The sequence below is a fragment of the Periplaneta americana genome, chromosome 6, assembly GCF_040183065.1.
Source record: "Periplaneta americana isolate PAMFEO1 chromosome 6, P.americana_PAMFEO1_priV1, whole genome shotgun sequence".
Taxonomy (NCBI): domain Eukaryota; kingdom Metazoa; phylum Arthropoda; class Insecta; order Blattodea; family Blattidae; genus Periplaneta; species Periplaneta americana.
This window is the reverse complement of record NC_091122.1, coordinates 152,670,931-152,743,019: the sequence shown is the minus strand read 5'-3', so window position 1 is coordinate 152,743,019 and position 72,089 is coordinate 152,670,931. Positions and strand designations below refer to the sequence as shown.

General features: G+C 34.4%; 2 long non-coding RNA genes across 2 annotated transcripts; both read left to right on the top strand.

Moving 5' to 3' along the window:
- Window positions 1-19,249: 19,249 nt before the first annotated feature.
- Window positions 19,250-32,103, top strand: LOC138701936 (uncharacterized). Its single transcript, XR_011332727.1, has 4 exons — window positions 19,250-19,367; window positions 23,630-23,711; window positions 27,856-27,889; window positions 31,985-32,103. It is a non-coding gene; the product is annotated as an uncharacterized lncRNA (long non-coding RNA).
- A 13,637-nt stretch (window positions 32,104-45,740) lies between these two features.
- Window positions 45,741-60,412, top strand: LOC138701935 (uncharacterized). Its single transcript, XR_011332725.1, has 4 exons — window positions 45,741-45,894; window positions 56,687-56,768; window positions 57,879-57,912; window positions 60,306-60,412. It is a non-coding gene; the product is annotated as an uncharacterized lncRNA (long non-coding RNA).
- The last annotated feature ends 11,677 nt before the right edge of the window (window positions 60,413-72,089 follow it).

The window sequence follows — 72,089 nt, the reverse complement described above, 5'->3', positions numbered from 1 at the left end:
TTAAACGTATGATAATCATTATGAACGTCGGCGATATTCAGTTCCAAGTGATGAAGGTGATTTACTTCCAGTCTGCAAAACCACTTTAATGGAAGTATTAGCAGAAATTAACAGATCTGTGGGTAATAAATGGATCATAGTACCTACGAAATGTTTATAGGACTTAACCCCTTTCATAGTTTGTGAAGTTTGTTTATCTCTCAGTGTGCCAATTTTAGTTTTTTTAGTAGGTTATTTTACGACGCTTTATCAACATCTTAGGTTATTTAGCGTCTGAATGAGATGAAGGTGATAATGCCGGTGAAATGAGTCCGAGGTCCAGCACCGAAAGTTACCTAGCATTTGCTCATATTGGGTTGAGGGAAAACCTCGGAAAAACCTCAACCAGGTAACTTGCCCCGACCGGGAATCGAACCCGGGCCACCTAGTTTCGCGGCCAGATGCGCTAGCCGTTACTCCACAGGTGTGGACTCAATTTTAGTAGTATCATCAAACAAGTGATAAAGATTGGTGAAAAGTTGTCGTAGTACTATCAAATCAGTTCTAAAAAATATATATATTCTTAAAATTGTCCAAGATCGAAAGTTATTTATAAAAAAAAAAATACTGTTCATAAATTTGACACTTTGCACCTTTTTTTACTGTTAAGTATACAATTTATCTTTATTTATTAGAAAATTTTCTTTTATGTCAGAATGTCTGTCAATTTAATATCAACCACGAACTGGTGGAGTTCCTTGTGAAGGGCAAAAGTATAGGGGTAGGGAAAATGTCGGGTAGTATCGGACATCGAGTAATATCGGACAGTGAGTTTCTTTCATCTACCACACGATGATAGTACCTGATTGACATGGTTACGTTTCTGTGATGTCGCATAGAGAAACGAAACCATGTCATTCAGGTACTACTAGATGAAGGAAACGCACTGGCCGATACTACCCGATGTCCGGTACTACCCGACTCTCCCCTATTCAAAATTCAGCCTACGTCAAGTTTGTTTCTTTCACCAAACATATTTATAATAAACCCTTGCTGCCCTTTTTTCCGAATCGAATATTCCAAACAGCATATATTCCGAATGTTCTTACCTTCTGAAAACAAATTTTTCGATTTTGTTTTTCAGAAGCGATTTTTCCGAATGTACATATACTCAGAAACCCGATTTTCCGAATGGAAAAGGGAGATGAAAGAGAAACAATTAAACGATATGCGATCGCGCGTCCTTGCAAGGGAATTTGGGGCAGTGAGGAAGAATCTATGTGAGCTCCAAGCCTATTGGACACTATTCTCGCTCTGTTTATCGCCGTTCTATAGAAGGAAATTAAGAGAATTTCGCAGGGGAAAAGACGAAATTGGATGTAATGTAATAGCTACCACATGTTGGATAGGACCGTGTAGAAAACCCAAAAATAAGAAAGAGCAAAAACAGAGTGGCGCCAGAGTGAACTGTAATGATAGACAGAGTAATTACCTCATGCCTCCATGTTAATTATAGAATCAGTGCGCTCAGAACCAGCTACCCAGCTGCTGAAGACGTTAGCCCTGTAAACTAACGGTTGGTTTATTTCTCTTGATTAAATTGAGTTTTATTATAAAGATATTTTTTAAGTTGGCTATTATTATATTTAGCATGAGCAGAGCAGTACGCATTCTGAATGTAGGATAAGATCAGTGTTTATAATTTGCAATATATGTTGATTTGAAATTGGGAGCACGCGCAAGAGCCTGGTTGGGGTAGGCTGCTTGGCTGACCACAAAACGTCAAGCATATCAAATAGTAAATGCAGCGAGATGGACTGCGTGGAAAACCACGAGGCGTGAAGTTTATCTTATACTTCTGTTTCCGTGGTACCGCGAGTGACGTAAGAGTAAGCATTTCATATAAAAACGCTGGAATTTTCCTTCCCTTGTAGGTCTAGTAATCCAATAGATTCTACGAGATTCCTCACTAATATTAACAGCATCAAAATGACAATAGAAGAAAAAGCACTGATTCAATATGAAAAACTTATCAGATTGCCAGGAAACAATTGGCATTCATACAGTCATCTCTGTAGATGGAAAACTCAAAAAAGTTTCATATCTATGGTTCAAGAATTAGAACAGAAAATCAATATCCCGAATTTAAAAGAAAACTTACAAATTAAACCAAACCCTTTAACTCTATTAAATATAGAATATAATCTAAATTTAACAGAAGAAATACTGAAATCAGAATTAATCACTGAAAGAATGAAACAATTGTCTTTAGAGACAATTAATATTAGGTACCCTCCACAAAACTGACTTCATTTATACACCGACGGATCCTTGATCTCCAGAGAACAAGGTGCCGGTGCAGGTGTTACATGCTGTCTCTTCTCATTTTATAGACCTCTTCGATATGGAACAACAAGTTTTGATGGAGAAATCATTGCAATAAGTGAAAGTCTCAGGAATCTTCTATACCACATCAATAAATTTAAGAATGCAGTTATATTGTCAGACTCCAAAGCAGCTATTCTATCAATAGTCTCTAAACACGCACCTTCATCTCAAACAGCAGAAATAACTAAAATGTTCTCTCAATTAATATCACTCAATAAAAGAATTGTATTCCAATGGATACCATCCCATTATGGAATCCTGGGAAACGAGAATGCGGATGCTTTAGCAAAGAAGGGCAGCACTGCTACTTACAGGCCTGTTACTAAATCTACGTAATACTCTGTGAAGAGATTTATTAAATCTACATACTTAGACTTCAACAAACAAAATTTGATAACACAAACCCAAGGGGAAAAATGGAACTCTCTGCATCATAATCCACAGTTAATTCCCGATTTACCACGAAAATCGTCTGTAGCTGCATTTAGATTGACAACAGGCCATGATTGTTTGCCCAAGCATCTGCATAGAATTGGAATATATCAGTCCCCTAACTGCCCATTGTGCAACTCAAACCAAGAAATGGATTCGGAACACCTCAAAATCTGTGCATCAGTGGCTGACCATGATAATATCTTTGAAAAATATTGGAGTGCAAGAGGTCAAATGACTTTATTGTCTGTATATAACATTAATTAAACTTTCGGGATCAATTTACAATCACAAAGCACTGAATGTATTTCCGCCGTTTTCTTGTTCAACAATTATCATCCTCTCTAAGACATCATGCACTGCATTTTTTGCAGAAAATGTATCAAAAGATTTGTGATTTCATGTGAAATTATGTCCTCTAGTTGCTGTAATGTTGTTGGGTGTCCTACGTAAACTCGTTGAGGTAACTCCCACAACCGAAAATCGCCGTATTGAGATCTGGCGATAATGGAGGCCAAATGTTTGGAAAGTACTGCTGATGAGACGGTCGTCAAAGATCTCTATTTAATTATTGTTTTGCAGGGATGTATATTAGTGACTTATAATGAAATCTAAAATAAATATGCTATCCAAGCTCTGAAACATATCTGTAACGAGTACAGAGTACCGAGGAATTGTGGTAAGGAATTGTATGAAATTTGAATAAATTGTTACTTTATATATTGTGGCAAATCCAGCTGACAATTCTGACAAAATATCGACGTTACTTTCACAACAGAAGGTCTAATTAATTGTGCAAACGATAGTGAGATAGTTTTCTAAAAATATTTCTGATACTTTTGCAAATTTAATTTCATCGCCTCCCTTCTAACAATTATAATGGTCATGGCAGAGACTATGTATCCTTCAGAGCATCGAAGGATTACTCAACCTGCGCTATTACCACACTTCACATGTCTTATCTATCCTTAATTCCAAGAACTAAACAATTTCCTCTTACATATGTCACATAAACGTTTCTTCAAAAAGATAAAATTGCAATAATTTATAAATGAAATATTGCTGTTAAATTTTCGATCTTATCACGGCGAAGAACTGGACACTTTCTAGCTACATTAACTCTTGTTTTTTTATGGTCCGAAACTACTGAATTTAACAGTCCTCATTAACTTTTGTGAAGTCCTTGCAATTCACGAGTGGAAGGTTTCCGATTCAGTATGCCTAGTTACTTTCTTACAATATTCTAACTGAATTAGTAACGTATCTGAAACAAGTACATTCTTACACTATTTTTCATCGTAGTTGGATAAATGAACTAATGAAAGGGAGTTTGGAGCTCAGAAAAACTGAATATGTGAGCTCCAAGCCTGTTTTTCACTTCTCTCACTCCACTTTTCGCTGTTCCACTGAAGTAAATCTATAGAATTTTGAAGGTAGAGAATTCTGAAGTCGTTCCCTTCTCTGTTGAGACAACTTTCTGAGCGGTAAATCTATAAATAAAAATTTTGCGACAAAAATACACATGTTGCTACTCACAATTTTATTTTCTCACGTCATCTTCGACGTCATAGGCCTACACAATGTCAGTGACGATATCCTAACATCATGAAATTTCAAGTAGTGATTAGATACAGAATTTCAATTTCCAATTGAGGACCTGGGTGCAATAATAACATTAATGTAAACCATCACTTTTGAGAAAAATTATATAGAAAATTTGAAATTGTTAGGAACAGAATATTTTGGTAATAATTGAAGACCTCCCTCGAATAATGGTGTAACATCAAATTTTGCTTAAGTGGGATTATAGGTGAAACAGTACGCAACATCGATGTGTTATGTGATGCTGCGATCTGCAGATCATACTCGTAATATTAAATGAGCTAGAGACAATTGAAAGTAGCGGTCCGTGGAATAAAGATGTAACATCGGTCGAGATGGGAGCCAACTACTCTGTTGTGGTAACTCCAGTGTATAAAAAAACTATAAATAAAGGATGTAAACGTAAGATTAACATTGACGAATGGAAGGATGTCAAAAGGAAATCATTAAAGGAGCATGGGAAGGAGTATACAACAAGAAATGGTATAGTGAAACTTGCAAAACAACCTCCAAATTGTTTAAGTGGAATAAAGATGTAACATCACTAAAAAGTCTTCATTTATGTTTAATACCCGCACTGTATACAAAAGTTTCCGATGTCATTCCTAACATACAGACAAATGCATAATGTAGTAATTATTCTACTCATTATTATTACAAAACAAAAAATTGTTCTATAAGTTAGACGTAATGTTGGTGAGATTGAAATGTCAATGCATTTCATTGTATAAATTTAAGTGAAAATGAAATAAATTTGTCTTAATTTATACATATATTGAAAAGTTTAAGTTTGTATGGTATATTTGATATTTCAGGAAACGGTTTGCAAATGTAAATATGCAGGATGCAAAATTCTCAGCCATGACACAAAACTACGCTTGTTTACGGATTATTATAATAAGACACACGATGAGCAGTCATCATTTCTTGTTCATCAGTGCACTGAATTGTGTGACATTGGAAGACGTTACAGAGAAGAAAATCTCTCACATAGGCAATGTAGTTTCAAGTATTTTCTGTTCATTCGAAGTAAGAGAGTGCAAGTGTGTTTAAAGACTCTTCTTCAGGTATATGCTATCAACTCGAAACGCATACAAATATTGCAAGCCAAAATGAAAAACAATGGACCATTAACGGATCAAAGAGGTAAGGATATGAATCGCCCTCATCGTACCACAAATTAAACTATAGTCTTGATTGTTCAACATATTCAGTCATTTCCTACTCAGGAAAGTCACTATAGCAGAAAAAAACTATATGCAGTTACCTTCCACCAGGTTTAAATGTATCGACAATGCATTCAATGTTTGAGGAAAAGTATCCAGACACCTATGTATCACTTTACCAATATAGGGATGTGTTTAGATCTAGATTCAATTTAAAATTTGGGCTTCCACGATCAGACACATGTAAAAAATGTGACAGATATTTTGTACAACTTTCTAATGCTACAAGTGCTGAAGAGACGAGAAGGATTGAATTTGAGACAAACTTACACCATAGGAAAGCAGAACAAGCCTACGCTGTGTTGAGGGAGGACACAGAAATAGCTAGGCAAAATAATAGTGTCGTAGTCTTATGCGCAGACATGCAGCAGGTTTTGTTTTCACCTATGTTAACACACTCTAATGTATTTTATCAGAGACAGTTCTCAACTTACAACTACTGTGTTAGTAATGCTGGCTCTGGTCAAGTAACTATGCATTTATGGCATGAGGGAGTTGCAGATCGAGGAGCCTCTGAAGTTGCTTCTTGTTCATTTTCCTATATCATGCAAAATTTCAAACCTTTATCTGCTAGGGAAACAAGAAGTCTTATTGTGTGGTCGGATAGATGTATGTCACTTCTGAGGCATTTTGTTTTGTGGGGATATTTTTCTACCGTAGAGCAAAAATTTCTGTGCAGTGGACACAGTTTTCTGCCCTGCGACACATTTCGCACTAATAGAATAACAAAAAAGAATTGCAAAAGTTAATGTACCATTCCGGGTTGAAGTGATAGTGGCCGCAAGACCAACAAATCCATTCCAGGTTACTTACATGCAATCAGAGGACTTCAAAAATTTTGGTACGTTGGACAAGAATGTCACTTATTCCAAAGAATTTAAAATAACAGAAGCAATGTGGCTTAAATGTTCACAAAATGATCCCTTTTCCGTTTATGTGCGAAAATCTCATGGGACTTTACAGTCATGGGTTGTGTATCCATTTCACAAGAAACAGCGTATCAAGGTCCCTTACCCATCAAAAAAGAGAAGAAACGAGATCTTACACACATGTGTGAGTTCATTACTGATATTGAGCACCGCAAATTCTACATGGATTTACCTGTTTCCAACTAGAGCAGTGGTCGTCAGCACAGAGCACGCTGGGCTAGCCTCTCTTACCCGCTGAAAACGCAGTGCACTATAGTGCTCCCGTAGCTGCTAGCGGGTATGCTCTCTATCTCTCCCTGTTGCACGACAGTGCACACGGGACGGCACCGCGTACCCATTGCACATTTCAGCGAGTGCTAACGACCACTGAACTACAGTATAAGGAGTAGTGTCATAACATGTGCTGTACTTTGATAACTTTTTTCTTACATTTTACTTTTTTTTTTCTACTTTGCAATGATTTTGAGCATGTGATGGCCTATGTTCTATGAACATTACATTGTTCTGCCCTTAAAAATAAAGAATCTTTAATTTTTGTTCATAACTTTTCTCTTACATTTTCTTTCCTCCTTTGTAGAGCATGTGATGCCTATGTTGTCTGAACATTAGATTGAACTGCCATTAGAAATAAAGAATCTTTCATTTTCGTTCATAACTTTCCTCAATATTTTAGTTTTTTTCCTACTATGCAGTGATTTTGAGCGTGTGATACCTATGTTGTATGAGCATGAGATTGTACTGTCCTTAGAAATAATGAATCTTTCATTTTGTTCATTTTCATGCGTTTAATCTGTTTTTTAATTGATGATACACTCTTATTCCATTGTAATCTCAAAACAATTTCTGTTATTTCAAAACTATGAACTTGAAATGTTACTATTTATTATCTAATAATTGAATGAACCCTCAAACAAGATTATACTGGTAGCTGTAATGTTACATGACTTAAGAAGAGCCTATCAGACGTTTTTCGTTCATAACATAAAAGTAGTATTTTGTTGGTTACACCGTTATTCGAGGGAGGTTTTCAATTAATCTTAAGTTAAGTGGTTGTACTCAGAGAGCAGTATTTCACACCATTAATGGCTGAGTACTGGGAATCATAAATTTTGTGTTTCTCCAGAATAAAATCGAAAGGAGAGCATTTTTTTTCATATATATTAATATTTCGTAAAATTGTTCATATTTTTAACAAATCTTCATGTTTGTCTATATTTTCCAACACAGACCTTTCTTTGATGTATTTCCCATATACTGGAGAGTTTCGGCAACTTGACCGAATTTCGCAATACCTAGCTTAAAGTTTAGTCACGTAGCTTTTAGCAGAATGACTGGAGTCGGATGTAAAAATGTAGCCGAATTGAGATTAGATCGAGTGACCATCTGTGAATACTCATTTTTATGTGTAAGCACTTTCTTGTGTCAAATTTATGTTCTCACACTCTAATACCAGCAAGTTGTCCTCAATAAAATTACGAAAACACAAACAAAACGTAGGTTGCTAGGGGTTGAATTTCGAACACTGTGACCTACATTTATGGCAAAGAAAGCATTGCTATTTTCAGTTTTATTTTCGTTTTATGTGAATAGAACTTATTAATTGACAATTCCTGTATTTGTAAATTCGGCAGGATCTTAATTAGGGGTCGTCTACCCAACAAAAATAAACGCACTTATCCCAATAAATGACACCTACAACACATCCGCCTTTCAGCTTTAAAAGTGTAGCATTGGTCGTCGATTCTCTTTCTTATTCAAGAATAAGGAGACTTTTTAAAACATCTCCAGATGAGCTCCTCTTTACGAATGAACATCTATTGACAATGCTTACGATATTTTTCACAAAGTGTCGCTACAAGTCGATAATGAAATAGATATGCTTGGAAAGAGATAGTTTTCAAAATGAGATGGGGTTATGTTTAATTGTTATTTATTTATTTGATTTTATAACATCTTATGATTTTCAGCATAGCTAAATTTTGGTATTTGTAGCTGAATTTCGAGACATTTTTTAACAAACTCACTCGTATTGAGGTTAGCAATGCTAACAGGTGATCATTTCGCTTTGAGCATCTTGTATTAGGGTACGTTCATGTTTTTTTTCCAGAAAAGTTCATATTTGATGGTAACAGATTTAATATTTTGCCAAAATGAACTTCTTGTTCTTCTGCTCTTTAGTTATAGGGGCCTATAATAATGAAACTCATGGTGTTATAATGTATAATATTCAAGAACAGCTACCTGCGCAATAACAACGTTAGTTACCGGTAACCGGCTAATCCTGTTAATGCACCCAGCCCCTCAATTGAAAGCAAGGTTAATATTACTTATGTCTCAGCCACTATAGGAACTTGACAAAATACTTTGAAAATGCCTTGGATTTGTAGTATTGATTAGTAAAAATTGATATGATCACTGGGAGAGCTATAAGCCTACCAAAACCGCCGTAAATACGTACCTTACATATATACGGAAATCGTCGAGCGTGAATGAAGAATATGACCATATTTCGTTAAAGTAACAGTGGGTTTCAGTGTCGGTAACATAATATGTTGTGAAGGCCATAACTCGGAAATGAAGCATTTCCGGACACATGTTGTAATGAACTATTTTGATTGTCTACATGTGGGAAATACATACCTGAAATTATGCCCCGTATTTTTTAAACACCCTGTATAGAAAATTTGAAATTGTTCGGAACAGAATATTTTGGTAATAATTAATGTTAAGTTAAGTGGTTGTACTAAGAGAGCGGTATTTCACACCATTACTACATATTATGTAGTAACAATACTACACACCTAATCAAACCTAACCTAACCTTTTACGTAATACACACCAAATCTAACCTAACCTAACCTGTCACACAATACTACACACCTGTGGTAACATTCCTCACATTTAGTATAATTTCGTTTGTATGTATTGCCGGCTCTACTACTCGTGTCGGTAGCCAACTAGTGGAAGTGGATCGTAATTCCAGGAAGAAAATATAGCGACTTTCATAATAATTACCTATATTTAGTTCGTTCAGTGTATGTTTTGTGATATATTAAATGTATTAATATAGTATTATTTATATATATATATATATATATATATATATATATATATATATATAGTACAATAAGAATTGAAATGTGTTGTGGCTGTGATAAAAGTATTGAAAATTGGTTTATAGCGCCTCATTGGCAGTGATAAAAGTGTGCAATATTCGTTCAGTGGCTAGTAAATACTCTACATTGACCGGAAGCAATTATATGAAAGAAAAAGAAAATTTGGTTTAAATAAAGACTACAATGTTAGTGGAATGGCAATCGTGAAGTTCAGAGAAACAGGACAGCCTCATTAAAAACATTCATTCTCTGTCTTGTTCACCACATATTACATTTCTGTCACCGCATAGGATCAAACTCGAATTTCTGGTCTAACACTGTGCGAAAGAGTACAGATATGAGGTACAGCTTTTTATGTGCTGGCACTTTCCCCCAAAACTCACTTGCATGTCGGAATTTGCGTCACTATGACTACAATATGGGCGAATCCAGAAATGCATAGGCTATAGAGTGTGATGATAGAGGCTGGATTAATCTTGCACAGGATAGGAACCGATGGCGGTCTTATATGAGGACGGCAATGAACATCCGGGTTCCTTAAAAGCCATTAAATTTGTAAGTAACTAAGTGCGACTAAAATATGACAATATGCAATTATTTCTCGTCTGACAGGAACAGCAGGGTGTTGTAGCCACATGAGCCAACGTCGTCAATTTTATTACGCTTTATCAACTGCTGTTATCTAGCGTCTGAATGAAATAAAGGTGTTAATGCCAGCGAAATGAGTCCAGGGTCCAAAGCGTAAAATTACTCAGCATTTGCTTTTAATGAGTTGAAGGAAAACCCCGGGAAAAGCCTCAAACAGGATATGAAGCCGGACCCACCAATTGAAGAGGTGGATTCCAAACTGGCCTAAGTTATGACAAGTTATGAGAAAAATGACAAAAACTGATGAAACAAATTTGACGCTTCTAGTGTCTGCATATGTTTTTTTCAAAAGGATCTAAGTCAGGACGTAAATTAAACTTACATCATTATTGCATATATTGGCTTGATTAGGGTAAATTAAAACGTGAATAAAACCGGTATGGCATAGTTGCGCCCCGCGGTCAATTGGGAGGCCTAGGCATGGCATAATTGCGCCCCGAAGAAGTCAGGTAGCAGAAGGGACATGGCATAGTTGCGCCCCGAAGAAATCAGGTAGAAGAATGGACATGGCATAGTTGCGCCCCGATGAAATCAGGTAGCAGAATGGACATGGCATAATTGCGCCCCGAAGAAATCAGGTAGCAGAAGGGACATGGCATAGTTGCGCCCCGAAGAAATCAGGTAGCAGAATGGACATGGCATAGTTGCGCCCCAAAGAAATCAGGTAGCAGAAGGGACATGGCATAGTTGCGCCCCGATGGACATAGTACACACGAAAGTGATTGTCATAATATAAACAAATTACTTACAAATATTACAGTGATAGCTGCATTGAAATCAGGTAGGCCTAGCATATGATCAATTTTACTATTTAAAATAACACTTTTTATCGATCACACACAATAAATGAACTGCATTTTTTGTTTATACATCAATATCTTAACCCTACGGTACAGGGTTTCGAAAATTGAAACTTAGAACCATTGTGATTTATTAACTCTTTACCCGTTTCACTAAACTTAACATTCATTTTAAATTAACCTCACTATACGTCACTGACGGTGTGAAAATCATTAATAAAATGTCAAAGACTGCTAAGCCCCCATATTCCAACGGCTCACTCATTTGAATATGTCAGTTAATAAAGTACTGCCAACTTCATGGTGTTCATTTTAACGGTAGGCTATTGACAATCACTGCATAAACAGTAGAAAAACAGTTAATAAAGTACTGCCAACTTCATGGTGTTCATTTTGACGGTAGGCTATCGATAATCACTGCATAAACAGTAGAAAAACAGTTAATAAAATATTGCCAACTTCATGGTGTTCATTTTGACGGTAGGCTATCGATAATCACTGCATAAACAGTAGAAAAACAGTTAATAAAATATTGCCAACTTCATGGTGTTCATTTTGACGGTAGGTATCGATAATCACTGCATAAACAGTAGAAAAACAGTTAATAAAGTACTGCCAACTTCATGGTGTTCATTTTGACGGTAGGCTATCGATAATCACTGCATAAACAGTAGAAAAACAGTTAATAAAATACTGCCAACTTCATGGTGTTCATTTTAACGGTATCGATAATGAGTATTAAATTGCATAAGAAATCAATAAGGTTGATTGATTACGAGGCTCGAGTTTCCGTAGTGTCTTTTTCTCTACCTATTTCATCGGGGCGCAACTATGCCAATCCTCTTTTCTCTACCTGATGGGAACGGGGCACAACTATGCCCACAAAACAGGGACCCTTTTTTTATCTGTTGCATTTTATCTGACCGTGGGGCGCAACTATGCCCTGCCCAATAAAACAAGTTAAATTGTGAAAAAAAAAAAAGGGCTTAGGACACTTTGGAATCCACCACCTCTTCAAAATAGGTTGTTGCCACTTCCAGTTCCAGAAGCGTCACGTAACAAAAGTTGATAATTTCATTTCTTTAGGCTGAAATTGCAATGTTTGTCCGTGTCCTATAATTTTCAGTATGGTTAGTTAGCCAGCATACTGCTATTTTAGGTGCGCGCGCGTGTGTGTCTAGAGATTATGATTGGTAAGCGACAGGCAAGGTAGGTAGGTGCAGAGTTGTGAAGGACTTGGAAAGAGAGGGCAAGGAAATGAAACTTTTTTCGTTCGTTAAGCCGTAGCCATTTTAGAGTTTGGAAGGATGGGGTAATGTGGTCAGCGCGACTGACATCACAGACGAAGCGAACACAAGAAAATTATTATTATTATTATTATTATTATTATTATTATTATTATTATTATTATTATTATTATTATTATTATTTTTATGTTTAATATTGGTCGACCAGCAAACTTGCTATACAGACCACTGGTATGGAACATCACATGCAGAATATCATGCTGAGGTTGGCTCTAAAGGCTCCTCTAATTAATTTTGTGATTTATGTGAATAAAAATATGATGATTTTCTGTGTTAAATTTATGAAGAGTCGTCAGTATCACTAAGAAGGATGTCTTGAGGGAGTTTCCTTTTAAGTCGAGATGGCTGACAAGATCTTGCTCCAATGTTATATGTCGCAGCTCCAGGAACACCAGGAAGTTTGTTGAAGAAAGATTTTGACATTGAATGGATGTACTGTTCTAGTGGAAGAATTCCTAATTCTTGATGCAGTTGTTGATTTCTTACAATCCAGGGGGCATTTGTTGCAGTACGCAGGAACTTGTTCTGGAGAACTTGTAGGCGATGCATGTGAGTCTTATTTGCAGTCCCCCACACTGGCGCTGCATAAGTTAAAAGAGGTCGTACAAGCGAGGTGTAGAGTAGCATTGAACAGTCCAATCCAATTTGTGAACGTCTATTAACCAAAGGTTATAATTTTGGAATTCTAGAAGACGTTAGTGTAACAATGCGAGTTATGTGGGCATTCCATGTAAGTTTCGTGTCTAATTATATTCCCAAATATTTGACAGCTTCTTGACTGGAGAGCCATGTAACTTGTTCATTTAGAAGAACCAAAGAAGGTGGATTATGAATAGGCCTTAAAGAGAAGATTTTAGCTTCTGTCTTGATAATGTTGAGTAGTAATCTCCAGTCAGAGAACCATTTAGACAGCTCCTGTAAGGATGTCTGAAGAGTGCTGATTGCAGTATTTAGGTTACTATGAGAATAAAAGAGAACTGTATCGTCAGCATACATAGCTATGTGTGACGGTTGTAAACATGGAATGTCATATGTGAAGATATTGAAGAGAAGTGGTGAGAGTATGGATCCTTGTGGTACTCCGGCTAAAACTGGACGAAGCGTTGATTTAATGCCATCTAATACGTACTGAGAACTGACGCTCAGATAACAAACTTTTCACGATGCGTGTGAGATAGCCAGGAAAGTCAATTCTATATCATTTTAGCATTAAACCATCATGCCAAACAGTATCAAATCAAGAATTATTATGAATACTCTGTAATCTTTGCGACTGGCTGACACAGAGGTCGCTAGTGTCTGTACTAGTATTTCAGTAGAAATTATGATCAATATATGCTTAACTCTTGAGAAAGATTACAAAGACTATTTCGTTTATATGACGTCATTCCATTTTCGACCAATGAAGTGTAATGAAATTTTGAATTCCAACCAATCACAGTCAGACTTTGCGATAATTTTTGCAGCTAGATTTATCGCTATCAATTTATCGCATGGTCGTTCTTTTGTTTAGTCGTTGTCGCCAACTGTTTCCCCGTGAATTGATGATCATGAATACATTAAGATGCAACTACACGGTTAAACTTTCTTTCAATTTTAAAGCAAGGAATGCAAGATTGATATTTAATATTAATTAATATATTTACACAGTGAAGACGAGGTTCAAAACGGCGCACCATGTAGACACAAAATCTTCATGCATCTTAATTGAACGTACTTTTTAAATTTAATTCTTTCAATATTCTTCCCAGATTGCACGCATACGCGATTGGAATATTGAACTGTGTAGATGCAGCTTTAGTTCCGTTACACACTACAGAGGGAATGCGTTTGTCGAGATATAAAAATGCTTTCGTGTAGCACTGATTGTAACGGTCGAGATAAGACACAGCTGACATTGGTCCTGCTCCCACACGTAACATAACCTATAAGTAGCCTATAAAATTTGTATTTTGTGAATGAAATGAAACAATTAATAGAAAGTCAGATGTTCAAATTTATGTAACATCATCGCATATCAAACCCAATGACCTTGCATAGTAATAATAAGGTCTTTTCATCAAACTACCTTCCGTATGGCGTAATAAATTCTTGTTTTAATTATCTGTACAGAGATGGCTTCACTGTGTAGCAACAGGTCTCGCTGTGAATACATAAGCATTGGTATATAGCTGTCCCCACTGTTACTGTTAAATTAAATTATGATTTCAGCAGATAATGAAAATGTATTTATGTTATAATAATAAGAGAAAAGTGCAGTACATGTAATTAACATTGTTAAACCTGTATTTAGCAACTGGCATTACCGAATAATAACATCGAATTTATTTATTGCAGTAATCGATATTCATCTATGAGTATTTAAACTTCACAATGTCTGAATAGGTTAAGTATTCGTTCATAAACAATTATTAAGATTTTGTGATTGAATTTTAGGGATATATTATTTACATTTTTATTTTATTCACGAAATAGTCCTAATAAATGCCACTCGCTCGTGTATTTATCGGCAAATCTCAGATCTCTCGTGACATTACTACAGATAATAATATAATAATAGATATCTCTTGAATCTAATATTATGCCAATAAAATTGCTCATGGAATTCCTAGTCACTCACGATACTGGCAGACCACAGTTCAATGAAGCAGAAAAAGAGGTCATCAGTTAAATTCCAAGCAATGAAATGGACATCAGACCAGTTAAGAAAGGATTACAAATGTCATTTAGGGAACGTGTTCAGACACTACGTGAGGTTGATCACCAGCAACCAGGGTGCGAATTAAAGGGGGGGATTTCTCCCCTGTTGAAAAGTTTTCCCCCTCATAAATTCATATTAACATCCCTGCCAGAGAAAACTTCTATCCCCCTCATAAAATATAATTTTTTTAAGACAAGTATACCCACGTTACTTACTTACTTACTTACTTACTGGCTTTTAAGGAACCTGGATGTTCATTGCCGCCCTCACATAAGCCCGCCATTGGCCCCTATCCTGAGCAACATTAATCCAGTCTCTATCATCATATCCCACCTCCCTCAAATCCATTTTAATATTATCTTCCCATCTACGTCTCGGCCTCCCTAAAGGTCTTTTTCCCACCGGCCTCCCAACTAACACTCTATATGCATTTCTGGATTCGCCCATACGTGCTACATGCCCTGCCCATCTCAAACGTCTGGATTTAATGTTCCTAATTATGACAGGTGAAGAATACAATGCATGCAGTTCTGCGTTGTGTAACTTTCTCCATTCTCCTGTAACTTCATCCCTCTTAGCCCCAAATATTTTCCTAAGCACCTTATTCTCAAACACCCTTAACCTCTGTTCCTCTCTCAAAGTGAGAGTTCAAATTACACAACTATAAAGAACAACCGGTAATATAACTGTTTTATAAATTCTAACTTCCAGATACTTTGACAGTAGACTGGATGATAAAAGCTTCTCAACCGAATAATAACACGCATTTCCCATATTTATTCTGTGTTTAATTTCCTCCCGAGTATCATTTATATTTGTAACTGTTTCTCCCAGGTATTTGAATTTTTCCACCTCCTCGAAGGATAAATCTCCAATCCTTGTATTTCCATTTTCTTACAATATTCTGGTCACGAGACACAATCATATACTTTGTCTTTTCGGGATTTACTCCCAAACCTATCTCTTTACTTGCTTCAAGTAAAATTCCCGTGTTTTCCCTAATCGTTTGTGGATTTTCTCCTAACATATTCACGTCATCCGCATAGACAAGCAGCTGATGTAACCCGTTCAATTCCAAACCCTCTCTGTTATCCTGGACTTTCCTAATGGCATACTCTAGAGCAAAGTTAAAAAGTAAAGATGATAGTGCATCTCCTTGCATTAGTCCACAATGAATTGGAAACGCATCTGACAGAAACTGACCTATATGAACTCTGCTGTACGTTTCACTGAGACACATTTTAATTAATCGAACTTGTTTCTTGGGAATACCATATTCAATAAGAATATTATATAAAACTTCTCTCTTAACCGAGTCATATGCCTTTTTGAAATCTATGAATAATTGATGCACTATTCACTTATACTTCCATTTTTTCTCCATTATCTGTCGAATACAGATAATAATAATAATAATAATAATAATAATAATAATAGTAATAATAATAATAATAATAATAATAATAATAAAAACTTTATGTATGGTAGGCCTATTCTCTATCTGGGATTCTATCCCCCTCCCCTCAGCAAAAATCTTAATTCACACCCTGCCAGCAACGCTTCACATCTACATCCATTCTATATTTTATTTTTTTTTTATTTTAGTAGGTTATTTTACGACGCTTTATCAACAGCTTAGGTTATTTAGCGTCTGAATGAGATGAAGGTGATAATGCCGGTGAAATGAGTCCGGGGTCCAGCACCGAAAGTTACCCAGCATTTCCTCATATTGGGTTGAGGGAAAACCTCGGAAAAAACCTTAACCAGGTAACTTGCCCCGACCGGGAATCGAACCCGGGCCACCTGGTTTCGCGGCCAGACGCGCTGACCGTTACTCCACAGGTGTGGACTCCATTCTGTATGATAGTATGGAGAGAGAAGAGGACTTTCTGAATAGATGGGTTATTTCTGACGGAGCAACCTTCCATGTTAGTGGGCGAGTGAATACCCATAATGCAATCATATGGGGACATGAAAATCAGCATGTCTCATATGAACTGGAACGGGCTAGTTCTAAAGTTAATGTTTGATGCGCTGTAAGTCGCTATAAACTATATGGACCGTTTATCTTCGCAGAGGAAGCAGTTAGATCAGGACCATACCTGGACAAGTTGAAAAACTTTTTCGAACCACAATTGCAACAGGAAAGCAACATGGGTATCGTGTTCCAACAGGATGGTGCACCACTTCATTGGGCAACAGACGTCCGTGATTATCTGGATGATACATTTGGCAACAACTGGTGTGGTCGAGGAGAGCCAATTATGTGGCCTCCACATTCCCCAGACCTGACACCATCCGATTTATTTCTCTCGGGGTTTCGTGAATTATGTGTATGCACAGCGAGCCAAGGATATTCATGATCTCAGAGCAAAGATTTTCCCAGCTTTTGAGAAAATTACTCCTGAGATGTTAAGGCCCATTCACAATGAAAATTAAACATACACATAACGTAAGCATAAAACCTTGTGTCCATGTTATTTAATGAAAGCATTCATAATGAATTACATAAGCATAAACTTAATCTTAATCATAAGACGTTAACATGAAAGTTTGCAAACTCCAAACTTTCATGCTTATGTTTATGCGATTTGGAAACAGTACACAAGCGGAAAGCGTGTTTTCACTTTTTGTTTAACATCTCATGGGCTTTGCCTACAGGCAATATTTTGATCTATTGGCCGTGATGATAGCTACGCGCGCAACATGGAATCATATGACGAAAAGTTGATTATTTTACATCTCCGTTTCTTTGATTTCAAGTATTGAAAGCCATATACTGATGCCATTGTAGTTATTAGAAACATAAATTGAGTAGCTACATCGTCAGTCATTGTGCAATTCTCCATTTTTATGTAATAGATTCTGTAGTTTTGTTGATTCGGTATGTTTGTTTCCACACACGTGTTATATTTACGTTATGTTTAATTTTCATTGTGAATGGGCCTTGGCTACTTAAGTTTGTGGCATATGTTTATGTGCTTATGTTAATGTTTACGTTATGTTTAATTTTCATTGTGAATGGGCCTTTAGACTATGTACATATCGGAGGAATTAACCTCAAGATATGAACTGTGTTGTGTTCGCAATGGTGGGCACGTTAAGATCTAATTTGGGCAAAACTCCCATTCTTCTAGAATACTTAGGTACTTACAAATGGCTTTTAAGGTTCATTGCCGCCCTCACATAAGCCCGCCATTGGTCCCTATCCTGTGCAAGATTAATCCAGCCTCTATCATCATATCCCAACTCCCTCAAATCCATTTTAATATTATCCTCCATCTACGCCTCGACCTCCCCAAAGGTCTTTTTCCCTCCGGTCTCCCAACTAACACTCTATATGCATTTCTGGATTCGCCCATACGTGCTACATGCCCTGCGCATCTCAAACGAATACAATACGTGCTGTTCTCCGTTGTGTAACTTCCTCCATTCTCCTGTAACTTCATCCCTCTTAGAACCAAATATTTTCCTAAGAACCGTATTCTCAAACACCTTTAATCTCTGTTCCTCTCTCAAAATGAGAGTCCAAGTTTCACAACCATACAGAACAACTGATAATATAACTGTTTTATAAATTCTAACTTTTAGATTTTTTGACAGCAGAGTAGATGACAAAAGCTTCTCAACCGAATAATAACAGGAATTTCCCATATTTATTCTGCGTTTTATTTTCTCCCGATTGTCGTTTATATTTGTTACTGTTGCTCCAAGATATTGGAATTTTTTTAACCTTTTCGAAGGATAAATCTCAAATTTTTATGTTTCCATTTCATACAATATTCTGGTCACGAGACGTAATCATATACTTTGTCTTTTCGGGATTTACGTCCATTCTTCTAGAATGCATGCACAAATTGTTTAACAGTAAATAGCAACAGTTCTCATTTTTATCACGTTTTTATTTTATGCCTTCCCAAACGGATCACAATGTATTTGAAATAAAACGGTACTTTTATCTAGAGGAAAACAGGAGTATTAAGTCATTCACGATTTCCTTGTCTTAAATTTGAAATACAAGCAATTTAAGTTCTTAATACAGATAAGCGGGACCTTTCCGGAATAATAAATTCTTAATACCCCGAAAAAAAATAACACCTAGGTAAGTACTGGAAAGTACACGGATGAATGCGTTGTCAAGGTGATTTAGCAAACGGAAAATATGGTATATAAAGACAAATTACAAAGCAGTAAGACGTCATTAATCGAGTGCTGCTACTTGACGTCGAAATTTTACAGGTTTGTAACCGTATAAGCTGTACAAATGGCTTTTGAAACCGTTCTGTGTCCATGTAGTTATCTTATAGCAAGTTAGTTACTTAATTTTAATGTAATATTTCGCTATTTGGAATTATTTAAATTTTTATATATTTACAGGATGTTAAGGAAATAAGTGCATTATTAATTTAGTAATAGAGTAGGGTTCCAGATTTAGAATTTCAAAAGAAAAGAAAAAGGATTAATTTCTTAAACTTGGCCTTCAGTTATTTAAAGTGATGCTAGGTCATAATTCTAGTGAAAATAGTGGAAAAAATAACGCATAGAGCATATTAGTGCTACAACATAACCTATTTATTTTATAAGGATTTTCGCAACAAACAAAACGATATTTTAATCTCACAAAAAATAAATATTTATATAAAAATTAACACCTATTTAACATGATAATCATCGCTGCTATCTTAGCAAGGTGAAGAAAGAAATTTAATTTCACATTAGAGATTTGTATTATTGTATTTTTCAGCAGAGTGTAGTCGAGCTAAGGGCTTAGGGTTTTGTAATGAAATTTCGTGTACTTTGTAACAAGAAACGTATTGAAAATGACAATGGCTTCGATTGTGTTAATGTGGAAGTTGTTTTTGTCATATATCTACACATAATTTATTATTTTAAATACTCTTCTCACTACACTATTGGTTTCTGGTATTGTTAACACAAATGGTTTTGTAAAAGAATGAAAATATTATCCAAAGACATATTTCCATCACTAGCATTTTTTTAACTCTCACTTTTTGTTAAATTTTACTGATTACCGGTATGTATTTTTTGATCTGGTGGAGTGTAAAGGAAGTTCAGTATAAATAAATAAATAAATAAATAAATAAATAAATAAATAAATAAATAAATAAATAAATAAATAAATAAATAAATAAATAAATAAATAAATAAATAAATAAATAAATAAATAAATAAATAAATAAATAAATAAATAAATAAATAAATAAATAAATAAATAAATAAATAAATAAATAAATAAATAAATAAATAAATAAATAAATAAATAAATAAACAAATAAATAAATAAATAAATAAGTAAGTAAATAAGTAAGTAAGTAAATAAATAAATAAATAAACAAATAAACAAATAAATAAATAAATAGATAAATAGATTTTTTAGTTGGTTATTTAACGACGCTGTATCAACTACTAGGTTATTTAGCGTCGATGAGATTGTTGATAGCGAGATGATATTTGGCGAGATGAGGCCGAGGATTCGCCATAGATTATCTTGCATTCACATTACGGTTGGGGAAAACCTCGGAAAAAACCCAACCAGATAATCAGCCCAAGCGGGGATCGAACCCGCGCCCGAACGCAACTTCAGACCGGCTGGCAAGTGCCTTAACCGACTGAGCCACGCCGGTGGCTAAATAATTAGATAAATAAATAAATAAATAAATAAATAACTAAATAAATAAATAAATAAATAAGTTGAACCGGGGTAAATATAAATTTGGGGCAAGTGTAACTCATGCCATTAAACGTAAAGATGTTCTTTTTTTTAAACTGGCGCCAACTATCGAATGTTCATGCTACTAGAAGCTACTTCACATAATATTCTTGAGTGGAAACTTTTTCGCGCCAAAAATATAGAATTCTGATTCTATGTGTTTTCTGATTCTTTCAATTTGTCTTAAACAAAAGTTCTTAGGAACATAAAGAATGCTTTTTATTTAGTTTGTGTGTCATTTCGTCATTTAAATATTTGCAGTGTATTAAATGCCCAAAATATAAAATTCTCATTCTACAAGTATAGAGAATGTAATGTTCTTTCACATCCACTTGCCATAAAACATATTCTGATATTTTTGCTGCAGAAAGGTACTAGGTTACATTAGCCCCAGGACTGGGGGGCAAGTGTAACCTATGAGCCGATAAATATGCTATGCGTTCGTATATTTCAACTTAATAACGTAATTTTTCTTCCTTTTCACTACAGTTAGGTAAGGTATTGATGATGTCACCTGTTCAAATTTTAGACAAATTTTTATTTCAGTTCAGCAAATTATTAAATGCCAAACTTAATCTATTAAATTGATGGATTCCGCTTATTCCTGTTTACCTTGTATAAGTAAATAAATAAATAAATAAATAAATGAATGAATGAATGAATGAATGAATGAATGAATGAATGAATGAATGAATGAATAAATAAATAAATAAATAAATAAATAAATAAATAAATAAATAAATAAATAAATAAATAAATATTTTTTTAATATGCCAGATAACTTTCCACTAATATCAGTAGAAATCAGAATCCCATTCACTTTTCTTCGTGAAAATGTGAAACAATAATTCGTTGCTTTTTAGTTACAACTTAATAATTAACTATTTATAAGCATAATGAAAAAACAATCACATTTCAGCCACCTTACGGTCTGTCATCAGACTTGTCTCTTAAACTCTCTAATCTTCAGTTCAATGAACGCACAGCCAAATTCCTTCCCAGCCTTCTAGATTGCATTAGATTCGCATTATGTAATCTCTGACTACTGGCCACCACAGCTCAGGCAGGGGCACCAACATTAAATGAGTGAAGCACAATAGTAGACTATGTGTTAATTTCGTTACCTACGACGTTTCGAGTCTTTTAAATTCGTTACTTTCGTTACTAAGTGCTTAAATTGGCACAACAATACGAGTATATGTACTACCTATTAAATGCAGAAATGCCTGAAATATAGAAAAAAACTAGTGGCTTGTGCAGCAAATGCTGCTGCAAACTAAGTTCGTTAGACGTTCAAATAAAAATTTGTCAGATTTATTTTCAATGAAGAATACTTGTCTTTTTGATAGTTATTTGCTTCCATAATAATGAAACATACTCCCTCTGAATGGATTTTTTTCGGCCAAATACTTTTTCTTGAACCTATCCAGCTTCAGTTTTTGAGTTTCAACGCGAAAACGCAAGTATCAATGTCAGGACGATAGCAGTAGCTATTTCAGGTCATTGTGGATTGTAGGCAAAAGTTAAAAAAATGTCAGGTTTGCTAAGCTTTCGAACAATAGCATTTTCGTATAGCTGCTGCATGTAGAACTTGAAATGTACAGCGTAAAATCATTTTATCCCACTAAGAGATCCTGCTGAAATGATCTGGAGACTACAAAATTTTCTAGGCCTCTTATTTTATCAGTAAGTAATACCTTTTGATCTTTCCTTAGGAACTGTAATTTTTGCGCTCTCTCGAGCCAATACTGAAGACAATGACACATATCAATATCTACACACACCGCCATTAAGTATATGAAAAAGACCCAACCCCACTGGGTTAATAAGTATAAAAATATTTGATTTTTAATAACAATATTATTATCTTACTTAAGTTTTGTAGTTATATATAGCAGCCACTCAGTAAATGATAGAAATGAAGATCTAAATTAAGACATTCTCTACATATTTATTTACATAACCTCAAAACGTTTCACTTTCATGTCGTCAATATAGCATCAATATTATGTACAATTAATGAAAAATAGATGCATCATGATATTAACTATAATAATATTTAATTTCTAACGGTAATAATGTCATCAAACCACCTCAAGTTTCGTAGATTTGGATATCCAATACACAGCTGTACTCAGAAAATTATACACTGCAGAATCAGTTTTTAATAACAAATTGAATTGAGCTCTAAATATGTCGGCAATCCTGCAGGTCATGGCCTTCGTGTAATAGCCTATTGTTTATTGTAGTGTGTGTTTTGTTCTGAAATTCAATCAAGTCGGGCGTGATTCAATAAAATTAGTTCTCAAAACTGACAACAGATGGATTTTGGAAAATAAGAAAATTATGTAGGAAAATTGACATTTCACTGAAAACTACTATTTTTCCGAAAAACTTTGGATGCCAGGCATGAAAATGAGGGGTCACTCATTAAAGTCCGTTCAGCCGTTTTCCCGTAATTTCCATTACCAGTTCAAATTATATATATATATATATATATATATATATATATATGATTAACGTAGTAAATTAATCACAAATGTTCAAAACATGCATAAAAATAACTTTCAACTGATAATTAAAATATTAATTTGTATGTGAATCCTGGCAGTATTTATTAGGCGTATCAACCATTAAGGTATGAGTTAAAAAACCTAATTTTAAATCTAAACTAATTCTGCAAACAATAATATAAAAAATTAATAACATCAGCTATACGTATACATTATCTGGAGCGAAATATAATGTAATTTTTTAATTTTCTTTTCAGTTAAGCGTTAATCTCGACCAGCAAAATGTCAGGAATTCCAATGCTGTTCTTATTTCTCGTCATCCTGATGATGATTCTTCAGGTAAGAGACCAAACTATTGCCTCTCCCATCAGGGATCTATGCAGCAAGTTTTAAAGGTATTTTATTATGTGTTTCGTGTTAAAACAGAAAAAAATTAATAATTATCAGTAATCTTGGCGTGGTTTTGGCTTTCGACAGCCGGACCCACGACCACGTCTGATGTGTGTACGCACTTAGGTTCATAATATTTCGTTATGTGCCCTTATAGGAGATAATTTTTCCAATAATTTCCGACTGCCATTGAGTGACTGATAGGCGGAAGATTTTGCCCTGAAAGAACCAGCCCTTAACCTCAGATAAGTTACCCTATAAACCGCAGGGTCTGAAGTCCCAAAACCTTAGAACCTATATCAGCACAGAAATCACGTTACTTTCATGCTAAGAAGTCAAAGTTTTTACTTATCTTCTGAAAATTATGGTTAGAAAAGCTGCAGGGCGTTTTTTTGGCTAAGGTACATAATTTAAAAACAAATATATATATATATATATATATATATATATATATATATATATATATATATATATTTGGGAATCTGATCTGAGATGCTGAGAAACACCTGGTATTATAACATTTAATCGTTAATTGCTACTGCTTTAAGATAGGAATATTACACATTGTACAAGGAAGCCTATGGAGTATCATTAGAAGGGTCTTGTCAAGGAATGATATACTTGTTATCCTTCCCAATTCCTCAGTAGACTACATCATTGATCCAACTACTAGAACAGAGTAACGCGAGGACCAATCTTCCGACGTTCATAAAGAAAAATGTCATACTTATACAGGGTGATTCACGAGGATTTACCGCCACTTACAGGGCTTATTTCCAAAGACATTTTGAGCAAAAAAAATCATATGGGCCCTAAACATAAGTCCTATTCTCAATATTTTCAGAGTTACACTAATTTGAAGTTGTTTGTAAAATACCATTATTCTTTAGTTTTAAGGGTAAAAATATTACCGATAAAGAATGAACTATTCAGAAGTATCATTTCTTTAATTTGCTAGTATTCTGAAGCTAAAAATGTGTTGTGAATTCCATAGTTGCTTCGTACAGATTTTTTTTTTTTTCGATTTTTAACTACAAAATTACATTCTTTTACTCACTTATCACAACAATTATTACAAATCAAGCCACTCATGTAAATTCTTTAAGACTGTACATCAGATGCAGACTTAAACTGTAAAGAAACACATTCCTAAAGTCGTATGTTTTGTAACAATTGTGATAAATGTGTAAGAATAATGCAATTTTTAGTTAAAAATTGAGAAAGAAAATCTGTACAAGGTAATAAAATTCACAACATATTTTTAGATTTAGAACAACAGCCAATTAAAGAAATGATACCTCCGATTAGTTCATTTCCTATTTGTAATATTTTTTTACCATTAACACTAAAGAAAAAAAGGTATTTTATTAACAACTTCAAATTAGTCTAACTCTGAAAATATTGAGATTAGGACACATGTTTATATGACATCCTTGTTCAGAATGTATTCGGAAATAACCTCCGTAAGTGGCGGTAACTCCTCGTGAATCACCCTGTATATGTAGACCCTAACTGAAAAAAGAAAACTCATGGAGAATAAAGTCTCTTCTTTATATATATGCTCGTATATTGTATATTTTTTTCGGACATAAAAATATAAAATCTTGTAAACTGACTGGATTGAATATTTTCAGGTGACTGATACACTTAAAATTCAAATTATATTTCTGCTATTAAATTACCTGCATGTTAAAGACACTCTACAATGTTTTTCAGGCCTGTAACTTTTGTTTTGTGGTAGGAGGTACATTCTGAAAAAAGTACATTTTTATTTACATAATTCAAAAACCATAAAACTGACACTACCGAAAGTTAGTGGCATTAATACTAATAACAGAATGTTTATGTACACAAAAAATTACGTCTCTAGCTTAAAAAATGTAGAAGATAGAAGTGTTATTCGATTCATCTCTTAAGAAAATATCAGATAGTAACATGGCGAATGCTTGTGATCATCTCTGCAAAATATCACCCGCTATCAGCAGATATACCGGTACCACATAACCTCACAGTTGATACGGCATTGTTAAATGTCAGTTAAAATTAGACGGACTGTCCAGATTTCTAGTATAACTAGTGGCTTGTGCAGCAAATGCTGCAAACTAAGTTCATTAGACGTTCAAAAAAACATATTTCAGATTTATTTTCAATGAAGAATACCAGACATTCTGAAAGTTATTTGCTTCCATAACAATGAACCATATTCTCTCTGAATGGTTTTTTATGCCAAATACTTTACTTGAACCTTTACCCTTTCAGCTTTTATAGTTTTTACACGAAAACGCAAGTAACAATGTCAGGACGATCAGTCGGTTTTTCATGTGGAAGTAAAGCAGTAGCTATTTCAGGTCATTGCGGATTGTAGGTGAAAGTTAAAAAAAATGTCAGGTTTGTTATGCTTTCGAACAATAGACATAGCACCTTGGTATAGCTGCTGCATGTTTCGTAAACTACCTTGAAATGTAGAGGGTAAAATCATTTGACCCTGCTAAAATATCTTGCTGAAATGATCGTGAGACTACAAAATCTTGTAGGCCTCTTATTTTATCAGTAAGTAATACCTTTTGGTTTTTCCTTAGGAACTGTAAGTTTTGCGCTCTCTCGAGCCAATACTGAAGAGAATCACGCATAAAAATATTTACACCACACCGCTATTAAGTATACGATAAAGACCCAACCCCACTTGATTAATAACTATAAAAATATTTGATTTTTAATAACAATATTAACAATATTATCTTACGTAAGTTTTATAGTTTTCAGTAACATGTACTGTATATACTATATATCCGCCACTATAATTTAAGATATTCTCTACATCTACTTATATAACCCCAAAACGTTTTACTTTCATATCATCAATATAGGATTAATATGTATAATTAATGAAAAATAGTCACAGCAAGGCATTAACTATAATAATATTTCATTTCTAATTGTAATAATGTCATCAAACCACCTCAAGTTTTGTAGATTTTAATATCCAATACACAGCTGTACTCAGAAAATTACACATCACGGAATCAGACCTGTAAATTATTTTTAGTAAGTTTTGAAGTTTTTTATAATCAATTTAATTTGACCTCTAAATATGTCAGCATTCTTGCAGGTCATGGCCTTCGTGTAATATTGTTTACTGTAGTGTGTGTGTTTTGTTTTATTCTGAAATGCAATTAGTGACGACAGATGGATTATAGGAAATAAGAAAATTATGTTGAAAAATTTACATTTCACTGAAAACTACAATTTTTTCTGGAAAACGTTGGGTTCCAAGCTTCAAAATGAGGGATCATTTATTAAAATCCGTTCAGCTGTTTTCCCGTAATTTCCATTACCAGTTCAAATTATATATATATATATATATATATATATATATATATATATATATATGTAGATATGATTCTTATCATCGCAGCAAATTAAACGTGAAAATAAATACTAACCACTGCATATATTTTAAATACTAATGTTAATGTGTTTCTGTGCCTTAGAGCTGATCGTCCATCCCGGCGATCTGAGGTAGGTCGTGATGAAATTTGTGGTGGAAAAGCAGACATTGCGAAAGACTTTTCTCGGAGTACTGCCGTTTCCTCAATTAACCCACCAACACTCTCGACCTTCTCATTTAATTAACCACTTGAAGTAGTTTTTGCAATAGATGGGGTATATTTAGTGGTTATTAACATGTTTCGCAAAATGATACAAATTTCGCGTTATTGCGCTAGTTTATTTAGCTTAAATATGGTATTTTATGTATCTAGAAGAGTAAATATAACAAAGAAAGCAATTCAGGAAAATTTCGCGCGCATCCCTATCACCAAAACATTACGGTCCCTATAAATGACCCAGTAGTTTATACCGAGTCGTTAAATAACCAACTGAAAATGTGTCGCCTTAAAATGTTATTTTGTCGAATATGAACAACAGACAATCCATGTGCACAGACTAAATCCCGCTCTTGTTACATTCCATACCAGCTTACTTAATCTTGATTGCTCAATCTATTTAGACTGTGTTAATTGTTTTGTAATAACTCTGTGTATTACGTTTCAAATATGCTATTCGTCATTTCACAAGAACATTTTTGTTTCAGGTTTTCTACGTGACTGATGCAGCTCCACAAGGCCGTAAGTAATGTTAGAGTGGCTTGGTAAACTTATTTTTAGATAGTATCTAAATTATGCATTTTACATAATCATAAACTTGACTGCATGACTGTGAGATATATATTAGATACTGTCAAGGGAATTATGACATCACTGGAAGAGTCCAAATAATAGAGGGCTAGGGTTTCCAGGTTGTACATTTTCCCCGTATTCTTACGTTTTCTGGATGCTAATGTGGCCTTACGTTTTTATTCCCCCATACATCACTTTCTCCCTTTATTTCGAATTTGGCGCTGGGTAATAGTAAAATACTGTGTAACAGTTTATATTATTTTGTTCTTTTATCGCTGGGATTTAGATTTTGAAAATATTTTCACGTTGGTACTATTGCAGAGATCCCTCCATTGCTTACAATCGATAGTCGCAGAGATCACTCATTGCTACATTCGATACTGCTATCGATAGATATAGTGCCGATAGTTGATTACTGGCTGTATTGCTAAAGATGGTGATGTTGTGTCTAAGGGGTCAAATTCTTCAAATTAGTGCCACAGCAAAAAGTGTCAAATATTTCCCGACTGATATGTTTCATACTGAGCATACCTGGATCGAATGAGTTTGTGGAACGTGTGTTTTCTATGACGAAGAACAAATGGATTGATGTGAGAAACAGATGCTCACCAGAACTGATAAATTCAGAGCTTCAAATTGTTATACATTTTGACATGCACTGCAAAGAGCGTTTTAATGTATTAAAATAACAGTAATTCCTAAATGAAGCAAGTCTGTTTCAAAATATGAAAGTATCGTTAAAAATTAGTTACTAAGGACACAAAAATGTGAGTGTGTGTACAATGGTTGTATGTGTAATCCTTTAATATGTAACTTATTAATAGAAATTAAGAAAGCATGTATCACTAAAAATCGATAAAAAATCTTCCTTTTTTGTTTTGAAAAGTTGACAACCACATAAAGGGCGGTCAATTGACAATGGAAGAGTTTACTGTTTATGTGCAAAATATATTAAAAAAATAAAAAAATCACATCTGTAATTGTAAAAACAATAACAAATTCAAAATAATAAAACAAAGATGTTTTCAGGAATTATCAGGATTCTGTGAATTCTATGTCCTTTTTTATCCATAGGTTTTAAAAGGCAATTTGTGTGCCCCTCTAGACGTTTGGAAACGGAGCCATTAGTATTCTTGCACTCCAATACTTTGGTACTAAGGTATCCTCATTCTCTACAGCTGCAAATATTTTAAGATGTTCCACATTCGTTTCTTTTTTGGTGTTGCATAGGCTATAGGAAGGTGTATTGAATGTTCATATTCTGTGTAGGCCTAGACGGCTTCATAAACAGTCATACCTTGTCACCAATCTAAACAAAGTGACATCAGATTTTTATGGTATTTGTGGAATTTCTTCGAAATATTATTCCCAATGATTTTCCTTTAATTTCATCCCCTATTTTTTCTGAATTGAACGAAATTTGTTGTGGATGATTTGTTTTATAGAATGAAAGAAAAAAATGCCTGGCTTCGTTTCTATATCATTGTTGTACCTCTTTTTGCCAGGGTATCTGCTATTTCATTTCCATGTATAAAATAGTTATTGATGGAGAAATTACAGAACAAGTTTCAACATTTAAATATTTGGGGTCAAAAATATCTATTTTGAATACCAAGGTAGATGTTGAGGAGAATATTGAAACGTATAATAGATTAAATGGATGTATAAAACGTTATTTTAGTAAAAAAAATGAGGACGGAAATAAAACAAAGACTCCACAATATTATATCAAAACCAGCGTTGATGTACTCTAGTGAAACGTGGACACTAAGAACCAGAGAAAGGACAAGATTGGAAGCAGCCCAAATGAGGTTTCTACGACCATTGTTGGGAATTAGTAGAAGAGATAGGATTAAAAATACTGTAATAAGAGAGCAATTGATGGAAGAAAACATTATTGAAGAAATACAGAGGTATCAAAAACGCTGGAAAGAACATGTCCTACGAATGCCTCCTTCAAGGTATCGACGGCAAGCTATACTTTATAAACCTTCAAGAAGAAGAAGTGTTGGACGACAAAGGAGGAGATGGAGCGACCAGTTTAGTTAGCTTCGGAACAGGTCTAAAGGCGTAAACCTTGTGAGGAAGAAGAAGAAGAAGAAGTATATTAGGTCTAAAATGTGAAGGGATGCAATGTATACTAAATGACAGTATGCTCTGTCTTACAATTACATTAATATTCTCCTTATAGAAATATATTTTAGATCTATATATATTTTTTTTCTCCCTGTAACATAGTTCTAGTAAGCTTATATTAAATTAATTTTCATCATTTTACTAGCTATCTCAAATCTCAAATTAATTATAATTGATTGGATTAAATTAGCTCATAAATTAAGTTACTACTTTACCTTATAAGTTTATCTAAATTTAAATAAATACAGGGACATCATTTTATTTTTACTTCAGTTTTTATTGTATCTGAGTTTTTGAATGTACTGCACTCCCACCCCTTCTACTAATGAAGTTTCAACTGTTCCCCAGACAGAATCAAGGCCGCATATAGTAAACAGCACTGAGTTATTGAGTATAGTACGTTCCAGAAATATGTTCGCGTTTTCCAGTGACGAAAGAACTTTCAATATTGAATCATATTTTCGCACAGGTACTGTCCGTTTGCCTACGTCGCATCCCGATTTCCCCCACCTGCTTCTGCACGCCCCTCTGTAAAAGCAGGGCTGTCTCAACTCTTTTCTGAAAACATTAATTTCTGTTAGGAATTGGACGTTTACGTAATATTATACAACTGTTTAAAATAACTTAAATAAAAGGGCCTCGTTAAGTAATTAACTGTCACGTGATTTCCCCCCTTTCTACGATCCTGCGGCATAACCACTTGGACGGACAGTAGATAGCATGTCTGAGTAATTTTATCTGTGCGGCTCGGGCAGAAGTGAAGATTGAATTTACAGTACATAAGCTACTCTTTTTATAGAGTAGGTACAGAATTATTTCAACATGAGTTACTAGTATGAAGGACGAAACTGGCAATTGGAATTAGATGCAATAGTCTATGGTGCGAAAATATGCACAAAAGAACTGAAGCCTGTATCGAAATGAACGGCCACTATTTTCAAAAATGTGTTTAAATATCCATATTATGATTATTTTTCAATTTAACTTCATTCTCTATATTGTACGCTAATGTGCTGTAGACAGTATAATATACACTGTATAATGAATACGTTCGCATGAATAGCTCAGTTCGTGAGTAAAAACACTTATTGTTAATACTGTACTGTATTTTGATTAAACAAAACCTAATGAAAATTATCGAACTCAAAATCGCGATATTTCCTAGTTTACGTAAATGGATGAAGTACTTTTCTTTCCTCCTATACCTAGTAAAGTGATTTGTTTGTGTTTTACGCCAGTATCATCGAACTCCAGTCGTGGAAGGGGGTAGCGAACGGCGTTTCCGGTTCTCTAAAGGTATAGCCAGGTTAACATTAAAAATGTTAGTAAAAATAAAATGATGTCCCTGTATATAGTCTACTAGTCGTTAAAACTTAAATGAAGAATATCGCTGGAGAACCTTTTAAGTATAGTGTAAATATTCGTAATTTAAATATGTATTGTATTGATTAAGGCTGGTTGAGTGGAAGAGAAGGCCTTATGGCCTTAACTCTGCCAGCGAAAATAAAACATTATTATTATTATTATTATTATTATTATTATTATTATTATTATTATTATTATTATACTCAGAAAAAGTGGAACTACCATTATTGAGGGGTTCAGAGTCATAGTGGACCAAGCGCCATTTATTAAAAACGAAGAAAGCAAGGGTTAAAGTTGAGTGAATACCATAGTTTAATGAAGACTGACAATCATTTAGTTTTAATGTGTATACTTTATATTACTTGCTATATGTTTCCATTGAATTATGGTAATAATTTAATTTTAACCCTTGTTTTCTACGTCTTTAATATATGGCGCTTGGCCCACTATGGCTCTGAACACTTCAATTGACGTATGATATCTATTACAATTCTTTCACACTGAACGAAGCATGATTTCAAGTTATTTCGTTTTCTGTTTCAGAGTGGGGATGCCGTCCAGCGTGGGCCTGTAACCAAGTGTACGGAGACGGCAAATGAATTACTACCAGCATAAGAATGTAACAAGTCAGAAATAAAGGTTTAGACCGAAAATTTTACCAATCTGTCTGTCAATAAACATTAGCTCAAATAAAATTATTATATTCCTGTCTAACCTTCCTAAACATTTGTAACATACGAGTATTGATCTACTAATTACGTATCCATAACAACGAAGGTCATAGCATAAACTTGTGATCATTTCGCCCCAGATGTAGAAGTTAAACTTTATGCGGAAGTTATGGTTATACAGGGTGTTAAGAAAAAAGTATCCAATATTTTAGGAGATGCTAGTATGCATCAAAACAAATATATATATATTATATATATATCTAACAAACATGGGTTCTACAACACATACTTTCTGAGATCTGAACACTTGTTCATAGGAGGTTAGACATTTTTTTCTTGTTCTGATGCATACCATCACCTCTTAAAATATTGGATACTTTCTTTAACACCCTGTAGAATCCAACTCCGCCCAGGAGACAGGGTTGGTGATTTGTCCGTTATCCTATGTTATCTTGTCATCATGGTGAGATTACAGAAATTAATTATGATTAGGGCTACTTGTTTCACACGTGAACTTTGTAACTGGACACAGCCTATGTATGTAGACATGTATAAATAAATATATAAATAAATTATGAAAATTACAATCATACAATAAACTACAACAAAATATAAATTACTATATTTACACTGACTACTTGCTTTACGAGCCTCTATAGGTCTACATTACATCGAGCGACTGTAAACATTTTAAGTGTTTCAAAAGACAAATTTCTCCATGTTTCTGATAAACTTCCTTTTTCTTCTTTCCTACTGAAGTGCTCGCTACCAAATTCTTCTATTGGAGCACTCATTTCCAACCGGTTAGCTTTGTTTTGTTTTGACATGTTCACTGAACAACAGACCTGAAGTGTGTACGCTGCGCTATACTCCACACATACCTACAATGTTGCACGTTGCTCGGAGGCATTAGGTAACCAAACGCAGGACTCTAATTATTACCGAACGGCTTTTTCCCTGCTTTAAGGCGAATGACAGATAATCCCATGGCGAACCGTCGGACTATTCTAGCCAAAATAGACTATTTCGTTAATTCCAATTTTACTGAAGCTCGATAATCGTACAGTTCATATACTTACTTATTTTCTTACTTACTTAGTTACAAATGGCTTTTAATGAACCCGCAGATTCATTGCCGCCCTCACATAAGCCCGCCATCGGTCCCTATCCTGTGCAAGATTAATCCAGTCTCTATCATCATATCCCACCTCCCTCAAACCCATTTTTATATTATTATCCCATCTACGTCTCGGCCTCCCCAAAAGTCAATGTCCCTCCGGCCTCCCAACTAACACTCTATATGCATTTCTGGATTCGCCCATACGTGCTACATGCCCTGCCCATCTCAAATGTCTGCATTTACTGTTCCCAATTGTGTCAGGTGAAGAACACAATGAGTGCAGTTTTGCGTTGTGTAACTTTCTCCATACTCCTGTAACTTCATCCCTCTTAGCCCAAATATTTTCCTACAACCTTATTCTCAAATATCCTTAATCTCTGTTCCTCTCTCAAAGTGAGAGTCCAAGTTTCACAATCACACAGAACAACCGGTAATATAACTGTTTTATAAATTCTAACTTTCAGATTTTTTGACAGCAGACTAGATGAAAAAAAATTCTCTACCGAATAATAACAGGTATTTCCCATATTTATTCTGCGGTTAATTTCCTCCTCCAGTTGATATAGCATTTTTAAATAAATAACTAAAACTTCATCTTTATAGACGTCTTGTGGCAAATATATGCGGTGTGCCTTATGCATTATCATAAAAAGAGTTAATTAGAGTGATAATGTTTATGAAGTTGCTTATTATTATTTTTGTGAGAAGTTTGCTTGTAAATTAAGTAATGTAAGCTTAAACTACTCTCATAAGAAATATGAGAAGCAGATGAGAAAGAAAGGAGAAGTGGGACAGAGGCATGTGAGAGGAGAAACTCAGATAGTGCATTACATCTTATTGTCTTGAAATTCTGTGTTTCTTAAATGAAGACAAACAGAAGCTACGAACAACAAGGAAAATATAAATAATATTGCAGTAACATCTTCATAATCACAATCATAATAATCATCATCAACAGTAGCGCCATGTTTGTTTTCGTAGCAGCAACAACTCAACATCATTTCTACACAGCATTTTACTTGGTTAAAAATGTAAAGCAAAATAAATTGATATACAAGGAGGACAATTTAAGCGAACTGGTATTCATTTCTAATCAGAAGATAATGAAGGCCAGGGTGAAAATGGTGAAAGTAGCAACAACAACAACAACAACAACAACAATAATAATAATAATAATAATAATAATAATAATAATGTTTTATAATATTAGATTTAGATTGAAATAGAACGTTAATGCTTAGAATGATCCAAACTTCAACAATATTTTAATGGGAAATGAAGCCAGTTATTATTGTGAGTTTTTTAAAAGAAACATAACGACAGATATTGGTAAGCTGAAAATCCACGAGGGATTCGTGAAAAATTATTAGGGTCTACAGAGCGAAAGATATTAGTTGGGAGGCCGGAGGGAAAAAGACCTTTGGGGAGACCGAGACGTAGATGGGAAGATAATATTAAAATGGATTTGAGGGAGGTAGGATATGATGATAGAGACTGGATTAATCTTGCTCAGGATAGGGACCAATGGCGGGCTTATGTGAGGGCGGCAATGTACCTACGTGTTCCTTAAAAGCCAGTAAGTAAGTAAGTAAGTAAGTAAGTTAGTAAGTAAGTAAGTAAGTAAGTAAGTAAGTACATAGCGAAAGATAGTAGGAGGATTAAGAATAAAGTGCATAAGATTTGCTGATGCTATGGGTTGTTAGCAGAAGAGTAGATGATACTAAAGAATATGCTACTGGAGCTAAATGACAGCTGTGAGCAGTATGGGATGAAGATAAATGCAAACAATACGAAGACCATGTTCATAGGAAGAAAAATAAAAAGGTAAACTTACGAATTCTAAATGAGACAGTAGAGCAAGTGGACAGCTTCAAATATTTGGAGTATGCTATAAACAGTAACATGAGCTGCTGTCAGAAGTCAAAAGGAGGATAGCAATGACATAGGAGCTTCTTCCGCGGACCTCTGGAAAAAGGACTAAGGAAGAGACTAGTGAAGTGCTTTGTGTGAAGTGTAGCATTATATGGGTCAGAAACATGGACATTAAGACGAAGTAAAGAGAAGCGACCAGAAGCACTTGTGGATATGGAGCATGTGAAATGGACAGACAGAATAAGAAATGAAGCTGTGTTGGAAAGACTAGGTGAAGAAAGAATGAAGCTGAAACTGATCAGGAAGAGGAAAAGGAATTGGTTGGGTCACTGGCTGAGAAGAAACTGCCTACTAACGGATGCACTGGAAGGAATGGTGAACGGGAGAAGAGTTCGGGGTAGAGGAAGATATCAGATGATAGACGACATTAAGATATATGGATCATATGAGGAGACAAAGAGGAAGGCAGAAAATAGGAAAGATTAGAGAAAGCTGAGTTTGCAGTGAAAGACCTGCCCTTGGGCAGAACACTAAATGAATGAATGAACATAGCGAAACGATTAGGCTATTATGGTAAGGATTTGGGGCTTCAATTTTTTTTATTTCGTACTGCTGAAACAGCAACAATGAATGCAGAATGACATTTGCAAATGATGCAGGAAGTAGCCATCGGATGCAGTTAAGCAGGCGGTGGATGTAGGATTTTTTTCATTCCGATATTTCAATAATAAATTGTAGAATCAGTCGAATTCAGTGGTAATTGTCCATGCAGCAAGGTTGAGAAGTCCTGACATTGAGATTATGATATAGTCAGCAAATATCTTTTTCTCAGAAAAATTATTGTAGACTATATACATAATGTAGTGTTTTAATAATAATCAAAATATTAAATTTACAATTATATACTATTTATCGCACCAATAAGATAAGTAGTACTTCCATGTTTTGAAAGTTCGATATTTTAGTTCGTGTACCAAATACATTATATATATATATATATATATATATATATATATATATATATATATATATATACAGGTTGTTTAAAAAATACAGGGCATAATTTCAGGTAGACAATCAAAGTAGTTCATTACAACATGTGTCTGAAAATGCTTTATTTCCGAGTTATGGCCTTCACAACATTGAAATTCACCGGAACATTTTTCTTTCCGCAGGTCGTTGCCGTCAAAGGAGACATTCAGAGGGCACTCTGACAGTTCATTCCGAGGCGAAGGTTACATTCAGTGTTGTGTAGGCGTTAGAGTGTGCGACATGTATTCAAATCAAGAGCTGGCAGAGATACACTTCATGTACAGTAAGGCGCTGGCTCGTCGTTTGTACCAGGAGAGGTACCCACAGCGACAATGTCCAGATCGGAAGACATTTGTACGTCTCCATTACCGTCTGTGCGAGTATGGAAAATTTAACTCTCCTGGTTTGGGAAGGGGACGACCAAGATCTACAACTCCAGAAGTACAGGAGGAGATTCTGGAGGCTGTGAACATGACTCCTTCTATCAGCACACGAAGGGTAGCGTTGCAAGTCAATGTTCTTCATACGACTGTCTGGAGACTGTTGAACGAGTATTAATTGTATCCTTATCATTTGCAACGTGTACAGGCCCTGTCACCAGCAGATTACCCTGCACGAGTTAGGTTCTGTCAGTGGTTCTTGCAGCAGTGTGGTGTAAATCCGAACTTTCCTGCCTTAGTATTACTTACAGATGAAGCACAGTTCACACGAGATGGCATAACAAATTTCCACAATCAGCATGTATGGGCAACTGTTCCATCTCATCACCAGGTGCGGTTCTCCCTCAACATGTGGGCCGGTATCATTGGTGATCGATTAGTTGGACCCCATGTACTTGTAAACAGACTTACGGGGCAGGCGTACACAAACTTCCTGGAAAACACCATACCTCATGTTTTAGAAGACACTCCACTGATCAATCGTCAACACATTCACTTCTTGCATGATGGCGCTCCTGCACACTTCAGTCGTACGGCTCGCCGGTACTTGGATCGAAGGTTTCCTGATCGATGGATAGGTAGAGGTGGCCCAATTGCTTGGCCTCCACGCTAACCTGATCTGAACCCTCTCGATTTCTACTTGTGGAGCCATTTAAAATCATTGGTTTATTCGTCTCCGGTGCCTGATTTGGAATCCCTTCGGAATCGAATTGTGGCATGTTCTGAGGACATACGCAATACTCCTGGAGTTTGGAATCGTGTTCGCAGGTCAATGAGACATCGATGTGAGGTCTGTATTCAAGCAGGAGGTGGACATTTTGAACACCTTCTGTAATGACAACGACCTGCGGAAAGAAAAACGTTCCGGTGAATTTCAATGTTGTAAAGACCTTAACTCGGAAATGAAGCATTTCCGGACACATGTTGTAATGAACTATTTTGATTGTCTACATGTGGGAAATACATACCTGAAATTATGCCCCGTATTTTTGAAACACTCTGTATATATATATATATATATATATATATATATATATATATATATATATATATATGATGAATCATGAGTAATGTCATTAATTTCAGTCGGTTATTACATCACGTTACATTATTAAAACTATGAAATTACAACATAACCATTAAGCTGTCTATGTACATTACACGTGACCGACAGTAAAGACAGTTTTAGTAGCTGTAGTGTAATAGAAGTTACCTCCTCGTCTATTAAAATCATTATTAGCTTAATTATAATTTATCGAAATATTATACATGTATTTGACAATATTATAACAGTAAAAAGAAATGAACATATCTAAATAGTAAAGGAATTTCGGGTTCGGTGAATATTTAGTACGAATAGAAGAAATAGTGTACGCACTTCTATGCTTTCCCATTGTCGGTGTCGGACCCGATAACTAATGGCGCTTCGATCGCTAGGATCTATCGGTAGTCTTAAGTCAGATACCTCGAAAATATAATTTCTCGCGCGTTTAATGAGGAAAGTTGCTTGAGATTGTTGATACTTTTTGCTGTTGAGGGTTATGTTGTTGTCTTCAATTTGTTGTGCTTTGAATTAGCCAGTGACAAAAGGATATTGTGTGGTGGTTTACATAATAATTAAAAAAAATTCCGTACTGTTTTGTTCTGTGTTATAGATCGGAATACAGTAGAAAAAGTGTAACAGGACATTTCTTTTCATCTCCCAAAGAAAAAGATGAGTTTGAGAAATGGGCCAGAGCGATTCCGCGGAAAAATAGGCAGCTTTGGGTAAATAACCGTATTTGTGACAGGCATTTTCCCGAATACGTGATTATAAAATAAGACTGTTTTATTATAAAAAGGCATAAGACAGAAATACCGCGAGTGCATTGAAAATTACAACCAGGAGCTGTACCTAACTTTTTTCCTAATTTATCGAAATGATGAAATATATGAAAATAAAAGTTACGGAGTGGTAATATTCGATGAGGTCAAACTCAGAGAAGAAAGTCAATTTAATAATTATTACCTTAAAGTGGACAATTTGTTGATTTCGGAGATCTCACGACTGATGTCCAAAAGAAACAATTAGCAAAACATGCATTAATATGTGTGTTTTGTATGAGGTCGAACTCAGAGAAGAAAGTCAATTTAATAATTAGTACCTTAAAGTGGACAATTTGTTGATTTCGGAGATCTCACGACTGATGTCCAAAAGAAACAATTAGCAAAACATGCATTAGTATGTGTGTTTTGTCTGAGGTCAAACTCAGAGAAGAAAGTCAATTTAATAATTATTACCTTAAAGTGGACAATTTGTTGATTTCGGAGATCTCACGACTGATGTCCAAAAGAAACAATTAGCAAAACATGCATTAGTATGTGTGTTTTGTCTGAGGTCAAACTCAGAGAAGAAAGTCAATTTAATAATTATTACCTTAAAGTGGACAATTTGTTGATTTCGGAGATCTCACGACTGATGTCCAAAAGAAACAATTAGCAAAACATGCATTAGTATTTATGCAAGATTGAATTCAACCAATTGCTATTTACGTTAGCAGAAACGCTACTCCAGGTGATATTCTCGTTAAAATTCTTATACAAGTTATACTAAAATTAGAAGCAGGCAGTTAATCATGGTGAGTAATTTAATTCATTTATAGGCACGTTAAATATCAGTCAACTCTTTATACAGCCTACTAACATTTTGTAGGTTTTGTTTTCTGTCCCTGAATTCGCAATTTGTTACGAAAAAATTATTTAAATACTGAAATTATAATTGCTTTCACAACGTTTCAGATCCCATTGTATTTTCTGTTACAAACGTTCTTAATAGTAATGCCTGATAGAAGACTATTAACTATGAATAAGGGACAATAAAAGTATTTCATAAGTTGCGAATAGCCGGGTTAAATGGAAGAAATTTGCTTTTAAAAAAGACTACATTCAGCATAACAAGTACTGTGAACTTCTTCCGAGTCACGCTCATAGCGATAGCAGCGCCGCGTTGCGACGGATTCGTGTAAACTCACAGAGTGCGTACACTATTTCTTCTATTCGTCCTGATACAACACTACACACCATAAAATCAGACATAGCCTACTTTTCGATAAAAGCATAACGTCTTCCGAGATGAATGTGTTCAGAAGGAAGTACATTTCAAGACTGTTACTATCTTATTGAGATTTGTATTGAGAACAAGTCGACAACAACTGCACTGAACAAGTCAAATACCCTCGAAAACTGTTCGAACCGATCAGGTTAAAAAGCACGTTTGAACTGAATGTTGTGGGTTATTTTACGACGCAGTATCAACATCTAGGTTATTTAGCGTCTGAAAGAAATGAAGGTGATAATGCCGGTGAAATGAGTCCGGGGTCCAGCACCGAAAGTTACCCAGCATTTGCTCGTATTGGGTTGAGGGAAAACCCCGGAAAAAACCTCAACCAGGTAACTTGCCCCGACCGGGCTGAATGTTGTGTCAAACATGGTTGCCAGATTGTGATTAGTGACGAGTAGAAAATCACTGACTTGTGATTTTATCATGGTGGTCGAAAAATCACGGTCACATCTATGACTAAACAGTTCTTTAAACAGTAATCACAGTTCGAGGGCTAAACTGCTCACCAGATGAGACAGTTGATGTTCTTTTCTCACTGCGTGCGCTACTCTGATGTGCTTATGCTATCTAGTGACAACACTGGGAACAACTACGCCCGCGAACTGTGAGCGCTCGATTTTAACAATATATTCAGTGTAGCCAACTCAGTAGATTTCAGGCTGATCCTGGCAGATTTCAATTTCTTAATGCCGAAAAATATACTATTGACAAGCGATAACCGAAAATCTGGCAGGATTTTAAATTGCTTAATTGATTCCATTATTTAAGCAGTGACGTTATTAATTGGCTGCACTATTCAACTTTTAAAATTACAATAATAACAAAATTTTACCAAATATGACAATGATTTAAAAATAATGTTTCATTCATTTTCTGAGTGATGTGTGAATTATGCCAAAATTACTAATTTTTCGTATTTTCCTATATAATATTTCACTTCAGGAATACTGAACAATCATTATATTGGGTAACCAGACGACAAATTTTCAGCTTGTCTACAGAATTACATTAAATAAATAAATAAATAAATAAATAAATAAATAAATAAATAAATAAATAAATAAATAAATAAATAAATAAATAAATAAATAAATAAATAAGGTGCCCCGGCCCGAATTATTTCGAAATGCTAAACGTAAAACAGTTGTTGGAATGAACTGTCAACAAGAAGGCAGTAATCTGCCTCAGTTACAGGGTGTCCCGAAAACTATATCACTGCACGTGTACAGGTTATCTCCTGCTACAAAAGTAGAACACGTCATCGATTTCTTGAAGAATAAGTTTCCAGAAGTTAGAGTTGAACAGTTAACATCAAGACATCCCGATATGTACTCATCTTTCAAAGTCGACATCTACGAAAAACATTTTGAGGCGGCGTTGGACCCTAATCTATGGCCCTTGAATGCCTGTGTACGACGTTTTTTACATTTTCATCCCAGAGTAACAGAAGACAAGTGAGGAGTAATGATACACGTCAGTTAAAAGTGAATAATAGTGAAAAAAAATAAATAAATAAAAAAAAAAATTAAAAAAAATAAATATTTAGTATGAGTAAAATAATTTCATTATTTCTCTTATTAATAACTAGCCGTACCCGTGCGCTCCGCTGCACCCGTTAGAAATAAATATAAAGTAATTACATAATTAAAATAGGACATTTGATCCAGGGAACATTCGTGTTTGATAGAAGGATAAATCGTTTAATATGATACTTAATTTAAATTGTATTTAAATAATTAAAATGCGATCATTTTGGTCCAGAGACACTCATTTGGTGCAATGACAATTCCTTTATATGTTTCTTAATTTTTATTACATGCAACCATAGTTTAATGAAGATTGACATAATTTAGATTTAATGTGTATATCTTATTTTACTTGTTATAGGTTTCCATTGAATTACGGTAATAACTTAATTTTAACCCTTGTTTTCTACGTATTCAGTAAATGGCGCGTTGCCCACTATGGTTCTGAACCCTTCAAATAACTTAAATTATATTATATAATATTACATATAATGTTATATTATATTATATTATATCAGAAGTTACTGTAATAACATTATAGCATTATGTCCATCTAGAAAAACTACACTTTCCAGTGGTGAAATAATAATTAATTATACAAATCGGTTAATTTAGCTTCCGATATTACTTCATACAAACACAGAAACATTCTCTGTAGGCTATCTTTCATAGCTTTCGATTGTTGCTGTCCAAGGCCCCTTATAGACGAAGTCATTTGTTTTTTAATTAATTACACGGCCTTAGATGGCAGTTATTTTAATTCTAAAACTCATTTATCTCATTAAATATCAGTCCTATCAAAATTTTTCAAGGAATAAAACTTATCGCAAATTATTCTTAAAGAAACTTTTGTTACGTAACATTGTTCACAAAAATCATAATAAGCGAGATATTTCCATTTATTTAATTCAGGCCCCCTTATAACCCCCCTTTTAAATAATGTATTTTGAATGCCATATAGCCTAAAATCTAAGTTAAAACGAACTTAATTTATATTCCAATTTTCATCGAAATCCGTTCAGCCATTATCGCGTGAAAAGGTAACAAACAGACAGACAGACAGACAGACAGACATACAAACAAAACTTTCAAAAAAGCGATTTTCGGTTTCAGGGTGGTTAATTATATATGTTAGGACCAATTATTTTTGGAAAATCGAAAATTACCAGAAAAATTTCGGCTACAGATTTATTATTAGTATCAAATTATTTAATTGATGAAATGGCGATCTTACTCGTGTTAATTGTGTACGCATGTGCGGCTTACAGCTGTTTCGGTGCTTCTTCACACCATCCTCAGAGCCTACTAGATCTCGGCGTCATCTCGAACTTCGCTGCCTGTTGTGTAGGTGCGTTCGATTGTTAAACAGTGTTGAAATGTGGTGTCAAATAGTGTGTGTGTTCTGAAATTGATCTGTGTTTGAGAATTTGATCAGGGTGTGTTTTAGTGTGTCTGTATATTTCATATTATTCTAGTGTGTTGAGTTTTTGGTTTTTGGGTTGTATGTGTAGGATTTCCATGTCTGTATTTATGTTGTATTGTTAGCATTAGTTATGTGTTCGGCATTTGTAGATGTATTGTGTCCTCTGGTTATTGCTTTAATGTGTTCTTTGTATCGAGTTTGGAATGATCTACCTGTCTGTCCAATGTAGAAACTGTCGCAACTATTGCATGTGAGTTTGTATACGCCTGTGTGGTTGTATTTATTTGTTTGTGTTTGTGTGTTGAGATGTCTTTGTAGTGTGTTTTCTATTCTGTACGCTATGTTGTATTTCTGTTTTCTGAGTGAGGATGCGATCTTGTGTATGTTTTTGTTTTCGTATGTTAGTGTGATATATTTCTTGTGTTCTTGTGTTTGTGTTGTGTTTTGTGTGTTTTTGTGTTTGTTGAGTTTTTGTTTTGTCTTCCTTATGATGTTGTCTATTATGTTTGGGTTGTAACCATTTTCTTGTGCTATGTATTCGATTGTGTTCACTTCTTCATTGTAGTGTTATTGGTTCATGGGTATGTTGAATAATCTGTGTACCACTGTCCTGAATGCAGCATGTTTGTGCACCCACACAACAGGCAGCGAAGTTCGAGATGACGCCGAGATCTAGTAGGCTCTGAGGATGGTGTGAAGAAGCACCGAAACAGCACATGCTTACACAATTAACACGAGTAAGATCACCATTTAATCAATTATTTGTATTCAAGTGTTAAAAGTAGTGTACGAAAGATTCAACATGGATTATCAAATCTATGCTAATAATAAATCTGTAACCGAAATTTTTCTGGTAATTTTAGATTTTCCAAAAATAATTGGTCCTAGCATATATAATTAACCACCCTGAAACCGAAAATCGTTTTTTTGAAATTTTTGTTTGTATGTCTGTCTGTCTGTCTGTCTGTATGTTTGTTACCTTTTCACGCGATAATGGCTGAACCGATTTCGATGAAAATTGGAATATAAATTAAGTTCGTTGTGACTTAGATTTTAGGCTATATGGCATTCAAAATATATTATTTAAAAGGTGGGGTTATAAGGGGGCCTGAATTAAATAAATGGAAATATCTCGCTTATTATTGATTTTTGTGAAAAATGTTACATAACAAAAGTTTCTTTAAAAATAATTTTCGATAAGTTTTATTCCTTGAAAAATTTTAATAGGACTGATATTTAATGAGATAAATGAGTTTTAAAATTAAAATAACTGCCATCTAAGGCCGTGTAATGAATTAAAAAACAAATGACTTCGTCTATAAGGGGCCTTGGACAGCAACAATCGAAAACTATGAAAGATAGCCTACAGAGAATGTTAACCGATTTGTGTAATTAATTATTATTTCACCATCGGAAAGTGTAGTTTCTCTATATGGACATAATGCTATAATGTTATTACAGTAACTTCTGAGTGAATTGAGGACAGGTAAGATTAAAAGAGCTTCTTATGCACAAACAACTTGATAGGCTATTCTGTGCATTCGTTTCCTGTATTTCTTAAAATAATGTTTATCTCAGAGAATTAACGAACCACAAGAGTGTATTGATTTAGTATGCAGTAATAATATGTTAGCTTAGCATTCCATTATTTTATAATCCAAATTTTAACTATGCTCAATTGAATCGTGTTAAAATACATAAAATACATATGCATTAAATGCAATGCAAAAAAATTGGATAATGAGCCAAGCAGATTATGTTGCGCTGTTGTAAAATAAAATTTGTTCCTCCTGAGATTCAAGAGCCCCCATAACAAATTAAAAACTTACTTATCGGCGTACATCCGTTATCAACACATTTTTATATAATATAATATAATATAATATAATATAATATAATATAATATAATATAATATAATATAATATAATATAATATAATATATAATTTAAGTTATTTAAGTTATTTGAAGGGTTCAGAACCATAGTGGCCCAAGCGCCATTTACTGAATACGTAGAAAACAAGGGTTAAAACTAAGTTATTATCATAATTCAATGGAAACATATAGCAAATAAAATAAAGTATACACATTAAATCTAAATTATATGTCAGTCTTCATTAAGGTATGTATTAACGTTTGAAATGGCGTTTTTATGACTAAAATTTTCTTTGTAATAATGTTAGCTGCAAAATCCTAGTACAGAGCATTGTACGCATAAACAGCAATAACTCAGCGAAAGAAATTTCAAAACTGAGTAATTTTAGAAAATATATGGCATTTTGAGGGAATAGAATAATTTTTAATTAATCATTTTTTTAAGGAATCAAAATGTGAAATTGAAGTTTCTGATATATGGTTATGTTAGTCTACTTTCATATGTTGTCTGATAAATATCTTAAAAAGGTTGGTTAAAAAATGTAGATTTTCCTCCAAAACGTTAATACATACCTTAAAGTATGGATGCATGTAATAAAAATTAAGAAACATGTTAAGGGAATTGTCATTGCACCAAATGAGTGGTCTCTGGACCAAAATGATCGCATTTTAATTATTTAAATACAATTTAAATTAAGTAACATATTAAACGATTTATCCTTCTATCAAACACGAATGTTCCCTGGATCAAATGTCCTATTTTAATTATGTAATTACTTTATATTTATTTCTAACGGGTGCAGCGGAGCGCACGGGTACGGCTAGTTATTTAATAAGATTTACATATTAACTTTGTACTCTCGGTAAAATACTGTAGATACAACATATTGTCATATACAGCAGACCTATTTCAATTTCAAGTCATTATTTATGTCATCGAAACCTCTCCTACTTCAGTTATCTCTTGTAGGAGACTTTTAACCCGCGCCTACGATGTTGCAGAGTGCTACACCCAAGGTCAGAGTTGCAATCATTCCAGACAGCATTCTGATACGCTATTCGGTACTGCACTGTATGCATTTTTTGTGTTAAAGGGAACAGGATGTAGCTGTCACTATGCGTATTGTGTCACTGAAACTTCGACGCTGATAGTACTGCCGTACTTCTAAAAATATTGCAGACGTGGGTTTCGGAGTAAAGACACATAATTTACATTTACGTCACAGAGAAAAAACCTAGAGTGGGGAAAAATTAACCGGTTCATAAGGAACTGAAGGAAAGAAATACGCGTATATAAAGGTGAATCTCTTATTGGAGATACACCAACATCAATTGCGTAATATAACAAGCAGACCCTAGGCTAGGCCGTGAGCACCGATACGAAGTAAATCAGAGGTTAGTATCCATATATATTATATACCATGTGCATTTCAAACTATAAGGGAATTGACATTGCCATAACAAATTCACGAATAAAAAATTGAAAGTGGAATTACATGTAGCTGGCCATGTGTAATAAATCAGTAGGCCTTGTAGAAAAGAAGGGTATCTACTGATTATTGCTAACTAAAAGTCTGTTTGATGGCATTAATCTTTAAATAATGGATTATTATACTACAGAAGAAAAGATTTTATTTATGCAATCCTGGCATTAAAACACGTTTGTTATGACGCTACAAATCGTGCACAATTGGCCTAATTCTACTTAGCAACTAGTATTTCATGCCGTCATCACCGCCTTCACAACATAATTTTATACAACGTACCTGTAAGGAAAAGCTTCAAAACAATAACGAAACGGTTACTTAGCAATCATGCAATATCTATATAGGCTATATAATTTGAACTGGTAATGGAAATTACGGGAAAACGGCTGAACGGATTTTAATAAATGACCCCTCATTTTGAAGCTTGGAACCCAAATTTTTTCGGAAAAATAGTAGTTTTCAGTGAAATGTCAATTTTTAAACATAATTTTCCTATTTTCCACAATCCATCTGTCGTCAGTTTTGAGAACTAGCTAATAGAATTCACGGCCTACTTGATATAACCTTCGCTTTTTTGTAAAGGAGAAGAGAAGCGAGCATCAAGTCGGCCGTGTTACATTTCACAATAAAACAAAACACATTCTACAGTAAACAATATTACACGAAGGCCATGATCTGCAAGAATGCTGACATATTTAGAGCTCAAATTAAATTGGTTATTGTCCACACCTGTGGAGTAACGGTCAGCGCGTCTGGCCGTGAAACCAGGTGGCCCGGGTTCGAATCCCGGTCGGGGAAACTTACCTGATTGAGGTTTTTTCCGGGGTTTTTCCTCAACCCAATACGAATAAATGCTGGGTAACTTTCGGTGCTGGACCCCGGACTCATTTCACCAGCATTATCACCTTCATTTCATTCAGACGCTAAATAACCTAGATGTTGATACAGCGTCGTGAAATAACCCAATAAAAAATAAATAAATTGGTTATTAAAAACTTAACTTACTAAAAATAATTTACAGGTTTGATTCTGTGGTGTGTAATTTTCTGGGTACAGCTGTGTATTGGATATTAAAAACTACAAAACTTGAGGTGGTTTGATGACATTATTACCATTAGAAATGAAATATTATTGTAGTTAATGCCATGATGTGACTATTTTTTATTAATTATACATATTAATGCTATATTGATGATATGCAAGTGAAACGTTTTGGGGTTATATAAGCAGATGTAGAGAATAACTTAAATTAGATTTTGATTTCTATATTTTACTGAGTGGCGGCTATATAGTATATGTTACTGAAAGCTATAAAACTTACGTAAGATAATAATATTATTAAAAATCAAATATTTTTATAATTATTAATCAAGTGGGGTTGGGTCTTTTTCATATATTTAATGGTGGTGTGGTGTAGTTATTTATATGCATGGTTCTCTTCAGTATTGGCTCGAGAGAGAGTATCTTTCATTATTATGGAAGAAAATAACTTTCCAAATGTCTGGTATTCTTCGTTGAAAATAAATCTGAAAAATGTTTATTTGAACGTCTAATGAACTTAGTTTGCAGCATTTGCTGCACAAGCCACTATTACGTTATATCCAATACACATGTCTCTACTACGTCATAACACTACATTTTATAAATAATAGGCCTAGTTTTTTTTTTACATATTTTATTGCTAGGATAGCGTAAAACCACAGTCTAGTATATACAGTCACGAAGTTCAATACGTAGGGAATGTGCATCCATAGATAGTTGCTAATCACTAGGATCGCTACTATCGCCTCACTACAGACTATGCGAAATAGTACCGGCACAGTCTATTGTTCCTAGTACGTGCTAGTACCCTCAGCAACTCAAGCTTCGTGACTATATATATACTATACTGTGATAAAACGTTGTATTTATCCCGTGTATAATCTTCATTATAAACATTCGTGAAAATTAGCGTGCTCGCATTCACTCGTGCCATAATTGCCAAGATTATACACTAGTTACTTAAATTACTGTTATTGAACTGCATGAAAACATGAATTATTAATCTTCGAGAAAAAAGTTACATAACATAATGACAAAAAATCTTCAAAATGAAATACACAACTGCAATTATAATAGTAAAACATTATATAATTATTTTGAATAACCTAATCTAAAACTTATATTATGTTATCAAAGGATCATGTATAAAAGTTGGCAATAATCAGTAGATTGTCTTCTTTTCTACAAGGCCTACTAATTTATTACACACAGCCAGGTACATGAAATTCCACTTTCAATTTTTTATACGTGGATTTCTTAAGGCAATGTTCATTCGCTATGTACTGTAGTTTGAAATATACATTTTTTATTATTATTTACTTATTATTAATATTATTGTGGTTGCAAACACGGATTAACCAATAATATAACAGCACAACAGCTTACAATAATAACACAATATTAATAAGTGTGATAAAAAAAAGTAACTTCGCTTGACTTCTTTAACTCCAAACCAGCAGATTTCTTCAGACGCGGAATCCAAAAACTACCCCAGCGTTCGCAGAGAGTTATAGATAATATTTATTTGTCTAATGGCTAGTACATGATATTTACTATCATTGACTGAGCGAAAAACAAGAAAGTGGTGAACAAAACTACGGATTAAGTAATTAAAAACATTCGGGCTCTGGCTTCCCAGTAGCGGTCGACTTCCTTGGAGGATTTCAGAGCAGGGAATTTTGCAAGGTGTTTCTATCCATGTCTTCCTGATGATGGCACAAAATGCAGGATGCTGATGGAAGGATGCCAAGACGATTGAGGTGTTTACCCAGGATGTCATGTTCAGTGTTAAGACGACAGCTTGCAACTGCTGTCTTCTGGGTTCAGGAGGTATATCCTTCAGTAATTTCCTACCATGTTGCGAAATGTTTATGTCCAATTCTTGTTGGTGATTATTTTTTGTATTTGCTTGATATACTGTTTTACTGAGCTAAATGACAAAGATTTCCGTGGGTTTATTTTGAGATTGGCACCCTTCTTAGCTAATGTGTCAGCCTGTTTATTCCCATGTAGATTACAATGTCCTGGGATCCATTGTAACACAAATGTTTTGCAATGTTCTTTTAAAGTTGCAAGTATTTTTTGACAATTATTGATTTGTTCTGTGTAGGGGTGGTCAGTTTTATTTATAGACAAAATGGCTGCTTTTGAGTCCGAGAGGTTGACGGCGTTTGTAAATTTATCCATATGGAATAAAAGTGCGACATAGACCTCCTCCACGTGGTGCACCCCGGACAACGCTTTGAGGCAAAATGGTCTATAATAAGGCAAAGAAAATGAGAAATTCAACCAATTGTTATAGATAAAATAGTAGAATATGTTACTGATTAATTTCTGTCATCTATTCATCTCAAATAAAAACTTCTGTCATAGCGAAAAGAAAGTTGAGAAATTTTTTTATCAACCCAGTAATTATTGTTATTGGTCTCACTATTAAAGAATATACACTTTAGAAAATAAATATGTTCAGTGAAATTTAAATACACAGTTAATGAACAGAATGTTGGTATGGACGTACAGATTGATTTTTGAATTCTACTGAAATGTGATAATTAATTTAAACGTCTATATTAATGATTAGTCTGTCACATTTTAGGCCCCTAAAGATGTGATTATAGGGCTGTTGTAATATTAATGTGATGACTGTCAATTGCGTGTAGTATATTATGCAACTGTGTAGGCCTAAATGAGAAATAAAAGTTAATAAGCTAGTTATATGTAATTAAACGCATGTTTAGGCGTTAATGAACCTCATGTCAATGCTAAAAGATAATTCAATTTAAACTGAATAAATTTAATTGCAAGCATAATTTGCATCTCGTAAATTAATATTTCTGCACCCGAGGGAAACTAGTTTTAACGAAAACCACAGTCCAAATACAGAGGTAGACAAATATACTGTTCCGCGATTTAGTAGAATGCGTTTGGATCTAAAGAAAGCAGAAAAGAGTACAACGTGGCCTGTTGTGACGAGAATCTAAGCCTCCGCATATCGGTAAGGCATCATGTCAAAAAACGTTCACGTCTGAGTAGTTTTGACAAAGTAAATATTATTCAACGCCTTGAAAGCGGCTCAAATATTTAAAATATTGCTGGAGAGTTTAAGGTAATATTTATTTATTTTACTATTTATTTACTTACTTTGTTTGTTTATTTATTTTTCCACTCATTCCTTCACACACTCACTTATTTACAAATTTACTTATGTATTTTTATATATGTATTCATTCATTCATTCATTCATTCATTCATTCACTCACACACTCAGTTATTTAAAAATTTACTTATGTATTTTTATCTATGTATTCATTCATTCATTCATTCATTCATTCATTCATTCATTCATTCATTCATTCATTCATTCATTCATTCATTCATTCATTCATTCACACACTCAATTATTTACAAATTTACTTATGTATTTTTATCTATGTACTTATTTATTCATTCATTCATTCATTCATTCATTCATTCATTCATTCATTCACTCGCTCACTCACTTACTAACTTACAAATTTATTCACGTATTTTTATCTATGTACTTATTCATTCATTCATTCATCCATCCATTCATTCATTCATTCATTCATTCATTCATTCATTCATTCATTCATTCATTCATTCATTCATTCATTCACTCGCTCACTCACACACTCACTTACTTACAAATTTACTTATGTATTTTTATCTATGTACTTATTCATTCATTCATTAATTCATTCATTTATTCATTCATTCATTTTCTTATTAATTATTATTTACTTATGTATTTATTCATTCATTTAGTATTTTATTCATTTACTCATTATTTATTAATTTATGGATTTATTTTTATATATTTATTTATATTTTATAGATAGATATAATCTAGGAAATAAAATTAATTTGTATTAACGTTGTATCAGATTCAATTCTTATAATGAATTAACTCTTAAATACACATTCCCGTATGATCGATGTTTTTCCTCGACTTTCATGCTCTACCGCTTGCCGATTGCAGGGGACTTGCTCCGTATGTTATACCTAAGTAGATGAACATTGACTTTCTCCTATATCGACGGAGTAGTGCATAGTGTTTTTTAAACTATGAGGATTTTTTAGACACGTTTCTCTCCGGGAAAACACTTGTTTCAATACTTTTTCTAACGCTCTTTAAACAAATACGCAAACAAAACAATTCTGACCTCTTCGTAAGGCGAAATAGGAGAAAATATTCAAAATTTAGTTTTTGTCACAAATAATTATTTGGAATCTTCTGCATAATTTGATACATAACTTATTGAAAATTCTAATTTTAAGTTTCTTCATTATGTCACACATTTTTTTGTGTCAAACTACTTCATTTTCTCATCCCGCAGTATTGCATAAAAATAAAAATATCTCTGAAACTATTTGGTATAAAGGGTTGTGGTTTAGCTTCTTTTGTAACAGAATGCTTGTTTCATAATTTGGCGACATTGAAGATCGTAATGGCTGACTTTCAAAGCTTTACTATGCTGCATATCTTTATGTGGAAGGAGTTGTTGACGAATAGAGAGCGGAGGACAAAATGGCATACAAGGAGAATAAGGGGAATGCAAAGTGAACAAGGAGAATACAAGGAGAACATGATAAAGTTAAGGATAACAAGTGAAATACGCTGATAGTACAGGGGATACAAGAACGACAACTAGAATATAAGAACGACAAGGGGAATTCAATGATGTCAAGGGGAAGACAAGAACAACAAGGACACGGCAAAGATAACAAGGAGAAGACAAGACCAAGGGGAATAAAAGGAGAACAATGGAGGTTGAATTTTTATGTCACTGTCAATTTCTAAGTTACCACTCCCCATAACAAGCGGGAAGAAAGGAGTAGTTCTACGTAAAAATTTATAAATTCTATACTCATACAATGTTTATCGTTTATTACTCTATAGGCTATTGTGAATGAAAGAAGATTTTCAGTTTTTTAAAAGGATACCAATTTAATATTCATATTTAACATCTCGTATTTTGTAGTTTGATGAGATGCCATAATATATGGACACACTAACAAGGGAAGGGTTTCGGCTCGAACAGGAATTTCGTATCCATAATTTGTATACAGGCCCATCTTTACATCTCTGTAAAGCTCCCAAAAGCATTCGTTTGTGGAATGTGTGGTTTGTCTGTTAGAGCATCGTACAAGTTGAGGAGTGGGGAGAGCACTGCACAAGTTAAGGGGATGGGACACCTTACCCGTAAGCCTAGCCTAGCCTAGAAGCTAGTGCGAGTGGTAAAATGTCTAAAGCCCATTTAAGAACATCTTTCTCTAACGTTCTGTCTGAAAATATTGCAGCTAATCAAAAATGCACACTGTTGTGTGAGTCATTGAATGCGCACAAGGACACAAGCTTAATAAATGAATCATCCCAAGGATAGGACATGGAATGTATGATCATTCCACCTGAAAACTAAATATATTCAACCTCTGGATGTCTATATCCTTAGACAATACAGAATATATGCTCGGAGGATAACAGATTACATAAGGACTCTTGCTGAGAATCCATAACTTAACTTGGGAAATCGAGTGTTTATAATGAAAATGCACTCTGTTATTCATAACCTATTGTCTGCTCCAGTATACCGCCCTATGCTTCAGTATTCCTGGCAGTCAGCTGGTTACGTGAATCCTGAACAAGTCTCGGACTTCAAAAATGTAATTCAGGTAGCATTTGATTTTTGAGCACTGGAGTGTGGTTCAGAAGATTGTTCAGGTGTTGCTTCTGTGTGTTGTGCTTATTGCTCTGCTCCATGCTGTTTCATGCATTTTATAGAGAATCCTCATGTACCGGTACATTTTTAAAGAAGTGTATTGACCAATACCAACCAAACGGAGAGTTACACAAATGAATGCTTTTACGGTCTTCATCACCATTGTGAGGTAAGCGTCTGTACAAGTTTTTAACCAAAAATTCCTGTTCCAGCCGAAACACTTCCCTTGTAAGAGGATACTTATATTTGATGAAACTCATTTTTTAAATATCTTTTTGTTAGAAACATATCGTCACGGAGTTGATCCAATAATGAAATTTCCTTGTTTATTGGAAACTAGCCTGGACATTCAAAACGTTGAATAACGTGTCTAAAATCTTGACATTATTAAGTGCTTTTAACTGTTAGTGTCCATAAAATACATCGGTAGTGTCAAGCTGTCCAGAATAACTCGTCGTGACAAGGCTACATGTAAGAGGGACATTTCCAGCTAAATGTTTTAAACGACGATTGAAAATATCTACAGCCTTCAACAAAAAGTTTCTGTTAAAGTAGACATATGGCGAAGTTCACTTCGGTTTTATGTGTTTCATAGATCATGCTCTCGTCTACAAGTCTATAATTTTCAAAGTACTTCTGGTATATTTTTTTAATTGTGACTAATAAAAACCCTCTTTCTGTCATTTATTCGCTACTTGTTTAGTGCCTAAGAATGCCGCCAATTACCAAGGCTGTATTTCCTGAATGACTTTTATCTACCTACTTTTACTCTCTCATTATGAAGTATGGGGGAAAGTATTGTAATGTTACCATCGAGTGTTCTCTTGATTTCTAACAAGGAATGTAAATTATTTACTAAAATGTAAGTATTATATTTCAAGTGCGTAATTTCCTGAAAAATAAGTGGCAGATATTGAATATGAACTATATTCAACAAAAAAGTTTAGAAAAAATTGTCCGCCAACTGTGCCGTTACGTTTACCACCAAATTTAACTAAATACACAATGTCGCCAACATAAGAACATGGTGTTGGTGTGTGGCGTCGTTAGAAGGAGAAATGTGTTTTTTTTTCTCTACCTCCTTCGTTCTGAACATTACTGAGAGATAGCACCACTGTTAGCGACAAGGTGTATTTGCGTAAATATTGCGAGTAGATTATGTGGCTTAGATGAGAGAGTTGGGAGAGAAACAGTTTTGCTGTAGCGCATGCGCGGACCTCTCATGTAGTGGGAGCGTGATCCTTACTTGAATTTATTTTCGCGTGTACGTTGCAGATCAAATGAAGAAGTTCCCTTCTTGCTCCGGTTACACACCTTGCATATACGGAGGTTAGGTTTGGTTAGTTTAGGTTTTTATTAACCAAGTCCGCGCATGCGCAAACAGGCAAGAATTGTAACTTTTTGTCATTTCCTTCTGGAAACGTTTCACTATGTCTTGTAAAGTGTCCATTTTATCTCGAACTAAAATATCTGTCGCATTTTCTTTTGTTTCATCACGGCCGAATTGGTTTATCTCTTTGGCGTCAATGTTTCTAGTCGGCCATGGCCTTTATGACAGTTTTTGTTTCATAATATTGATAAACAATAATATAATGAAAACGGTGAATAATTTCATGGCCCCTAAAATTTCTTTTTCGTAAAAGGCCAGGTATTTTTCTCTAGGCCACAAATAAAACCTCAACGAGGTCATAATTAGGTACTTAACGATTTGGCGAACATTAACCGGAAATTTACTTTCCGTCATTTGAATGATATTCCGTGAAACAGATCTTTTTTCCTCTTAATTTCGTTGTGATAACCTACTTTTAGAATCTTACTACATCTGTATTTTCTTTTAATGTATTCAAAACACCGCAGTTATACTACATAAACCTTGCACTTGACTAATGGAGTGATTTATTTAAGAATATAGTTGCGAATTTCACTACCACCATTTCGATTGTCGTTTGTTTGACACGACTCGGTACGGTCCGGTGACTAGTGGCCAGCCAGTAAAGTCGACTACCGACATTGCTGTACCGTGCGTATTATCACAGTCTACTATATACAGTCACGAAGCTTGAGTTTTGAGGGTGCTAGAAACAATAGACTGTGACGGTACTATTTTGCATTGCCTGTAATGAGGCGATATTAGCGATCCTAGTGGTGAGCAACTATCTAATGTTTGCATATTTACTACTTATTGAGCTTCGCGACTGTATATACTAGACTGTGGTATTATCCAGTTGTTCCAAATTGTTTCTATCCAGACAGACAGACAGACAGACAGATAGAGAGACAGAGGGCGGACATACAGACAAATAGTGATATGGATCACCTAATGTCCAACACAAGCTTATACTTTGGCCTAGGTGAAAATATTACGGGTCAGGCTGCCGGGGTTCCCCGAGGTTTAAGTAAACTCTTCTATAGTCCGTCCCAGGAATCTGTGGAGTTACTGTACTTCGCGCATATGAGGGCGGAGTCTATCTGTGCCGGAGTGTATTGCGGCCAGCATCAGCTCGAGTCCGCTAAGGGGTAAGATGCTCGTGGTAGAAGGTAGAGTAGAGTTCAGATAGAAATGATCCCCTCCCTGCAAGCGATTGCTATCTTCGTTCAACCAACACTCTCCTCCGAGCGATCATTGGCCCTAGCCCTCCCACATACCACTTGGGTAGAGGTCTTGTTTCGTCTTCCTACTCTACAGATTCCTGGGATGGATCATGGGATTCCCCGAAATGAAAAAGCTTGGGAAACACTGCAGTAAGCATTCGAAATTCTGTCATTTTTCGTTTCATCACTGGTCCCGGAAGCGTGTCCATATTCGCTGCGAAGAATCACATAATTCTACGTCAAAAATCAATATTGAAAATACCGCTCGTTGTTCCTAGCACCGATAATATGAACATAAGAGATAGATAGATAGATAGATAGATAGATAGATAGATAGATAGATAGATAGATAGATAGATAGATAGATAGATAGATAGATAGATAGATAGATAGATAGATAGATAGATAGACAGACAGACAGACAGATAGATAGATAGATAGATAGATAGATAGATAGATAGATAGATAGATAGACAGACAGACAGACAGACAGACAGACAGACAGAGATAGATAGATAGATATATAGACAGACAGACAGACAGACAGACAGACAGACAGACAGACAGACAGATAGATAGATAGATAGATAGATAGATAGATAGATAGATAGATAGATAGATAGATAGATAGATAGATAGATAGATAGATAGATAGATAGATAGATAGATAGATAGATAGACAGATAGACAGACAGACAGACAGAGAGACAGACAGATAGATAGTTAGATAGATAGATAGATAGATAGATAGATAGATAGATAGATAGATAGATAGATAGATAGATAGATAGATAGATAGATAGATAGATAGATAGATAGATAGATAGATAGATAGATAGATAGATAGATAGATTTATTGATATTAGTTCACAAAAGTACAGAACTTAATAATTTAACAAAAAGATCTATATACAAATGTAGTTATACATAATAAATATAGAATTTCCTAAACTAATTAATTTATCGCAAATCTCAATAATTTATTGGTTCAAACTTGCACTTACGTCTGGTTTTAGTGCATGTTTAAACCAATCGTAACAACCATTAAGACTTTAAACCTTATTTATCTGATCCTTTTATGAATATAAGAGATAACTTGATTTTATTAGATATGAACATAACAACGGGCTATTTTATTTACAGGTGTTGGGCAGAATTTTAGAATACTCAGGTTTTTGCCTTCATTGCGAGGTATAATATTGTCCTTTTATTTCTTAATAATGATACCAATGCATGTAGAATTTTGGATACCAGTTTTGAAAGAGGACACAAAAAGTACATTAATTCATCCATTCTGAAATCTTGTATGTGTAATTATTTTTTCAGACAGCAGTTCGTACAGACTACAAAGATGACAGCAACTTCAATTCTACTCCTGCTTCTCATCGTCATTACGATGGTCCTTCAGGTAATCGCTTGCATTAATACTTTCCTATTAAGGAATTCTGCAGTTTGTTCTAAATAAGTATCATTTTATCTAATTTATGTTTAAACAGATACAATAGTTACATAATAATAATAATAATAATAATAATAATAATAATAATAATAATAATAATAATAAATACTCCGTTGCGCTACAGCCCTTTAAGGGCTCAGGCCGACCAGCCGGCTGATGGCCACATGCCGAAGCAGAGGTGGACGATCATCTAATCAAAATGGAGATATCGTGTGGTTAGCACGATGATCCCCCCAACCGTTATAGCTGATTTTCGTAACCGGATTTCGCTACCTATCGTAGCTTCCCAAATACATCATGATGCTGGGTGGGCACCGGTTTCATACACTGGCGGAAATTTAATGAGAAAATTTCTTTCTCCACTAGGACTCCAAACAGCGCGCATTCCGTAAGGCGAGTCCTAAAGGAAGATGCCTCAGACCTAACCTAAAAGGTAAAGGGATGCCTTTAGAGGCCACAACGGATCTGGCGCATAAAGCTTAAGTTTTCATGAACTCAGTAACAGAATGAGGTGTTGTGGTCGGCACTACGCTCCGATCAAATTTTTATCCCTGGGAAGGAGCCGGTAATCAATTTCATAGGACGATGGGCAGGTCTCGAGGTCGTGCTGAAAGTTCTTGACAATGAGGAAAATCCCGTCACAGGAATTGAATTCGGGACCGTTCAATCCGTTATCTTCTAACCTAATTTGACCTTTTCTAAATCAGTGTAATCTACAGTAGTCCAGCCTAAACAAAATTCCTAAATTAACTCATAATAATAAATTAAGTACTGACCGAAGTTTTAAGCGAACATAAAATAAACCTCTGCTACTATAATAAATATTCATTAATGGAATTAATTACGCAAAGTTGGGTATTGTCATAATTACTTGTGAATTGGATAAACTCGAAATAATCAATCATATGAGCTGTATAAATGTGTAATTATGATTTGTTTCTGGCAATTATTTATAATTTCCTTTAATGAAATTTTACGCTACATTGAAACAAATGATGACAATACCTTTATACTGCGTTGAAAGTGCCAGTCATTTATCATACGGATTCATTGTTCCAGGTGTTCAACATGGTTGATGCAGCTCCCCAAGGCCGTAAGTAGAGACTATTATTATTATTATTATTATTATTATTATTATTATTATTATTATTATTATTATTATTATTATTGTTCATATTTTTCTATTCAAGGGCTCCAAATCCAGCATTCTCCAATCTTTTCTATTTTCTGCCTTCCTCTTTGTCTCCTCGTATGATCCATATTATGTTAATGTCGTTTATCATCTCATATCTTCTTCCGCCTCGAACTCTTCTCCCGTTCACTATTCCTTCCAGTGCATCCTTCAGTAGGCAGTTTCTTCTCAGCCAGTGACCCAACCAATTCCTTTTCTCTTCCTGATCAGTTTCATAATCATTATTTCTTCACCCACTCTTTGTAGCTCAATTTCTTATTCTGTCTTTCCATTTCACACGCTCCATTCTCTCCACTTCGTCGTAATATCCATTCTTCTGCCCATAAAAATGCAGTACTCCACACGAAGCACTTCACTGGTCACTTCCTCAGTTTTTTTTTATAGTTCCGCAAAACACATTTTTGTTTTCTATTAAAAGCTTCCTGTGCCATTGTTATCCTCCTTCTGACTCCTGGCAGCAGGTCATGTTACTGCTTATAGTACACCTCAAGTATTTGAAGCTGTTCACTTGCTCTACTGCCTCATTTAGAATTCGAACTTTTACTTTCTTTATTTTTTCCCTATAACCATGGTCTTCGTCTTGTTTGCATTTATCTTCATCCCATACTGCTTACAACTGTAATTTATCTCCAGTAGCATATCCCTTAGTATCCTCTCCTCTTCTGCTACTAACGCCAAATCATCAGCAAATCTTATGAACTTTATTCTTCTTCCTCCTACTATCACTCCTCCCATGTTCTAAAATAGTTCTTCACTAAATCCTTCAAATAGATTTTGAACAGGGTCGTCATCTTCAAACCTCGTTCCGCGAAGGGATTCCTTCAGTTTATCAAAGAGATGGTAATCGCACGGTGCCAGATCAGGACTGTAAAGCGGATGTTTCAGTGTTTTCCATCCAAGTTTTCTTATCTGGTCTGTGGTCTTGTGACTGACATGTGGCCGTGCGTTGAACAGGGTAAATGATAAAGGACTTCCTTGTCGTATTCTTCTCCCTATTTCACTTTCTCCTGACATTTCTTCTCCTATCCTAACTTTTTTTTTATTTATTTAATACTTTACACTTGAGCTACATTAGGCGTTGCAGCCCGAAAGAGTTGGCTCGTTGTTTCACGTAAAATATCATATCATATCATATCATATCATATCATATCATATCATATCATATCATATCATATCATATCATATCATATCATATCATATCATATCATATCATATCATATCTTATATCATATCATATCTTATATTATATTATTATCATTATAACTGTTACTGTTATTATTGTGTACCAGTATTCAATATGATGAACACTATTTCACTCGAAGATACGAGGGTCACTCTAAAAGGAATGCACAACATTTATTTAAACATTACATTTTTATCCTACAGCTTTGCTATTTTCATATAATGCAGATACATCCTTTAGGAGCAAAATGTCACTTATCCACATAATTCCCGTCCCTTCAACTGCCTTACGCCATCTTGGAACGAGGACCTGTACACCTGCAGGGTAAAAGTCTGAACCAACACGTCTGAGCCACTCTTTAGCAGCGTGCACGAGGGAGTCGTCATCTTCAAACCTCGTTCCGCGAAGGGATTCCTTCAGTTTACCAAAGAGATTGTAATCGCATGGTTCCAGATCAGGACTGTAAGGCGGATGTTACAGTGTTTTCCATTCAAGTTTTCTGATCTGCTTTGTAGTATTGTGACTGATATGTGGCCGTGCGTTGTCGTGCAATAACAGAACATTCTGTTTCTCCCGATGTGGTGAAACACGACTCAGTCGAAAGGAATCAATGCTTAAATTGAGACTAGCTACAAGCCACGACAGTTTGGGAATGAATGATTTATGCTTTTCGTTGCGATAATTTGCAAAGATTTGGATTTACGATATTTATTTATATATTTATGAAAATTCTGTTCCAATGGTAAAATATGAATCAAGAACGTCTTCTGGAATGTCTGGAAGTGAACAAGTGAGTTCCTGACAAGAAGGCACATGAACTACATTGATTAGTACCTACGGAAAAAATTGATGTAATCAAAATTCCAAACATTAGACCAACAACAACAACAACATGTATGTTTGTTATAAATACGCGTGCATAAAAACAGAAATGTAGGCCTAATGTGAAGTAGAAAAGTAAACTGAATTATTGCGAAACACATAGAAAGTATAATAAGAAAGTATGTGCATTATGTTTATGGTATGAACTTTTAGCTGAAAAGCCTACTACAAGAGTAACCGCAACGTTGGGTATAACTTGAAGCTAATTAATGGTTTTTTTTTGTTTCAGAATGGGGATGTCGTCCAGTAAGAGTCTGCCTGCAGCAATATAAGGAGGGATAAAACATAAAAAATAACATGTAAAAATTTTACAATAAACTTGCAACTGTAACCAAATATATTCATTTATTCATAGTGGCCTGCCCAAGGGCAGGTTTTTCTCTGCAAACCCAGCATTCTCCAGTCTTTCCTATTTTCTGCCTTCCTTTTTATTTACTCATATGATCCATATATCTCAGTGTCGTCTATCATCTGATATCTTTTTCTGCTGCCCCGAACTCTTCTCCCGTTGACCATTCCTTCCAGTGCATCCTTCAATAGGCAGTTTCCAGTAATTTATTGTTTTCTGAATTGTAACATTTCATGTAAAACTAATTTAAACTAAACATGACCTGTATAATAGCTGCTCATAAACTGTTTGTGAGAGTTGGGGGTGGCGGGAAATTTTAGCACTGCCAAGGGGCGGGACTGTATCTAAATCCGACCCTCAATGCCAGCGAAATGATTGCAGGGTCCAACGCCGAAAGTTACCCAGCATTTACTCTCATAGGGTTGAGAGAAAACCCCGGAAAAAACCTCAACCATGTAACTTGTTTCAGAGAATATTCTTACAGAGAACAAAAAATAAATACAAATATAATAATAATAATAATAATAATAATAATAATAATAATAATAATAATAATAATAATAATAATTTGGTCACTTGTAAATCATATAGCAATCAAATTGAAAAAAATCAAGAACGATTCTCAAGATATCTTTATTTTTGAAAAAAAAAAAAGTCATTATTCGGCCTACCATATCAAAATTTCGTACAACAATCTACCCTGAATTTAATTCAATGTCTCTTGCCAGTCGTAGATTACTTGATGAGCAACTTTTATTATAATATGGTCTACTGGATAATAGCGAAATATTATCAGAAATCCAGCTTAACGCTAGAACATCACATTTAAGAAACCGTCAATTGTTATATTATAAAAAACCAAACACTTCTGCACATAAAAATTCATCAATATTAAAAATGTGTTCAAATTTCAATGAAATATGTAAAACATGACATCTAGATTTCAGCATTTCTTACATGAAACATAAATATTTTCTTATTAATATACTGAAGTTACACAACACAGAACTGCACGCATTGTATTCTTCACCTGACATAATTAGGAACATTAAATCCAGACGTTTGAGATGGGCAGGGCATGTAGCACGTATGGGCGAATCCAGAAATGCATATAGAGTGTTAGTTGGGAGACCGGAGGGAAAAAGACCTTTAGGGAGGCCGAGACGTAGATGGGAGGATAATATTAAAATGGATTTGAAGGAGGTGGGGTATGATGATAGAGACTGGATTAATCTTGCACAGGATAGGGACCGCTGGCGGGCTTATGTGAGGGCGGCGATGAGCCTTCGGGTTCCTTAAAAGCCATTTGTAAGTAAGTAAGTAAGTAAGTAAGTAAGTAAGTATATACTGAAGGTAGTTGATTTAAAATACGTATTTCTATCTATCTATTTATTACTCTGTAATTTGCCACTTATAGCTACATTTTACATCTTTTGATTCTGGTATCTATATTTATATATTTCCATTCTTTTTTATTTTGTATTTATCATTTATATTTGTATCTGTGTCTTTTATTTACATAGTATGTATTTGTCTGTTTTTTCTTTCATTTTTCATTTGTATTTACACTTGTATCTTGCATTTGTATCTGTTTTTATCTCTTTTACATGTTATCTCCAATTTTATGTTCTAAGTAAATATTTCCACTGTCTATTGTAATTGAGGCTTTGCCCTGTTATAGACATAAATAAATAAATAAATAAATAAATAAATAAACAAATAAACAAATAAATAAATAAATAAATAAATAAATAAATAAATAAATAAATAAATAAATAAATAAATAAATAAATAAGTACATAAATAAATAAAGAAACAAACAAACAATTAAATAAATAAGTAAATAAATAAATAAACAGAAAGACAAACAGACAAATACATAAATAGATAAATAAATAAATAAATAGAAAGAAAGACAAACAGACAAATAGATAAATAGATAAATAAATAGATAAATAAATAAATAAATAAATAAACAGAAAAACAAACAGACAAATAGATAAATAAATAAATAAATAGATAAATAAATAAATAAATAAACAGAAAGACAAACAGACAAATAGATAAATAAATAAATAAATAAATAGATAGATAAATAAATAAAGAGAAATACAAACAGACAAATAGATAAATAGATAAATAAATAAATAGAAAGACAAACAGACAAATAGATAAAGAGTAAAATAAATAAATAAATAGATAAATAAATAAATAAACAGAAAGACAAACAGACAAATAGATAAATAAATAAATAAACAAATAGATAAATAAATAAAGAGAAATACAGACAAATAGATAAATAGATAAATAAATAAATAAATAAATAAATAAATAAATAAACAGAAAGACAAACAGACAAATAGATAAATAAATAAATAAATAGATAGATAGATAAATAAAGAGAAATACAGAAAAATAGATAAATAGATAAATAAATAAATAAACAGAAAGACAAACAGACAAATAAATAAATAAATAAATAAACATAAAGACAAACAGACGAATAGATAAATAAATAAATAAACACAAAGACAAATAGATAAATAGATAAATAAACAAATAAATAAATAGATAAATAAATAAATAAATAAATAAATAGATAAATAAATAAAGAGAAATACAAACAGACAAATAGATAAATAAATAAATAAATAAACAGAAAGACAAACAGACAAATAAATAAATAAACATAAAGACAAACAGACAAATAGATAAATAAATAAATAAATAAACACAATGACAAATAGATAAATAAATAAGTAAATAAATAAATAAACAGAAAGACAAACAGACAAATAAATAAATAAATAAACATAAAGACAAACAGACAAATAGATAAATAAATAAATAAACACAAAGACAAACAGACAAATAGATAAATAGATAAATAAATAAATATATAAACAGAAAGACAAACAGACAAATAAATAAATAAAACATAAAGACAAACAGACAAATAGATAAATAAATAAATAAATAAACACAAAGACAAACAGACAAATAGATAAATAGATAAATAAACAAATAAATAATTAAATAGATAAATAAATAAATAATTAAATAAATAAATAAACAGAAAGACAAACAGACAAATAGATGAATAAATAAATAAATAAATAAATAAATAAATAAATAAATAAATAAATAAATAAATAAGTAAGTAAATAAATAAATAAATCAATAAATAAATAAATAAATAATATATACGGCATGGATAATTCGTTGCAGTTTTTATATTCTGTCTTGTTTAAATTGAGATCCGACAGCTTCGAGCTTTTCAGTTTAAAATTACGTTAAATAAATTACTAATATTAAGTTACTACTTAAGCAAATCCGATACATACATAATTAAATAAACAATACAATAATTATTCATTAATACATAGAGGACAGAGGAATTATTCATTCTGCCAAGGAAGAGCTTAATAGTGAGCTGTAAATATGCAGGTGCGGTGGATGACTGGTGTGACGTAACCAATCAGAACACTTGTTTAATGACGTAGCATAACTCATTTTGGCAGCAGACAAGCAGTGTGTTCAGCTTGCGCAATTATTTACATTTAAAGTGCGGGCGTGCACTTGAGAATTATGGGCGGAAGGGTATTCCCTGCTTCCAGATTGTGATCAATTTCAATAGAATAGAGAACAATAAATAAGCACCACCTGACCTTGTAGTCGTTATGTCATACATGTTATCGAAGTTTATGGCTAATTCTGTGCCTCCTACGGTTGAGTGAAGGTCGAATATTGGCGAATCACGTCTGTAAAGTACGTAACAACAAACACATCAGAAAAGCTAATGGAAAATATTTCTTACAACAGATAACTGATACGAATCATGTTATACTAAAGGGCTCATGAGTGTAACTGTCGTGGGTTCGAATCTCGTTACAGACATGGACATTTTTTCTGTTGTAATTGTGGCATCCTGTGCTATTTGAGGTACTGGTGAGAGTTGAAGACGAACAAGTACGTAGTTCTGCTCGAGATGTTGAAATATTGGCTCCAGATCAGCGGTGACCAAAGCGGGTGTCGTGATTACATCGTGTAATCACAGACATTCAAACGGGTACGAGGAGTTTCCTGTACATTGCTGTGCGTTTCGTTCACGTACTGAAGGCAAGCAGTGGCGGTATCATGTCGCTCTACAAACTCTGTCCCTACAAGCAGTAAGAGGTGATTTCGTTAAGAATGAAAAGGAGAACTTTTTTGTTGTTCTGTCGGACAAAATGTAATATGTTTACTTTGCTCAACGGTTCAATTAGGAGCAGGCCTATATAGAAACATTCATTGCCACGCTGAATAATCTATTATTATTATTATTATTATTATTATTATTATTATTATTATTATTATTATTATTATTATTATTACTACTACTACTACTACTGACCACTAAGTATGTGTTTCTATAATTCTCCTGTACATGCATGAATATTGATATTTTTAGATCTTTTCCCTAGAAGGATAAAATTATTAAGTTTTATCTCAATTTTAATCTTTAGATGAGGATTATTAGTTATTCGTTTAATAATAATACCCTATTGTAGAAAAACTGATTCAATATTATGTGTCAACGAACTGTTAAACGCTAGGAATTGACATGTCTTAAATCATAGCCAGGAAGAGAAAGATGACATAAATAAATATAAGGAAGTCAGCTACCTAATAGGGTTTGAAATATCTCGTGCTCTAAAGGCTTTTAATAGAACAGAATTTCTCGAAAGAGTAATGATTGAAATAGCTTAAATAACTCGTCCATAAGAAGTTTTTAATTGTGAAAAACTACGATTTCTTGACCAATTATCAAGAGAACAATTTAGAAAATTCCTGATCATATTCAAGAGAAAAGTTAAAAAAAAAAAAAAGCAAGAAAAATCGTATATTATTCAATGGCTCTTGATGACAGCAGTGACATTACTGATACAGCAAAGCTTGAGGTTTTTATCCGCGGGATTGATCAAGATGGAACCACCACTGATTGTAGTTTTCATGCCAAGTACCTTTCCTCCGTCTCCTTACTTCATAGGCTGTCTGTCGCATGTAATCACTGCAGCTCGAGTTTTGCTCACCGCTGCTCTAGATCATGTGAACTGTTTCGTCTCAGCAGGTTGAAGGCTTCTTTGATGTTTTGTCTATCATTGTCCGAGTCATATGGTATAAAAGCCAGCGCTATAGCGTCGTGGAATTCGTTCTTCCTGCACTTTCACTGTGGACCTTACGCCACAAAATCTGACTTAAGTGAAAGAGACATCCAGTCAGCTTACAGTATGGGAAAACTCTCGGATAGCGTTCATTGAGGCGATTTCATAATCCGTGGAAATATGACAATGGAACGAACTAGTATTGTGGTACTGTTACCACAGTCTAGTACAGCCTTGGCGAGAACGTGACTCGCGAGACATTGTGGCTCGCAGTGATAGCTGTGCATTTCGCTTGCTTCTAGCCTCCGCCAACCCCCAAACTCCGTTCCATTTGTATTTGTCTCTGACCTGCGAGTGGCGTATGTCTCTCTCGAAACCATGTACGAAAGTTCCAAGTAGGATTGGAGGACGCATTTTTTTGCTGTCAATATGGTGAGAATATTAAATGTATGATTTGTTCACAAGTATTACGAGGAAAACGGTTGTATAACATAAAACTGTATTATATTACATGTTACTGATGAAACTTTAAAAGGTTAAGTGTTATTGTTGTTGTTACCATCATCATCATCATCATCATCATCGTTATCATCTCTGTACGTCGACTCTTTTTCAGCAGATGTACGAATAATGCGGTTAGCTCTTCAATGTGAACTCACTGATTTACTATGTGATGTCAAATGAAAGCTAGATGTAAGGACTTGACAAATGTTGAACTTTCAAATCTTTGCCAAAAAATAAATATCCGAAGCTTCGTTCTTTCGTTTGCTCTGTTGAAGCCATGTTCGCTACAACTTACGTTTGTGAAAAATTATTTTCAACAATTAAAATAGTAAAAACCAAATTTAGATTACGACTGACAGACAAATACCTTCGTGATCAACTACGACTGGCAGTAAGTGACATAATTCCTGATTTTGAAACTTTGTCGCAGAGACATTCTGAAGACAGTTAATTTTAGGTTGTGATATTGTTCATTTATTGTTAATTTCTTTCTTCGTTACACGTACTAAACATTAATTTGTAGCCTTGTACTGTATAAAATTATATTTGAGTGCTTGACGTAAGGAAAATGAAAATCCGTTAATAAGTCAGACAGTTGCTTCACTTCCCCTTCGGGTGTCCGCCTCCCTCCATAGGTGCTATGCGCGTTGCAGGTTACACAGTGGCTCGGCGCACGATTACATTTTCGCCACCGCTGGTCTAGTATATACAGTCACGAAGCTCAATACGTAGTAAATATGCATCCATAGATAGTTGCTAACCACTAGGATTACTACTATCGCCTCATCACAGACAATGCGAAATAGTATCGGACATTCTATTGTTCCTACAGCCCTCATAAACTAGTGCTTGGCTACTGTGTATAGTAGAACGTGCTGTTACTGTGATACTAACTATTATTGCGGTACGAACTGTCTGGTGCGAATTACAAACTTGGGACCAATTGTCGCACTACCAAATGTCTGGGACAAATTGTCGGGACACGCAATCAAATAGTTCCGAAAATGAAAGCTGAAACATGTGTTTTATAACAGTCTCAAAATATACTGTTTTTAGTAACAGTATACTTATTTGTATACTTCGTATTAATAATTATTAGTCGAATTTAGATGGAAGAAGAGTAGTTTGGCTTCAGGAAGGGAAAAGGTACGAGAGATGCAACTGGATTGCTACGAACAATCGGCGAAAGATACGTAAAGAAAAATAAGGAAGTGTATAACTTAGTATTTTTAGAGTTAGAAAGGCGTTTGACAGAGTGGATCGGAATGAAATGATGGGGATCCTAAAGAAAATTGGTGTGGATTGGAAAGGGAGGAGGCTGTTCAGTAATCTTCATATGAAATAAAGAGTAAAAGCCAGGATAGGAGAAGAAATGTCTGAAGGAAGTGAAATAGAGAGAGGAGTACAACAAGGATGCCCTTTATCACCTACCTTGTTCAACATCTACTTGAAGGATTTAATGAAGAACTGTTTTCAGAACATGAGAGGAGTGATAGTAGGAGGAAGAAGAATAAAGTGTATAAGATTTGCTGATGATATGGCATTGTTAACAGAAGAGGAGATGATACTAAGGGATATGCTACTGGAGCTAAATGACAGCTGTAAGCAGTATGGAACGAAGATAAATACCAACAAGACGAAGACAATGGTCATAGGAAGAAAAGTAAAGAATAAACTTGCGAATTGTAAATGAGGCAGTAGAGCAAGTGGACAGCTTCAAATACTTGGGGTGTACTATATGCAGTAACATGAGCTGCTGCCAAGAAGTCAAAAGGAGATTAGCAATGGCAAAGGAAGATTTAATAGAAAAAAAGAGCATCTTCTGCGGACCTCTGGAGAAAGAACTGAGGAAGACACTAGTGAAGTGCTTTGTATGGAGTGTAGCATTGTATGGGGCAGAAACATGGACATTACGACGAAGTGAAGAGAAGCGACTAAAAGAATTTGAAATGTAGATATGGAGAAGGATGGAGTGTGTGAAATGAAGAGACAAAATAAGAAATGAAGGTTGTTGGAAAGAGCGGGTGAAGAAAGAATAATGCTGAAAGTGATCAGAAAGGAGAAAAGAAATTGGCTGGGTCACTGGTTGAGAAGAAACTGTCTTCTGAGGGATGCACTGGAATGAATGGTGAACGGGAGAAGAAGATATCAGATGATAGACGACATTAAGATATATGGATCATATGAGGAGACAAAGAGGAAGATAAAAAAATAGAAAAGGCTGGAGAATGCTGGGTTTGTAGTGAATGATCTGCCCTTGGGTAGAATACTATGAATGAATGAATGAATGTCTCAAATGTATTATAATCAGAAAATTATAAGGAATTTATCCCCATAAATACCACAGTACGTGTTGCCACAATCATGTGCAGAGTAACTTCTATGCGTACGTATAAATCTAAAACGGAAGAGAGTTGATATATTGATATGAACAAAGGGATTTTAGAAGGCATATATATTCGCATGGCACACAGCATCATAGGGATGCAGAATAGGAAGATTGATAAGCGGATCACAAAGTTGAATCAGCAGGGAGAAGGATATGCGATAGATCTGTCAACACGTGGACAGACAGATGGAATCAGAGAAAATATGGAGATTAAAAATACAAAGGATGAAGAATGTATGGACCGAGATCAATAGTGAAAGATATTGCAATGTGTTTAGGTCGAGAAAAACCTGACACACATGGACATATTCTTGAATATATAGCATTACATTATTGTAGCTAGGACTCTGACATCTTTCGAAAACGTACTGTCGTATCCACGCAACTGTGCACAGAAATTTCTTAAGCTATCTGTTAAAAATATGCAACTGTACTTAATATTATAAACATTACATTTTTTAATTTTTAGGCGCACAGTTAGCCAAAGGCTAAAGTGTCGGTTTTCCGCACAGGTAACCTGAGTACGAATTCCGAATAGTCCAGGTGGAATTTATAGTGGACAAAAAGGGTGTTGGGTGGTATGAGAACGGAAATGAGAAACTGTTCTTTTCCCAATCGTACTATCACGGACAGGAAAGCTCTACCTGCAGACTTAATAAAGGTTTTACCAATAACCACAAATGTTAAAAAATAGTAAAATGCGTTACAAGAGCGGTATGTTGATGTTTTCATGTTCGAGGAAAAGATTGAAAAAGCGAAACGTAGTTGAGCTTTCTTAATTTCCGAGAACATGAAAACAAACATACCGCTCATGTATCGTACATTATTTTGTGCGAAGATCGTTTATTACATACTTGAAAGAGGAATTTCTAATTAGTTGCAATGAAATCTCCATTTTGGTTTCTGTTCAATGACGGCAACTTTTAAAAACAAAAATATCTATCTTCAAATTGTTGCTATAAAATGTTTGCTGTGTTTACTATATTCCAGCAGGCCGTGATATACGTCTGTCTTTTTTTCCCCCAGTCTATAAATGCGAACTTAAAACAAACGGTAAGGTTATGTAATTATTTATTTTTCATTTTAATATTTTAACAATATTATTTATGTAACGTATTGCAATAATAACATCGGCATCTGGAATTTTGTTGATTTTTTCACGGCTTCCTTAATGTTACTTGCATTATAAATGCAGTAACTTTTGTGGTGTTGTAGAGTTTACTTAATTTTTGCACATACTTAAAAACTATAATTAACAGTGCAATTTAGGTGAAATTGCAGTGGTAAGTTTCCAATTTATAATTATTACTATGTTAAACGTCTCTAAAAATAATATGTTAAAAGCTTAAAGCAGTAAAATGAATATGGCGCTTAAGCGGTAAGAAGAGGGAAATTGTTTTGTGTGTTACGTTGGGAATACTGAATGTGGAATTTTAGACTTTCCGCGGATTGGTTTTGTGCGGAAAGCAAGCAAATACGCACGATCTCGCACAAAATATGTTTTTAATAGTAGTGTAGTAGTGGTAGTAGTAGTAGTAGTAGTAGTAGTAGTAGTAGTAGTAGTAGTAGTAGTAGTAGTAGTAGTAATAATAATAATAATAATAATAATAATAATAATAATTCATTGAGTGTTTTGCCCAAAGGCAGGTCTTTCACAGCAAACCCAGCTTTCTTCAATCTTTCCTATTTTCTGCCTTCCTCCTTCTCCCCACATATGATCCATATATCTTCATTTTTTTTTATTTTAGTTGGTTATTTAACGACGCTGTATCAACTACTAGGTTATTTAGCGTCGATGGGATTGGTGATAACATGATGATATTTAGGGAGATGAGGCCGAGGATTCGCCATAGCTTACCTTGCATTCACATTACGGTTGGGGAAAACCTCGGAAAAAAAACCCAACCAGATAACCAGCCCAAGCGGGGATCGAACCCGCGCCCGAGCATAACTTCAGACCGGCAGGCAAGCGCCTTAACCGCCGGTGGCTTCCATATAATGCCGTCTATTATCTGATATCTTCTTCTGCCCCGAACTCTTCTCCCGTTCACCATTCCTTCCAGTGCATCCTTCAGTAGGCAGCTTCTCCTCAGCCAGTGACCGAACCAATTCCTTTTCCTTTTCCTGATCAGTTTCAGCATCATCGTTTCTTCACCCACTCTTTCCAACACAGCTTCGTTTCTTATTCTGTCTGTCCATTTCACACGATCCATTCTCCTCCATATGAACATTTAAAATGCTTCTATCCGCTTCTATTCACTTCGTCGTAATGTCCATGTTTATGCCCCATAAAATGCCACACTTCACACAAAGCACTTCACTAGTCTCTTCCTCAGTTCTTTTTCCAGAGGTCCGCAGAAGATGGTCCTTTTTCTATTAAAAGCTTCTTTTGTCATTGCTATTCTCCTTTTGACTTCCTGGTAGCAGCTCATGTTACTGACTATAGTATTTGAAGCTGTCCACTTGCTCTACTGCCTCATTTAGAATTCTCAAGTTCACTTTCTTTATGATTTTTTTTCCTATGACCGTGATGTTTGTGTTTTCTGCCCAAGAATAGGTCTTCCACTGCAAACCCAGCTCTCCGCCTATTATTATTATTATTATTATTATTATTATTATTATTATTATTATTATTATTACTTTTATTATAACGAGTCAAAGTCAGTTTCAACATATCCTTTTGAGCTTAACCGAGGAGTAAAAGTTTTGGAGACCGCTAGAACCATTTGCGCCGTTTACGAGGAGAACGCAATAAGAAAAGTACGATACAAAACTGGTTTTCTCGTTTCATAAGGACCATTTTGACATTTATCTTCATCCCATACTGCTCACAGCTGTAATTTATCTCCAATATCATATCCCTTAGTATCGTCTCCTCTTCTGCTAACAACGCCATATTATCAGCAAATCGTATACACTTTATTATTCTTCCTCATACTATCACTCCTCCCATGCTCTGAAAACAGTTCTTTACTAAATCCTCCAAGTGGATGTTGAACAGGGTAGACGATAAAGGGCATCCTTGACGTTTCCTTGAAAATGTTCGTTTTTTTTTTCTAATTAGGCCTAACACTATATTTTGTTTACCTCATAATTAACACAGATTTTCTTAAAAATCGAAAAGTTGAAGACGTATACTTACTCACTTACTTACTGGCTTTTAAGGAACCCGGAGGTTCATTGCCGCCCTCACATAAGCCCGCCATTGGTCCATATCCTGAGCAAGATTAATCCATTCTCTATCATCATATCCCACCTCTCTCAAATCCATTTTAATATTATCTTCCCATCTACGTCTCGGTCTCCTTAAAGGTCTTTTTCCCTCCGGCCTCCCAACTAACACTATATATGCAATTCTGGATTCGCTCATATGTACTACATACCCTGCCCATCTCAAACGTCTGGATTTAATGTTCCTAATTGTGTCAGGTGAAGAATACAATGCGTGCAGTTCTGTGTTGTGTAACTTTCTCCATTCTCCTGTAACTTCATCCCTTTTAGCCCCAAATATTTTCCTAAGCACCTTATTCTTAAACACCCTTAACCTATGTTCCTCTCTCAAAGTGAGAGTCCAAGCTTCACAACCATAAAGAACAACCGGTAATATAACTGTTTTATAAATTCTAA